The following is a 72,089-nucleotide window of genomic DNA, read 5'->3' on the forward strand; positions in this document are numbered from 1 at the left end:
CAAGGCGACCAGGACAGAAGAAGAGCTGACAGTGTATCTGTTGGAAACATTCCTCAGGATTGTGATTTATTACTTATGTTCAACTTCACTTAATAGAAGGTCCAAGTGGGCAGGAACTATTTTTGCTTCATTCACTGTTGTGTCTCCAGAGTTCCTGGCCCCAGTGCTGGCTCTTGGTAGATGATCTAAAACTACTTGTTAAATGAATGCATCAATATACATGTGCCCGATTGATGCTCCCAGCAAGATCAGGTATTATTGTTCCAATTTTCCTAGTCACAATATTAAATATTTTAAATAATGCTGATTCTCTCTCTCTCTTTTCTTTTGCTGACAATGGTAGATGAGGGTGGTTACATTTATCATTTCATAAGCTACAAGGTATTGAAACAGGATCACAAAAGAATAGAAGACTAAACAAGAGCCAGGAAGTATATGCATTTGTGGCTAATTGCATTCATTGATAAGATATGGATTATTTCCCTTCAGGGAGAAGGTGGCTGTCTCTGTTGGAACAGGAAAATGTGGTTATTTGGGAAGAACACATTGAAAAGTATAAATATGTATAATTAATATATATATATATATATATATATATATATATATATATATATATATATACATATATATGCTGGCAAAAGGGTGGGCTGCATTGGTTAAACATTGTGCTTGACTGCCTGTCATTTACAATGAAATTAAAGTGTGTGTCCTCCCAAAATTTATATGTTGGAATCATAACACCTGATGCAATGATATTAGGAGGCAATGGCTTTGGAATGTAATTAGGTCATGACAGTTATAAGACCCCAGATAGCTTTCTTGCCCTCTGAGATGAGAACATAGTGAGAAGGAGGTCATTTACATGCCAGGAGAGAACTCCCATCAGAACTTAACCATGCTGACAATTTGATTTTGGATTTCCCAGCTTCCGGAACCATGAGAAATAAGTTTATTGTTTAATCAACCCTAACCATGGTATTTTCTTACAGCATTTGTTGTTTCTTCCTAGCTACATTCTATCTTAGTTTTCTTATAAACAGAACCAGAGATGGGAAGTTATGTACTGAGGATATGTTCTCAAGCAGTGAGTGAAGAAAGCAAGATAGGAGATGTTATGGTTTCTGTATGAAGTATCCCCCAAAATCTCTTGTTCATGCAGAAATGTTCAGAGATAAAATATTTGGATTATGAGAGCTATAACCTAATTAGTACATCCAAGTTTGAATGGAGTGACTGGGTAGTAACTATATGCAGGTGGGCATGGCTGAAGGAGGTGGGTCCTCGGGGCATGTTCTGGAAGGGTTCTTCTTCCAGTGGGTCCCTTTCTCTCTCCATCTCTCTCTTCTCCTCTCTCTCACCATCTCTCCTCCACCCTCTGTTGACTTCCCATGAGCTGAGCACCTTTCCTCTGGTGGGCCATTCCGCCATGATGTGCTGCCTCACCTTGAGCCCAGATCAATGGAGTCAGGCATCTATGGACTGAGTCCTCAGATACCACCAGTCTAAATAAACTTTTCCTCCTCTACAATTGTACTTGTTGAGTATTTTTAACACAGTGACACCAAAGCTGACTAAAACAGAAAGAGAGAAACAGAAAAGGTGTGTTTTCAAGAGCAGTGTCACCTCACCTGTTCTTTGGGGAGCTCTGGAGTATGATCTGTACCACAGGGTCATTTCCTCTTTGAGATAAAGGAGAGAGATCTTTGGACTAAATACCTAAGATGTGGCTGCATGTCATGCCAGGGAGTGGGAGATAAAGAAGGACATGTCTCCCAAATACCTCCAGGGAAGACAATGTACATAACTATAAACAGTTCTCTGGGAAAGATGACAGGTGGGGACATGAACAATAGCTCCCCCAACAGACAGTTCAAAGGCTCTCCAGGGGTCTGGGTGGGACAATATATTTGTTACATTTTGCTGGGTAATAGCTCATTCCCAAACTCAGCTTCTTAAAGCAATAGTACATATTTATTTTGTCTCACAATGTTTGTGGGTAGATTTTCTGGGAGTGGGTCAGCAGAGGTTCTGACTCAGAGCCTTTCATGAGGCTGCAGCTTTGGTGCCACTGGGGCTGCAGTCTCATTTGGAAGCTTGGCTGGGGCTGGGGCATGTATTTCCACAGTGATGACTCTCACACGGCTGGTAGGTCCCTGCTGGAGGAGGCCCCAGTTTATTCTGCCATGGACTTCTCCACATCTGGCTGGAACATCTTGTAAGAGTACATCTACTTCTTCAAGAGAGGGTAACAAAAGAGATCAAAGAAGAAGAACAGTGCCTTCAGAAGCCACATACCCTTTACTGTGCCATCATCCATTGGTTGTGCAAATGAGCTCTGGCTCAGTGTTAGAGTGACCTATGTTAATAGCCTAAATACCTGGAGGTAAAAATCATGACTCATGGGTATCCTCAAGGAGTGTGGTTGCCACACCCAAATTTGATTTCAAGTCCTTACCTTATGCATGGGTGACCAGGTAACTTCAGTTGTCTTCCTTTCTCTACAGGAATTAAGAAATATAAATAAGCAGGAAATAATCATATGTCCTCAGTCCAGCCAGTCAGATACCCTCTCACAGATTCCACATCCTGGTGAGTTAATGAATCAAAAAAAGAAGAGTTCCAAGCTATGGGCCACAGAAGACAGAAGCTGAGCAGAAACTCCTCCCACTGTAGCTAAGACTCCAGCTCCATCACCTCCTATGGCTTCTACGATTAATTTTCACTTTCTAAACCTAGTTTGCAAAACCTCCTTCCAATTCTGGGACATATAGGCTATGCATTGAATAAATTAAATTTTGCTTAAACCAGTTGGATGTGGCTTATCCTTCATAACAGTCAAACCCCCTAACAGAGAAGCTGCTTTTTTCATGTTTTCTGGAATGAATATGTGTTTCTTTTATACTTGGGTGGGGGCAGGATGTAGAGAAAAGACCTTTGAAAATACTAAAAGACTCAGACCAAATTAAAACTCTTCCTAAACACATCTTTCTTCTTGCCTGAATAATACATTTCTCACCTCATTCAGATGTAGATACACACAAGCCCACCACCTTAGGAAGAAGACAGAGGGTGTGAGTCCTGTTCAGTTTGGGCAGTGTGTCAAATTCCATCCAGTCACTTTATGGTCACTGATACTGTGCTTCTTTGAACACCAATAGACATCGCCATACTAACGGCTAGAGATGGGACAAGATCCCTGAGACAGGAAAACAGTCTCTTGCCCAGTTGTCTACCTTTTAGGATTCATGTTGTTCATAAGTCCAAAGCCAGAAGATCAACTGAAGGAAGCTGTAAAGTCTGTGGCCCACTGAGATCTGGGTGTTAGAAAATTAAGTACAGTGGTTTCATATATAAAAAAAAATGTAATATAAGAAAATCCATCTCTATGCTCTGGGACAGAGGAGAAAGGAGAAAGAGCTGGAACAACCCAGCCTGCTTTTCTACAGGCAGCAATACAGGCTCCAGAGTCAGTGTGAGTTGGGAAGATGAATTTGGTCCTCACCCAGTCAGAACTAATTCCAGAAAGGCCTGATGTGTGACCATCCACCACATCAAACTTTATTCTGGTGTCTAATATATTTGTTTTGCATGCAATGTCATGTGAAACACATCCAGCTGATTTTTCTGGTTCTTAAATACAGAAAATGGGCAAATAAAACTGTCTCCCCTGGGATTACTGAGAGAAGAGTTGCTGCTCTTTAAGAAGTCTCCTGAGGGAGACTCAGGGATGCCTGTCCTCTACACAGATTCTGCTGTCTCTCTAAAGGCTCACCCATATGCAAGCAGAAAATTCACCTGTATTTTTATTTTTTGTTGATTTTCCATAAACTTCTGTTGTGACTTCAGTTCCTCAGAGACTACACATCAAATGAAGTGAGATTGAGTATTGGAGGTTCCCTGTTAACTGGAAGTAGTGATTTCTCTCTCTCTCTCTCTCTCTCTCTCTCTCTCTCTCTCTCTCTCTCCCTCTCCCTCTCCCTCTCCCTCTCCCTCTCTCCTCCCAATGCCCCCAAGGAGATGATTTTAATAAAGAAAGACATTTCTGCCTGCTGGGATGGTACACTGTGGAAGTTGAGCAGCTATAAGTAGGGGGGAGAGAGAGAGAGAGAGAGAGAGAGAGAGAGAGAGAGAGAGAGAGAGAGAAATTTTAATAGTGAGAGGAAGAAATAGAAAACTGAACACCATCAATTGAACACCATCATTCAAGCATACGAAAATCTTCTAGATAGTTCAGTGATAAGCAGGAAATTGCTAATAAAGAAAGAAAGAACAACGACCTTCATAGAGGAGAATATTGCAGTTAGAATGGTTTTTTATTCTTTTTGATAGTTGGGCAGGTAAGCTAATAGCAATAGAATTTACTTTAAAGATCAACACTACAGATACTGCTGTTTATTACTGATAGTAATGTGGCTCCAGTAAGGGGAATATTAATTCTCATAAAAGCCATTGCAGCAGTCCATTTAGGCCCTGTCTGACCTGCACACACATGGGTTTCCCACTGTTGGTTCACATCTCTGGCAGGAGTTTTGTTTGGATTATACCAGGACATCTGCTCCTTGAAAATCTGTGAGAACCATTTCAGCTGCCGGTTTCAGTTCTATGGCTGATGGAACTGGGGGTGACCTTTCTCAGAATTATTTTAGCATGGAGTGATTAATTAACTCATCTGGATCCTGAATATATTTGTGTGACATAGGTGGGAAGCCAAGTGTGATAGATGGGACATCCATCCCACTGGAAATTAGTGAGAGATAAAAGAAATGATACCTTAAGGCACTTGGCTCAGTGCCAGGTGAATCCTGAAAAAATGCCAGCTATAGAGGGAAATGGTTAATGTAGCAGATGGTGCTGGATTTTGCACTCAAAATGTCAGGGTTAAAAGTCCCAAGTCTTGTGTTCTCATAGTTCCAATATATACCCACAAGATACTTAATTACACAGAGAAGAAGTAATCATTTTGCAGTGGAGGAGCATGCAGGCACCACCTGAATGATAGGTTCAAAGCTCCCTGAGCAATCACTGTGCTGACCATGCCTCCTGATACAATGCACTGAATGGGACGCATGACTGTAATGCCAGCAGCATGGAAGGCAGAGGCAGAAAAATCACAAGTTCAGAGCCAGCCTCAGCAACTGAGGAAGTCCCTGAGCAACCCAATGAGACACTGTCACTAAGTAAAATATAGAAAGGGCTGGGGATATGGGTCAATAGTTAAGTGCCTCTGGGTTCAATGCTCAGTGCCAAAAATTTAAAACAACAATGTGCATAGCAGAAATCCTGTGTGAGGAATCTACATTGATAAACATTCTACCAAATAACCAGCCTGTGCTCTTCAAAGCTGTCACAGCACCCAACAAATGTGAGTCAGAGGACTCTTTCAGATGAGCAGACACTCAAAAGTCATGACAATCGAATACATGGTGCAATTCGCCATTCCTCTTCTTCTCATTCCTTTTACTTTTTTCTTTCTTCTTTCTTTTATTTTGTTTTTCTCTTCCTTTTAATTATTTTAGTGTAAAGTACAGTTTTGTAACTAGGTGTCAAATGGTGAAATATGAAAAAAGTCAAGAGATGAGATCATGCTAATGTCTCTACCAATATTGATCTTCTCATTAAACAGTGATATTCATGTTGTGCAAGAGACTATTCTTATTTTAGGAAATAAAATGTAATTCAGAGTTAAAGGTGCATAGGACTTAGCTGATTCTCAAAATGGCTTAGGAGACAAAAAATCAGAAAACATAAAGCAAATGGGCAAAAACACAAACATTTGGGGAAGATGTATAGAATATACATGGTTTTGTTGAACTTTTGTACAAAGTATAAAAATTATAGCAAAATGAAAAATAATGCTCAGCCCTATTGACTCAGACCTGAGGATGACTTGGCTTCTGTGAACCTCAGTTTACCTATTTCAAAATGGGGACTTGGTAACAGCATATAGGACATTCTGTCTCTGGAGATGAACAAACCAGCAAAGCATTAACTCCTTCTGGAGTTAGGAGATTATTTATTTAGCATGCTCAGTTGCCAATTCCCTTTGTCATTGATCTCGTACATAGAATATCTTGGAACCATATTTCCCTCAATGTAAATTGCCCTTAAAACATTTTCAGTTTTAATTTAGATTTACCAAAAACCACAGGATTAGAATCCTTCAGGGCCAAGTCAGTGATGGCTGCACCACAGTGAAATACAAAGGCCACCTTGCTGTTCAGCTGCTGTGGGCTTAAGATTGTTAAGGCACCTTCAAATGTCTCATCTTTTTTAGGTTGTCAGTAATTACTGTTTGTCATAACTTTGGGGGCACTAAACACACCTGAACTAAAAATTATTTCATCTTACCCTTTATACTCACTTTAAAAATCAGGCATCCCATCTAAAACAAATAAGTACCTAGATTGAAACTCCTGCACTTCCCCCAACAAGGTCAGAAATAAGGGGAGAGGAAAAAAAAAACATTGACTAATGTTGGGAGAATGAAAAAAGATCACTTTTTCTTATAGACAATATTAGCCTTTTGTAAATATTGTAACTGGTGAGTATAAAGTAGAAAATGTATAGTTAAAATATTTGCTCTCTATATAACTGCTAACCTTTAAAAATATAATTGCTGCTAAAAATAGCGCTCTTATATTTCAGGAAAATTGGTGCCCTTTTGAAAATGAGAACTTGTGCCATTAAAGGCAGCTGAACTAAATATAAGCATAGTTCACAAATTAATGCTGTCAACGGAAAGATTAAAGTAGAAAAACTTAACCAGTGACATTTTATCCTAAATTATGTAGTACAATCAAATGTGATCATCAGAATTTTTATATTTTTCTTTGTACAGAGGTTATGTATTCTGAGTGTTTTTAAAAAAGGAAACATTTTAAATCCCACAGATTTGTATCGATCACCAATGGACTTAAGATTTTTTTTCTCAGTAATCTCTGAAATTTGTTTAAATTATACACTTAACACAGCAGACAAACTGGATTGTTTTTGTATATAAGAATGCTTCCACCTGAAATGCTATCAAGAGTACTTGGGGGGTTTATCTTGTACATGATATTCTTAGAGGTAATAAAGCATGAACTTATTTTATAAACTCTTGAACTATATATTTGACATATAAAAAATGTACAGTATTAATGTCAACCATCTCTTAAAAGTTAGCCTATAAATATTGTTGTATAATTTTCTTTGGTCAGAAACATTTTGGTCTAAGTAGTGCCGTCAGGATTTTCTTCAGTGCCATTTAGCAAAACATCTGTCATTCACCTATGCAACTAGCAAAAATGTGTATAATACTACAGAGTACCTTACAGTTTCACTTTTAAAATTTCTTCACTGTTCTTGTGGAACCTGATCTAGCAAAATTAGAGGAAAGCCCCAAGGAAATTTACTTGAAAAGCCAACATTTCCAGGTTAAATAGTGGAATCCACTACTAAAGATAACCAGTAAAATGCCTACCATCTCAACCCTCCAAAGTTTGCAAGGTGTTGAGGCTGTTAATTGTGCTTATTTGTGGGGTAGTTGAATAAAATTGGGCACTTAATTTTTCGGTTCCTTGTCCCTCATGAAAAAGCAGTTACTGTAAATTTGACTTGTAGACAAAGTAGAATCTGCCCTGCATGTTGTTTTGTAAAGATGACATTTTTCCATCCAAGCACATACTATCCAATTTCCTGTCTATCACACTATTGTATAAAGAGCAGCAAAAACTGGAGGGAGAAGTAACTGCTGTACACATTGAATTGCTCTGCATGGTCTTATTTGAGATAATTGGTGTAAGAATCTTGACTTTTTTTATATTTGGAAACATCAAATAAAAATGGAAACAAAAAAAAGAGATAAGATCACAGACATTTCTAAATGTGTCAAAAAGATCCTACAAAGATACATATAGCTTTATATTGTTGTCACGAGAATTTAAACTATAATTCCCAAAGGGTCATTTATGCTACTTCTTCCTGGAAAGTTTCTTCACGTCCTGGCTCAGGGCACGGACAGGGCCCTGAATGGAAGGCTGCAGCAAGCATGGGCGGCCACCCTCTTGGCTCTTGGTGACACCTTTTGCCCCTGAGGCTCATTTTTCCTACCACTGAAGCAGGTCTGCTAACTTTCTTAGGTACATATTTTTATATGTTCTTTTTGAGTTTTCTGTGCCCTTATTTTTGTCCTATATGTGCCTCATAAATAGAATACGGCTAGATTTTATGTAATAAAGTTTCTTACATCGAGTTTGAGAATCTTTTAATTGAAGTGTTTAGTCCCATTTGCACTTACTGGTTATTGATACTTTTGAATTTTTAAAGATTGTATTCATTCTGTCTACTGTTTTAGCTGAATTTTTTTTTTTTGGACCCTTCATTGTACCAATCCTATTTTATTTTTTCTTCTTTTCCCCCTTTACATCTTTTTTTTCCTTCTACTATAATTCCGATGTGATTTACCCTTAAGTTTTTAATATATATTCTAGACCTAACAAAGTCAAGTGTTAATCAGCACCTCCCCAGCAATATAGGGAATGACTCAGAATAACTTAGCACCCTCTCCTACCTTACATGTCTGTTGATAGTCTCTAGCATTTTATTTCCTTCTCATTTCTTTATCTCTGAAAGTTGCAGTTGCTAATATAATAACTACTTTATATAATCATTTTTCTGTTTAGATTTACCCAGGCAGTTGGCAGTTCTCACCACTGCTATTGGTATTTTACCCTTCATCTGGATCCTGTTTGCTTCTTCTTGAATTTCAGTTTCCTTGTTTTGTATTCTTTTAGTAGTTCTCAGTTCCAGTATAGCATTAGAACAGGACCCTGAGGCCAAGGGCCAGTGGATGGCTTATGAATTCCATGAGGGTAAAGGCCATGAGTATGGGAACCAGACTTTCCATGGGAGGCAGAAAGAGTGGTTTTCTTTGAGCCCAAAGAAAACCCACCAGATGAGCCAGAAGCCCAAGTGCAAGAGTTTCTAGGGCCTGATCTTTGAGGAAAGGAGGCAAGAGGGAAAGTGTGGCAGAAACTGAAGTTGACGTAGTGTAGCTAAATACACATTGTCAGGGTTTAGTGCTTCCTTAGAATCATCATCTTATGCTAATGTTCTCAGGCTTGAGAACTTGGAATTATTTTAAAAAGTGAAACCACATACACATTTATTGTAAAATGGGTTATAGAAATCATCATTGTTTTCATCCTCAGTGATAATCTAAGTACATATTCTATTTCTTCTGCTTCAGTACTTCTCCTTGCTTAATGGAATTCTTGATCTTTCCTTTCATCTATTTTCTTAGACCAAGTTATCATTATCTGGTGTCTGAATTACTACAGAAAGATCCCATCTTTCTCCCTTCCTTGAGTACTTTTCCTTAATTCACCTTGCATCCTCTTCTTGCCCCCAGGATGATCTTTGGCCTGGGAGGCTTTCTTAATTTTGAAGCCAATGTGTTTTTCTTCCCTTTACATGGAGCCTAGACTTTATTCTCTTAGTTCCTGTAGGGAATTCTGGAAGGCTACACTGGGAAACACCTTTTCTGAGCCATATTTATTTTCAAATGAAATATCTCTGCTCTTTAGAAAAAAAGGTAAATCATATAAAGAAATATATATTTATTGGTTACCACATGTTTTCAAGTATATATATCCATTGTGGAATGGCTAAATCTGGCTAATTCACAAGCATTACCTCACATAGTTGTGTTTGTGGTGAGAACACTTTACATCCACTCTCGTGACATTTTTTTCCAAGAATATAATATGCACCATTAACTATAGTTGCCATGCTGCACACTAGATTTCCTGAACTTGTTCCTCATCACTAACTATAATTATGTGTTATTTGATACTCTTATAGGCTCTCTGTCACCAATAACCCCACTTGTGGTGCATACTGTCCTACATTCCACTTCTGAGATTGACGATTTTAGATTATACACAAGTGAGGTTTATATGGTGCTTTTCTTTCTATACCTGGCTTATTTCACTAAATGGACTGTCCTGTGGCTTCATCCATGGTGTCACAAATGACCATATTTCCTTCTTTTTATACTGAGTGCTATTCATCATATGTGTATAACCACCTTTTTTCTCCATTTATCTCTGGGCTGTGTTGGTTGATGCCTTATCTTGGCTATTGTGAATAGTGCTGAGTAAACATAGGAGCACAGATACTTCTTTCATGAACTGACTTGGTTTCCTTTACACATATACCCAGAGTGGGATCATAGGATCATAGGGTAGTCCTGCTTTGAGTTTTCAGGAACTTCCCCTCTGTCTCCTATGATAGGCTGTACTAGTTGACAGTCTCACCAGCAGTGTGCCACGGCTTCCTACTCCACACTTTTGATCACAGCCATTCTTACTGCAGTGAGGTGATACTTCATGTGGATTTTTGTTGTTGTTGTTGTTTGTTTTGATTTGTATTTTGCTACTGGGTATTGAACTCAGGGGCACTTGAATACTGAGACACATCCCTAGCCCTATTTTGTATTTCACTTAGGCAAATGGTCTCACTGAGTTGCTTAGTGCCTCACCATTGCTGAGGCTGGCTTTGAACTCGCAATCCACTTATCTCAGCCTCTGGAGCTTCTGGGAAACAAGCTTGTACCATCCAGCCTAGCTGTCATTTGGCTTCCATCTGCCTTTCTGTGATGATTCCCGTGATGATTACTAACACTGAGCATTTTTTTTTACAGATGTATGTTGGCCATTTGTATGTCTTCTTTTTGGATGTGTCTATTCAGGTCTTTGGTTCATTTTCCCATCAGGTTTCTTGTTTAGTTTATTGAGTTCCTTATACATAATTTACAAATATTTCCCCTGATCTCTGGGTTTTTTTTTAGTTCTTCTGAAGTTGGCTTGTTTTTTTTTCAGCTGATTTATCAAATGTTTATTTAAGTCATTTAAGTTTAAAAGGTAAATTAATCTTAACAGTTGTAATTTATGTTACTATTCACTTATCTGTACGCTAATTTGAAAAGAATTCCTTAAAAAGAAGGAAGACAACATACACCATGTACACCTGTATAAACACATACACGAAATCTTATAGCTTGCATTTTAGGAATTTAGTTGTAAGACAGAAGAACATTAAACTTAACAGTTTATAGAAATATATTTGGTTCCAAGTTAAATTTTTATTTTTTTTAAATTTTTATTCCCTTTAGTTATACATGACAGTTGAATCCATTTTAATATGTTTCTACAAACATGACACATATTTTACTCTAGTTAGGATCTAAGTCTTGAGGATGTTTACAGTGGTGAGATGCACTGTGGTGTACTCATATATGAGCATAGTAGAGTTATGTTAGATTCACTCCACTGTCTTTCCCATTCCAATTCCCTCTCCTTTCCTGTCCACCTCCTTTGTCTAATCCACTGAATTTCTATTCCTGAGGCTGTTTCCATGTGTGGATAGTTGTTCGGAATAATATTTCTACAAATGGAGGTTCATCCCTGGTGGTGTCTGTTTTGTTACTTGGCTCCACCTTCTTTTGCTTCTTTTCATTTGGAAATTATCTTCAGTCTGTCTTTGACTTTTATGGCTTTGATATTTTGGAATTACACTGTCATTACCAGTTATGTGTTTAACAATTTTATTAATGACAGACATATCTTTTAATTTTTCTATTGGAGATGGACCCCAAAAATACAGTTACTGTATTTTTATTCAGTTCTGAGGATCAAGCCCAGTGCCTCACACATGCCCTACCTCTGAGCTACAACCCCAGCTCCCTAGCTAGTTATTTTGTAGAGTCTCTCAATGTGAATTTCCTCCTAATTAGATTCAAGTCATGCATTCTTGCAGAATACCACACATGTGGTTGTGAGTTTTTCTCAATCTATTTTATATGCAAGCACATGCTGTTGATATAAATGGTATTTTAATTTTGACCCTTTGTTGAGAGGATATTTTTTTCTCTTATGATTTTTTTCTTATGATGTTTTTCAAGGGAAGATACTTTAAGGGTATGCAAATTTTTGTTTCTCATTTAAGTTTCGCCCATTTTTCAGCATGCATTGATTCTTGCCTGAAGTAATTGCTACTAATTATAACAATTCTTACCAACTGATGATCTTTTTTCTCCCAACTTTCCTCCTGTATTTATTGGAGTTTTTTTAGGATTCTTCATGCTTTATTTTCTCATTTGCTTACATAGACATGAATTCTTAATATATAATGGATTATACCATTATTCTTTCATTGTACTTGTTTAGTTTGTTTCTCTCAGTCACTATCCTGCAAATATAATATTACCCCCATTTCTGTCACCAAACCTTATTGATGCTTGTTTTTTTTTTTAATTTTCTCTATTCAGAATCATATTTGCATAGTCTTTTTTTGTCTTTTGCTCAATCTTTGAATTCAGTTTTGGGCATAGCCTTAGTGAATTCACTTTCCTGCTTTGCTTAGTATTTCATTGTAGTGAATTTAACATGTTCCATTGTAGGTGTACATTTGGGATGTTTCTAGTCTTGCTATTACTCATAGCTCCACTATAGATACTCTTTTGCACATGTCTACTATGCACGCAAGTATGTGTTTTGGGGGGGATACACCTGGGAGCAGAATGTTCAAGGTCATTAGATACTATTAATCAGTTTTCCAAAATAGTTGTACCTACCAGTGTTTACATCCACAATCAGCTTAAAAATTCCTGTTGCCAAATGTCATCTTCAGCACTCAGTGTAATTAATCTGGTTAGTTCTATGTGGTGAATGTTCAAACTGTAACTTGAACAGCCTTTCCTTGATAGGTCCTGGTCTTCAATTTCTCTACTTCTTCCTCTAGGAGGTGTGTCAGTTTCTTTAAATTCTCCCAGCCACATGTACTGGGATTGGGAGGTGCCTTGGGAAATCACAGCCTCACTTGCTGAGATCATCTCTCTGAGTCCCCATTCTCTCTTATCCTAGCCCTTGATTCTTTACTGGTTGTAAATGGGGTTGAACCTTAAACACCTAAAATCTTGTACTTTTATGCAGCTTGGTTCTGTCTTCTCAGGAGGCAACAGGGCCAGGCTATTCAAAAAACTGCAATCTTAGGTGGCTTCCAAGGAACAGCTATATTAGAGATTACTTTCAACTACCCAATAGAAAGACAGCTTCAAACTGAAAGAGCATGAAAGTGCTATGCATCACAACTCTGTAGGCCACCAGGACAATTCGGCAAGACCCTGTCTTAAAATACAAAAGGCTGAGGTCGAGGCTGTAGTTTAACCTACTGGGTTTGATCCTCAGTACGGAAAGCAGCAAATTGAAGGCTAGTTTTTGAAAATATTGCATTTGACATTGTCAAGATGGAAGAGAAAAAGAATATGAGTGTCAAGTAGAATTCATTATTATGAAACTTTAAAAAAACGTCACAAGCTACTGTGTGCCAGTAATTTAAAACCTGAAAAAGTTAACTTTTCTAAAAAAAAGAATGATGTTTAATGTGATGAGTAGCAGGAAAATTATTAATCTTGATCAATTTAGGCAATAGAGTTGAAATTTTACATCCTTTCTAGTGAAAGGAAGAAAAATTCACTTAACATATAATTAAGTTTATAATATGATAAGAAAATATGTTTCCCAAAACTTCCTGTAGTTACCCTTATGGTAAAAAAAAATGTGTTTTTTTTTCTTTCTCATTAAATCAGGAACAGACCAAGTGGGAGCCCAACTTCCTAACAGCTTAGTGTCCTGCTGGAGGTCATGTGTAATGTGGGGCACCTTGTAAGTCAGGTGGTTTCTGTGAACTCCCAAGATTGTTTGCCCAGAGTTCAAATGGGGACAATAGTACTTATTAGTGGGTCTCTAAAAGAATAAATTGGGTCAAGAAAAGTATTTAGCAAGTGCCCTAAATATAAAGGTCATCTTGCAAATGGTGACTGTCCTAATCCTGGTATCCTGTCAATACTTTCAAACTATCCAGGTTAACTTCACACTAACTTCCTAGAAATTGAGTCATTGGCACAAAGGATTTTGCACACTTAAACATTGGTTGCACATTGCCAAGTAGCCAATCTTATAGTCTTTTTCTTTCACCCTCTCATAGTTATGGGATGGAATGTGATTCTACACCTTCTGCTTTTTTAGAATCCAACAGTCACTTAATAGACACTAGTTTATCAGTGTTCCACCTTGAGATGGTTCTCAGTTCTCTTATCGTTACTCTGTCTTAAAGATATTGATGTCTGCTTACTTTCCAGGTGGTTTGTATACTGTCCAATGGTGGGAAAAACAGGTATGATGAAATTATATATATATATATATATATATATATATATATATATATATATATATATATACACATATATATTTATGTGTTCAATGCCTGACTCAAATCCAGTGTGTGGTAGTACACCCCATGGACAGAACCTGGTCATTACTGACTGTGGCCATAAAGGTTGCCTAGCAGATGATTTGCAAGATGGGAGAAGCTTTCTTGAAGGTGGAGATAGGTATGTAGGAATTTCATTAACTTCTCTTCTATTTGTGCATAATGAAGATTAAAAGTCTACTTTTTAATCTAATAATTAAGTTTTTTTCATATTTCTGTTCTGAATTTACTTTTTTCTGAAAAAAGTTGGAAAAACAACGTTCATTAGTATTGATTGTTTCTATGATATTGTTAATCAGTGGAAGTCAATAGCAGGATTTGTGGCAAGCATGGATGAGGGATTAACCAAGTAAGTAAGCCTTGGCAGACATTTAGTTGTCAGCTGCCTGGGTACCAAACAGAAGAGGTGGACCTGACTCATATTTGTTTGGGGTTTATTCAAGTAGTTCTTAGCCATGAACTGTCCCAAATTTCTGGCAAAGTTATACTCTCTACTTCAAAAATATTTTGCAGGAATGATTGGGTTCATGTTTGATTTTGTTATTGCTGTGCTTTTTTTCTTTTCTGACAGAGTGCAAAAGTAGCAGCTGACAACTCCTGCTTTTGTGTAGTTCTTTGTGTGAGACAGTTGTTACCACAGGGCTCTCAGGACATCATGAAATAGAAATGAAGATGTCAGGCAAGCCACAGTCTCTTCTAGAGGCTTGTGGTTCTCTTCCAGGCTCTTCTGGGTGTGGCAGAAGCTATTTCCTTATGGAAGTAGCACACAGGTCCCAATGCTTTGCTCTCTGTCAGCTGCAGACCCATCTCAGCTCTTAGATATTGTCCACGTTCCTTTCCACACACCTCTCCCATCTTCCAACCAGCCAGGGCACATCAAGTACTTGTTCTTCTAGAGGCCTGTAGGTATAGAATTTTGGCTTCTTTAGGCCTTTCTATGCAATCTACCCATAAATGAAGATGTGCCTCCATTTTCACACCTTTCCTTTTCTCCTGGAGCTACTTTTCCTCATCCTTAGAGTGAAAACCACACCACACCTAAAAATGAGTTTGTAGTCCTTAAGTATTTAATAAATGGCCCTCATAGATGCCCCTCCCCTTTGATGTTTGTGGCCCAATTGAGGATAACTCCAGAGTGTTCTTTAGGGAAAATCTATCTTCCATTTCCACAGAAGGCATAATATTCCCTATTCTCTACTTGAAAACAGTAAAATTATTTGGTACAGCTTTTTTCTTTGAAATTAGAAAACAATGTTGCAATAATGGGACAACAGCGTCACCACACACTGAATGGACACTCTGAAGTGTTTTCTAGGTTCAGCAATGAACACATAGAACCAAATGCTGAATAAGGTATCTCATGAAGTTTAAATTTTAATAAAGAGGCAGACAAATAAATACAGCACATAGTGTCAATGGTCAGGTGTGCTAACTCTGAAGTAAAGATTCAGGGGATAAAAACTTGAGACATTTTATGATTTTTTGGATGTGTTGTACTTGTCATAATAGCTGTCACTCTTGCAAAGCAAGATGCTCCCTCATATGATTATCATGGATGAGCCCTTGCCTAAGGTACTGACCCCAAAGGAAGAATCTCTGGTAACAGCGTTTTCAGTTGGTTCCATTCCCCAGGAGGTGAAACTACAGTAGTCATGCATGTTGACAACATCAATAATTTGTAGTAATTTTAACAGTTCTTATTTGTGTGTATTCAAAAACCCTTCTAAAATGCTTAAGATATCAGAAGAGACTGATACCTTGATCAAAGTACATATGTGAAAGAATTGATCCTTAGTTGGATTCTTTGGCTACTGCTGTGAATATGTATGTGCGTATAAATACACATGTACACTCATGTACATATTTTTTGTCATGGATTAATTCAGAATCCAAATGATTCTGAAATTTTAAGATTCCACCTAATTTATTTTTTTCTGCAAATAGGTGGTACTCAGAATGTACCTTCCAGGAACTGGGAAAGGAGATTGTGGATAGATTGAAGAGCTGTTTGCAAGGTCAGCCTTGGGGTTGGTGTACCAACTGTACATCCATAGTCCTCCACAAGTGGAGACAATGCCCACAGAGACAATTTGTTCGTGACTGAAAATACATTTTTGTTGACACACTGGGATGGTGGTATGCTGGCATGTAGTCCAGTGGGTAGAGAACAGAAATGATCCAAAATACCCCACACACAACACAATGATACAATCACACACACCACCAAGGGTTATCTGTCTCAAATTTCAATGGTATTGTCATTGAGAACCCCTAGACTAAAATAAATAAATAAATGAAAGAGACCTCTGGACTAGTCTGAATTTGGAGTCTGTGAGTGAAACTGTCCTGAAAGCTACAGTAAGGTGAACCCTGATATTGTAAAAAATAGCAGAGGGCACTTTGTCCCAAGTTGAGGTTTACTTACATGTTTCCAGGTTCCCTTCAAGTGCCTTGAGTTCCTGGTTTAGAAGCGTACCACATGCACCACAATCTATTGTGGTCTATTAGGATAGAGTGGGAGGTGGTCCGGTTCAAGCTGTGCTTGACCATGATTGCACACACAGGTGAATACATACATTTAGATGATGTAAGCTGTTCTGTTTAGATGATGTAGGCTGTACTGTGAAAAATCTGTTCTCGGGGAGAAGAAAAAACCCTAAGTGACATGTGAAGAGAAAGAAGGAGCTTGTAGACTTCTGTGGCTGGGTGGGTAGATAACAGCCTCAACCCTTTGACTTTGTGGTTTACACTGAGTCATGGTACAGATTGGAGTGTCATGACAATATCTTTTCCCTTTTCCTTTCATGGAGTGCTGTGTGGAGCTCTTTTAAGCCTTAGAGATTCACAGATGTCCATGAACACACTGTCAGTGTTTCGCAGATATCACTACTTTGATCCCAGAGTTTTTAAGTCTCTGGGCTGGGGTTCCCTCCCAGCTTTCTCCTCAGCCTCATCTGTTTGTAGGGCTTGCTGCCCAGGAGAGACAGCAGGACTCTTCCTGAGGTTGAGAGGAAAGGTCCCTTCTCATAGGATATGAGTGGCTCTGAAGAGACTCCTCCTCTTACTCCCCTACTTTGGTACATGCAATCAAGACTATAAACTGTGCTGTATGGATGGGTGTCAATGTCTTCAAGCTTTTAAACAGGTGCTAAATGTGTGATGTTCTAGCACTCTGAATCCTTCTGAGATGAGATTCAGTAAACATCTTATCCTAATTTTTAAAATATCAAGCTAACTTTCATTACAGGGAAGACATGAATAAATTTAAGTTATTTTTTTTTTTGTCGTCGTTCTTGTTGAAAATAATAATCGTCTTGGAAATCCATCTCCAGGAACTGTTATTGACATGGTGTTAACCAGGGAGCAGTGATGAGACAGTTTTATTTTGACATCTGAATCTACAACATTCTCAGTTCACCTTGGCCTAATCACTTAATCCCAATAACTTCACCTTAGAAACATTTTCTGAACCTTGACGACTAATTTGGTCTATATGTTTTTCAATCATGACCAGGGACTCTTCATTAGGATTTAGAAATTATGATTGGTCTTGTGGTTAACTTTCTTAATCAAATATTTGTGTCTGTAAAAATAAAGGTTAATTTTACTGTGGCCCTAAAATGCCTTTAAGTATAAATATGAAAGTAGCAAATTATGTGTTTGATAGCTTGGAGCATCACAAAATTAATATGAAATATGCCTTATCAAAATGCTTATTTATGTAATAGTCTGAAGAGGTTTTCTGTTTTTAAAAACATTTTTCTGCTTTTAAAGGGAACAATATTTAAAAAAACAGTTTCTATTATGACACTTATCCTATAAGAACCTGGACAAATGATGCATTATGACAACAGGATGAGACATCCAAAATTCTTAGAAAATGAAATGGTTGCAAAAACTCCATATTAAAATATGCATAGGGCTGGGGATGTGGCTCAAGTGGTAGTGCACTTGCCTAGCATGTGTGAGGTACTGGGTTTGATTCTCAGTACCATGTAAAAATAAAATATTGTGTCCATCTAAAAAATTAAAATTAATATTAAAAAATAAATAAATAAAATATGCTTACAGCGGAAGATTATTTTTTGTAGTTGAAGATTTGCGGCATGTCTCTATTTTATTTTCATATTTATATGTGGCACTAAGGATCAAACCCAGTGCCTCACACATGCTAGGCAAGGGATCTGCCACTGAGCTACAGCCCTAGACCTGGGGAAGACTATTAAAGGAATAAAAGTCATTAGAAAAGTAAATAAGAAATGCTGAATTAAAACATCAATTTAAATTTGGATAATTAATAATGATAAACTTTACAAAAATGAAGAAAAATTGGAGGAAGTACCAAAGAGCAGTTTACACAGAAAGAAAATGGTTAAATAGAAAATACATTAAAATATCTGTAATGCAATGGTAATCCATAAAGATATAGAACATAAGAAAAAAAAAGCATTCAGGAAATTGTAAGTCAAAATAAGACTTGTTGTATATCAAATAAAAGTTTCTGTATAAAAAATGTGGGAAGGAATAATAATCAAAGACAGTCTCTGAGCTTTGGAATGAATACTCATGTTTGAAATTGAAATGAAAATACTCATGTTTGAAAAGAGTCTCATTCCTGTGGTTGTGAGTGTGTTTAAAAAAAACAAACAAGGTAGGTCTCTGATAGTATAATAATATTTACACAGGAAAGGGCTATAAAGTTAAAACATTTTAAGGTCCCCAGTTATTGGGGAAAGAAAAGATTCTGGTTAAGTTTACACTTAGATGTTTTATTTGCATAATTGAGTTGTGTGAAATCACAATGGGAAATAAAATATGATATATATCAATAGAAGGGAAGAAATGAAGTAGCATTAAGGAAGGGCAGAAACCGGGATCAATATAGTCAAATGTAGGAAAGAACGATTTTAAAAAGCACAAGTAGAATAACCAATGCATTACACAAGACTCTACATGTAAAAATAAAATTCTGTATTTACAACAAATGAAAATAGATTAATGTTACTAGTGATGTCATTTACTGAGTTTGAGTGTATTCCACCATTTCTTAAGGAGAAACAGCAAGCCTCATCTTTGAATTTTTGCATCTAATTTCTAATTGCCATGCAAATATGCCAATTCTATTTCTTTCCCTAAGCATCAGTACTTACATTTCAAGTCTCAATCTCAGGAGACTTATTTTCTGCCTGCACTTAATTGTCCTTTATAGATTCGCTTTATCAAATCATTGTTAATTAGACAGGCTTATAAATCTGTCTATAAATCAGATTTCTGTAAATGAGCAAATGAAAAATTTTCATCTGATACTAGGATTACCATATTTCTTCTCTGAAATAAGCTGACACCCCCATGTTCTGTAATTCAAGTTATGACTTTTCATTGTGAATCAGTCTTCAAAATATGGTACTTTTACTTCTGCTCATTATTGATGTTTTCTATGACACCATCTGCTTGGACCTGGATACAGGACAGAGTTTAACTTACAAACTGTACCACATGAACTACAATTTGCCAGTGAGTATTTTGTTACTGATTTGCCTTCAGATCTCTAAAATGTGTTGTTCAAAATTGAACAACTTTCAACCTTTGAATTGATATCTATGACAGTGTAAACTTAGAGAATGTAAATTTAAGTTTGAGATGTAAAGTATATATTTTTTTCTCTACTAAAGGGCATCATCTGAGTTCCTGCTCCTTGCCACAATACCCATAAACTGGCTTACCTTGTGGGCCAGAATAGTCACCAAGAACCAAATAAATCACAGTCCAACTCTATTACCTTTGAGCTGCAAAGGAAGAAAGACCTGATGTGATGTTGAAAACCACAGTTTGTACTTTGTTTGTTTGATTTAATTTTTTTATATTTGGATATCTGAAATAGATTCTTAGCAAAGTTTTAATCATTTGTTATTGCACATGGGAGAATGTTGACTAGCAACAGAGATACAAAATCAAAGAAAAAAAACAATATATACTCAAAAGAAATTCAGAAATATGACTCTGATATTTGGGATTGCTTATTATACCACATATTCCACAGGAGGCAATTGAGTGGGAAGTTGGATGTATGTTGACAGATATATAGGTCTGTGTTGAGAAGATGGGGTCTAAATCAACTGTGCTTTCTACACAAAATATTACCACTGATTTGACCCAAGACATTTGCAGCCTGCAAAGAACTGCAAAGAACAAAGTATTGTCTTGCAATTTCCTTTTCAGAGTTGAAAAGCTTATGTAACTAAATGTGCCCAATGGGTTCATTCCAAGTAGTGCCACTGATAATTGAAAAGAATCAGACATTTATCATCTACGGATTGTATCTTGAACAAATGTATATTTGGAGAGGTAATAAACAAAACCTGGCAGATTGGAAACATGGAAATCTTTTGCCACTTTTTCTGCAAAGGATGAAATTATTTCATCTCTCTTAGCCATTTTATTGGGTTGATGTTCCAAGTGTGATACCATGTTAACTGCACCATCATCAGCAGAAGTTTTGAGTTCATGGTTTATGTGAAACACACAGGTTGCTCTTTCCACTTCAGAGGATTCTTTGAATAGACTCAGGAAACAACATATAAGAACTTTGTTTTCTTTTACTCCTCTAAAGATAGTGATATTTGGGCAGGGAGCAGACATTAGTTGCAAATATAACTATACTAGGAAATAATTTGCTTGGATTATATGGTAATTGATTTAGGTTTGCAATTTGTGCCTATCTCATGAAAAATGTCAAAGCATTTAAGAAAATTTTTGTAACACAGTTAAAATCCTACTGAGAAACAAGGCCAACTGTGATGAATATAATAGAGGAGAAAGGCCCATAATTATACAAGAGCTAAGGCAATTAGAATTAGAAATTGGTTTATGCTAAGTGTCTAGAAATCTAAACGATTAATTTGGAAGGAAACAGTGGAACATTTTTGTAAAAAAACTTTCTGAATGTTCCCCATAAATGAAATAGATAACAAATATCATTCTTAATGCTATCAAACTTAAAAAGTCATTGAATTGAGTGTCTCAAAATAGGTTCTACTGATTAAATTGATGTTTTTCTAAGATAAAAAATGGAAATATTACTGAAACTAGAGCACTGTCTTATTCCAATATCCTATTAGTCTTCTGAAAAGGAAGTTGGGTATGGCTTTTATACAATGATAGGACTGGAGTGGGGAGGTAACTCTCCCTAGACCCTTTTGCTGAGCTGCTCATGGAACTCCCTGTAATGATGAATATCCCTCCTCAGATAGTTACATACTATAAACTCCCAGCAGTGAACTCAGAGCATCATTCCTCAGCTAGCGACTCCCACTGTGAACAGAAATCTTTCCAATGCTGAATTTCAGTATTTTCAACACTGAAGACAAGCAGTGATGGATCTTGGATTGAAGGAAAATAGTTATGACTAGCAAATATCTAATTGTCATTGCTTTGTTTTTTATTGATTTGATCATACTGGAAATATATTAATTTTCACAAAGCAGAATGCAAAAAGATAACTTAAAAGCTGGTGTTTCAGGCTTAATGGGGACTTTTTGTCTATCTCAAGAAGAACTTTGAAAGAAGTAAAAATCTTCCAATGTGATGAATTGGTAAGACAGATTTTCACGTCACTCAGGGCTAACCTAGGACCACAAGTTTGGTTCCCCTAATCCCCCAAGCTGTTAAGAAGATCTTCCATCCTGGGGAGAGCTGGGTGGCAGTTGGGGCTTCAAGACTCAGACTGGGATCACTTCATCACTTCTCCCTGTGCCTCCCCAGGGCTCCATGTCATATTTATGCTGCCCATGCTCCCTACTTGTAACTGGGGGCCACCGAAATTGAGAGCAGCCTTCACTGTAAGCCATTAAGAAATGATGAGGCACAGTTAATAGGCCCATAATTTGATATTTCTGTATTCTGTTCCCAAGGGTTCCCTTCTAAGTTATTACCTAGGAAGAAACATGAAATTGCACATAAGACTGTGTATTTCATAGAAACAAAAGAATGAGCTCTTTTTTCCCTGTACCTTCCTGTAATTTAAGGCAGTGTGTCTTCCTAGCTAGAAATGAGGTTGCTACTCACAGATCAGAGATGTTGCCTTCACTGGCTTGTACCGTTGGGATGTGGACATGTGTAAAGGGCTGGCTGCAGAATTTGTGTGTGCCGGTGCAAAATCAACATGTGGGACCTCTTGTGAAAAACCTAAGGAATATCAAATCTTCAGCCAATGATCATTAACCAAAGGTGGGGAATTTCTGAGTAGATTGCTGGGTTGCTGCAGAGATGGCATGTCTGCAGAGCCAGGTCTGCACAGGCAGGATGCTCTGAGGATCAGAAGGTCAAGGCCTCCAAGCAGACTCTTGTCTTTTCCTAGCCTCTGCAGACAATAGAGGTTGTAAGAAGATGAGGAGAAAGTTTAGGGTGGCTTCTTTGGGAGAAGGAGGGGTGGCCAAGGACAGATTCCTCCCTAGTGGTTCTCCTGGTCCTGATGTGCCTGGAGTTGGGTACTAGAGGGCCCAAAGATCAGAAAATAGATAAAGACAGGAGGATATTGGAAGGGAGAAAGGATTTAATATGCAAGAGCACGCTGGGATTGAAGAAGAGGTAGACAAAAGGCACGGTTTCTGGGCAGGGAATTATCCCCATTGTGTTTTCATTGAATCAACTATATATGTATTTGTGTGTGTGTGTGTGTGTGTGTGTGTGTGTGTGTGTTTGTGTGTTTCTGATTTTACCATTTTCATTATTAGGTAATGAATTAGGTAATGAGAATTCTAATCATCTTGATTTAGCAATTTTGAAAAAAATTATATGTATGGTATTTCAAAAGTTAGAAAATAAACAAGTCTATCAATAATACAAAATGCTATCTATGCCACACATGGAACTCTGATTGGCCATGGTGTATATTAGGGGCTGGTGTAGAGAATGGACACTGGCAGTAAATACCTAAAGGACTCCACTCAATTTTCTATGACTCTGCAAACCCTGCAGGCCTAGGCACTGCTTTCAGCCCTCAGTTTGGCAGCTGTATTTGAAATCCTACCAGCAACATGTTTACCAGGCCTCCCCTTCCTGTACAGATAGTGGACTCTCTAGAAAAAAGACCAACTAATCCTTCTGGCCCATAGGTGCAGCATGTAGGGTCATAGTCACTAAAAGGACCAGTGAAAATATCGTAAGTTTTTTTTTTTTTTTTTATCGTGTTCAAATATATTGCCTTTTTGTTTGTTCTAATTAGTTACATATGAGAGTAGAATGGATTTTGACATTTCATATATAATGGAGTATAACTTCTCATTCTTCTGACTATATATGACATAAAATTACAGTGGTTGTGTTTTCATATTTACACATGAGGTAATAATGTGTGATTTATTCTCCTAACCCACCTACTTCTGTACCCCATCCTCCTTTATTCCCCTGTATCTAACTTAAAGTGTCTTCATTCTTCCCTAGACACCTTCCCTTACTGTGAATTTGAATCTACATATCAGAGAAAATGTTTGGCCTTTGGTTCTTTGGGATTGGCTTATATCACTTAGCGTACTGTTGTCCAGCTGTATCCATTTACCAGCAAATTTCATCATTTCGTTCTTTATGGCTCAGTAATATTCCATCACGTATATATACCACATTTTCTTTATCTATTCATCTGTTGAAAGGCACCTAGTTTGGTTCCATAGTTTAGATATTGCGAATTGAACGGCTGTAAACTTTGATGTTGCTGTGTTACTTTGGATATAAACCAAGAAGTGAGATAACTGGGTCAAAAGGTGGTTCCATTCCATTTTTTTTCTGAAGAATATTCATACTGCTTTCCATATGGTTGCACCAATTTCCAGCCCCACATGCACTGTATGAGTGTACCTTTTCCCCCACATCCTCAACAAAATTTATTGTTGCTGATATCCTTGATAGTTGCCAGTCTGACTGGAGTGAGATAAAATCTTAGAGGAATTTTGATTTGCATTTCTCTAATCTCTAGAGATGTTGAACATTTTTTCATATATTTGTTGATTAGATTTATTCTTCTCTGACATGTCTGTTCATTTCCTTTGCCCATATATTGACTGGATTATTTGGTTTTTAGGTGTAAATTTTTTTGAGTTCTTTATATATCCTGGAGATTATGCATATGATAACTATTTTCTCACATTCTGTAGACTCTCTCTTCATCTTAATGATTGTATCCTTTGCTATTAAGAAACTTTTCAGTTTAATTCCAACCCATTTATTTATTATTGATTTTACTTCTCATGCTTTAGGAATCTTGTTAAGGAAGTCAGCTCCTAAGCCAAAGTGGTGAAGAATTGAGCCTACTTTTTCTTCTATTAGGCACAGGTTCTCTCTTCTAGTGTCTAAATTCTTGGTTCACTTTGAGTTGAGTTTCTCACAGGGTAAGAAACGTGTTTAATTTCATTTTGCTACATATGGATTTCCATTTTCCCAGCACCATTTGTTGAAAACACTATTATTTCTCCAATATATGTTTTTGGCAACTTAGTCTAGTATGAGATAACTGAATTTATGTGGGTTTGTCTTTGTGCCATCTATTCTGTACCATTAATCTATATGTCTGTATTGGTGCCAATACCATGTTGTTTTTGTTACTATCACTTGTAGTATAATTTAAGGTTTATTGATTTCCTATAAACATCACTTTTTTTTCACCAGGGATTAAACTCAGGGGCACTCAACCACTGAGCCACATCTTCTGCCCTATTTTGTATTTTATTTAGAGACAGGATCTCACTGAGTTGTTTAGTGTCTTATCATTTCTGAGGCTGGCTTTAAACTCACCATCCTCCTGCCTCAGCTTCTATAGCCACTGGGATTATAGATGTTTGCCATTGTGCCCAGCTAAATATCACCTCTTTAGGGATCCCTTTTCTGCTGTGCTCAGTGATGGCTCTCACAGGTCCCCAGACTGCTCTGAAGCATTCATCACATGAATCTTTCTTCTCATACCTGTCCTCTCCAAAAGAACAAGTATTCTGACCTTGTATACCTAATGAGGGGCCTGACATGGAGATGGAGTTTCCATCATTATATAACTGATATATTCATACATAGTCAGCTTTAAGTAAGTGAGTAAATTCACACTAAAATACCAATCCAGAGATTCCAGTAATCATGGATGGTGGGGTGTTTGCTTCACCAGAGCCAATCCTTTATAAGAAACATAACTTGGTCAGAAAATGCCACTCCAGGCAGGCCTGACAGAGTCAGGAAGCCAGGTTCCCAGGTCAACACAACAGAACACAGCGGGTATGGAGCAAATGTATGGCAGTGCAGAGGGCAGGAGGAAACCCCAGGGGAAGGAAGGAAAGTGGTATTAGAAGGTTCCTTGGCTCAGGGCCACCTGAGTTGTTTGTCCTCTGGCCCTGGCAGCTCCCCACCCTGTCTTCCCCACTAAGACCATCTGAGCAAGACATGACAGGGTCAGTGCCCTGAGAAGACCAACACAGGCCTAAAGGTGGGGTGGCTTATTTTTGTGTGATCTTTGTGAAATAAAATACATATGCAAAGTACATGAAATGTATCTGTGGAGATTGATGAATTATAGCATGAGTGGGCTGACACCCATCTCCCCAGTCAGGACGTACAGCATCCCCAGCACCTTAGAATCACACACATATTATTCCTGACCTCCTTGCTACATCCCTAAGGTGGCCTTGGCCCTGGATTTTGTCATTACCATGTCCTCACACCCCAAAGAGTAATTGTATGTCTCCTGGTTTTGAAGGTCTTAAGGATGGGAACATAGAGCACATTTTGTTCTTTCCACTCAGTATTTTGTGAGTCATCTTCTGGTTGTATGTAGCCTGTTTACTCACTGTTCCTGCATTAAACTTTGTGCCTGAGAGTCTCATAAGCTATGCATCCTGATTCTGTTGATGGAGAGTTGTGCTATGTCTGGCTTGTGTGCATTCTGTATCTTAATGTGAGGCTATCCTGGATGACTTGTAACATTGGAGGGAGGTTAGAGGGGAAGGGAAGGGAGGAGACACAGGAAGCATCTATATTCATGGGGAAAGGGTAGGTGTGAGAGGCCTGGATACAGAATTGAGAGTGGGCCTATGGGCACCATGAAGAAAAGGCACTGCAAATCTCCTTTGATGTTCACTCCTGTCTGAGACTGGACTGGGATCCTTCTCCTAAAAAGATTTGGTTGTTATGGGCACCCCGAAATCCTGTGGACTGGGCTACCTGACCCCTGCAAACCTCTGGGGTATAAACTAGTCCTATATGCATAGAGAACCCAGGCAAGACAATCTATTGCAAAACACTGCCCATGAGGGACAGAGGAAACACCACCAACTGGCCAACAACTGTTTCTCTTTTCCCAAGATGGGCATATCTCAAGAGGTTTCTGTTTGGGAGATTCAGGGATTCACTGTCACACATCCAGGTGCTGGCCTGCTTAGAGATAAGGTAGCCAGAACCCTGGAGTGAAAATGCTTACACAGCTGGCCCCTCCCCACACCTCAGCTGTGCTGGGAACCAGGCTGCTCAGTGGAACCCAACTCGTGGAGACTTCTGATAGCTCAGGGCGGAGCTCCCCACCTTTTCAAGAAAAGCTATCTCAGCATCACCACAAATCTCCTATTTCCTACTGGGGACTCTCCTGGCCAAAGATGGCCAGGAGTCTCTCCTGTCGTATGAGACTGGGGTGGGGGGGGGCGGTCTGAAGTTCCAAACTCCAGTTCTTCTGTTCTGAAGAAATAAGACTTTGAGTCAGTCACTGAAAACCAGAAAAGAGAATTTTATTAGTAGTAAAACTAAATTAAGACTCAAACAAAGAGCACTCCCAGCAAAGAACAACAGGAAACAGTGCTATCTCTGAATTTTTGGGTGTTTTGTGGTTGCCTTGAGAACTGGGTCTACCTTCAGCACTCTTTGCCAATACGGTGTTCTCCTCCTTCGTGTTGGGTGGTGGAGTTTTGACCTTAGTTGGTCCTCTCCAGAACTGTCATGGTGGCCTTCTTGTTCAGAGGACTTCATCTACAAGTCAGTTTTCTGTTAATATGAATATTCAGGTTAATGACAAGGCAGAATTCACCTTACAGCCCCTGCACTACTGAGAAAATTTTTCTTCTGAAATATATTGGGACATTTATGGCCATAATTTCTAGCTTTACAATGACCCCAATTGACCCTGTCAAGAGTTAGAATCGCCCCTGTTAATCTTTCTTTCTGGATGTATTTCTTGTTTGGCCTTCTTTTCTCTGTTTATTCTTTAAGGTTTCCACACCTGTTGTTTTTCTGTAAGTTATCTGTTTACCCATTTGCCTTAAAAGTAACGTAACGAAAACCATAAAAGTAACTTTAAAGGAAACCCATGACCTTGCCATGTTATTGGTTTGCATTTCACTGGTCACTACTAACTGCTACCTAATACCCCCTGCCAAGGTTCAAGACCCTAAATCATATCTGGGACAAGGGTGACTAATACCTACTTTCAGCTGAAAAGGGTAGGTATCTCCCATACTTGCTGTCAGTGAAATGCTCTTGATTATGAGTTAAGCTCTATCCAGGGGGCCTCAATATCTGAAATAGAGGAAATCATTTAGAGGCAAATGCCCTATGAGAAAAACAACAAGATACAACTATCACCATAAAATTGATATACCAAGAGACAGAGAAATATTAGATACATTGAGCTGTTCCAAAAACCAGAAATTTCCTCCACCAGAAAGTGCTAGAAAACCCCCAACTAAAAACTTGTCTCCATGGCAAGGGTGGTGAGGACAGAGCGTCTTTGGGGGAATGCAAATCTGGTTTCTATGGTAGGGGTTACCAGAGACTGAAGTCAGGGGAAACTCACCACTAAGCAACTTCCCAAGTCATTTTTATATTTTATTCAAAGACAGGGTCTTCCTGAATTGCTTGGGGCCTTGCTACTTTGCTGAGGCTGGCTTTGTACTTACAATCTTCCTGCCTGAGCCTCCCCAGCCACAGGGGTTCAGGCATGTGCTTCACCTTCCAGTGGCTTCTCCTGCCACATACAGGGCAAGAAGTCGGAAGCCTGCCCTTAACTGGGCAGATTTTCTTCTAGTGCCCTCACTTTCTGTAATGATGACAGACACCCACAGAGGCTCAAGGGTTCTGTGGGGAAGAAAAGAGGGTGTCCATGAAGAGCTGCAGTCAATAATTGTATTGGTCTCTTGGCCCTCTTTTCTCCTTTCTTAGGTCCCAACCCCTGATCAATTGAGCCAATGTCATAGAATCGGTTTCATCCTATTATTTTTAAGTGCTGCCTTGAGACAAATGATCAGGTGATCTCTGTATCACTTTCAAAGTGATTCATCATAACTCCAATGAGGATGCTCAGTTTGAACAGCAGAAGGGCCCACAAGGTATAAAGTGTTAGGAAAATATAAATCATCCTCCAAACCTTAGCAAACTGAGGTCTCTGTTAGAGTTTGACTCAAAATTATTGTTATATCTCTCCAGATTACCTCAAGGCCTGAGTTTGAATCCCTCTATATATTTATCAGGGTCATCAGCAAATCTTCCTAAATCCTGTTGGGCCTGTTTTAGATCTTGCATAGAAAAAGGTACCTTCATTCTTACCAGTCAGTATTCTCCATTTTCCTCTTGTAATGTGTATAAACTGGTAGTAGGCTAAATAGGGACAGACTCATGATGAGGGAAATAGGGTTGCAGGAATGGGAGCAGGTAATGGTGGGTACAGAGGAGAGTGGGAGAATTTGATATTGACAGATGAGTGTTAGGTACATTGTTGAGAGGAAGGAAGGTGTGGTTTGGGGGTCCCTAGGCCAGTAATGTTTTGACTCATTTGACTAGAAAGACCTCATCAGAGTAGGATGGGCATGATATTGAAAAGTGGGGGAGGGGAGCAAGAGTTTTTGTGTCACTCTATTGGAAACATATTCCAAAAATAACAACAGGATTACTGACATAGAAAAGAGCAAGTATCATTGTATTCCTTGGCTTTCCTTTGGAATAATAAATGGGAGGGGACATGGGGTCCATGCAAAGGCACTATAGAATAAGGACCATGACTACCACTTTGGTGAAGAAAAGATACCAACTGAGAATATATTTCTTAGCTATGAGGGATCTTCAACTAGTTCCCCATGAGAAGATTTGTAAGTAGATAAAGGTGGTTAACTCATTGCCCTCCAGATTCTGGAAGTAACCTATAAAAATGGTGGTGTGATGCCCATTACTGAAGAGAGACAGGGGGACACCATACGGCAACAGCCATAACAGTGGAGCCTCATTGCCTCTCTGATGGCCTTGCTCAAAAGAATGCCACAAAAAGCAAGAGAAAGTGTACATCTATATGTCAGCAGGAAAAAAAATGTCACTGTTATTAAGAGGGGAAAAAAAGATTAACAGTGACAACATAAATGACATTAGACAAAGCATGGGTGTGATATATGGAAGAGGTTTCAGGAGAGGAAAGTGTAGACAGAGAAACTAAAGCAAACTGTAAGATATCAGAGGCTAAGTTAGACATAATCTCAACCAAAGCTGGGAGAGAAATAAGGTTAAGTTTAAATTCCTTCCTGTAGATGGCTGTCAATCTGATTCAAGGCACTTGATTAGATGTCGCTGGAGAGTGGGGAGTTGAAACTCCAAACCTCAGGTATTGTGTTCCAAAGAAAGAAAATTTGAAGTCAGAAACCAAAGATAATGCAAGATAACTGTTTCTTAAAGTAAAAATAAAGTAAGACTCAAACAAAGAGCATTCTCCAAACAGTGGTTCACTCCCAGCAGAGAACAATGAAGGAAAGAGTGCTGTCTCCAAATTCATTGGTATTTTATGGTTGCCCTGATAACTGGGTCCACATTCATCACTTTTTGACAATCAGGTATTCAACTCCTTCATATCAAGGGGTAGAGGTTTTACTTAGTTGTTCTTCTCCAGAACTGGCATATTGGCCATCATATTAAGTGGGGGGGGCTTCATTTACAAGTAAATACTATGTTACTGTGGATATTGGGGTCAATGACCAGAAAGGACTTAAGTTTTTTCTCCTGTAATGCTAAGAAAATGTCTGTTCTGAAATTCATTGAGACCCTTATGACCATAAATTCTAGCTTCGCAATGACCCCATGACCCTGACAAGAGTTAGTAATAGCCCCATTAATCTTTCTTGGTGTATTTCTTAATTGACTCTCTTTGTTCTGATTATTTGTGGACCTGTTGTTTTTCTGCATTATCTGTCTACCCACTTGCCTTAAAAGTAATTTAAAGAAAGCCTTAAGAGCAACATAAAGAAAACCCATGACATTGGCTGTTATTGGTTTGCATTTCAGTGCTCACTACTAACTGCGATCTAACATCTCTCACCCACCGAGAGAACTGACAATGGCCTTCTTTGGTTTGGCAGGTAGAGGTCAGAGGAGAGTCCCTTTGCCTTGGAGCTGGCAGGTCGCATGGCAGATGAACAAAATCCCCCTGCCTTCCACAAAGACCATGAAGGAAAGCAGGTAGAGGGTAGGGGTCAGTCACAGAGCTACCTTTGGCAGGATGTCCCTCCTCACTCTGTACAGCAACCGGGCTTCCTAAAACTTGGTGAAGTTCTTCACTGATCTTCAACAGCCCCATGTGCAGATTGGACACAAGTCCTCACAGAGAAGAAATTAAAGCAGAGCACAGCTGTCCAAGTGGCCCAAACATAAGCACTAAGGGGGTTGGACTTCAGGTCCCACCACCCTCGTTCAGGGCTCATATCTATTGGGTGGCAAAGAGCCAGGCACACATGGTCACTGGCCTGGGCAGGCACCAAGATGTGGTTTCACCAGACTAAGGTTCTGATGAACTTGTTGTCTGGTGCAAAACTTTAATTCAACTGTTAGCTCTAAAAACAGGAAAGCGTATGTTCTAATCAATAAAATTTTCCCTTTTTGACAATATTATGGTACAAAATTCTGATGTCTTTTTCAGATTTAAAAATGTAATAATAAAATCTAATATTATTACAGCATAGTATTTAAAACAACACAAAATGCAAGCATGGCTTTAGATTTCTCACAAAACATATTTGCCCCCAGATTTAATTTTTTTCAAATATATCATTTATATATCTTTAGGGAGTATATTATGGCAACTCAATAGACGTATACAAGTTTTATCATGCAACTTTGATATTACATCCAGGAAGTCCCTATAATGAAACCTGAATTTAGTTTCATTGTGATGAATTACTTTTCCTAGAATTCATACTGTGACAGAGTCTGAGAGACTGTCTCTTCAGGCCCTTCAACAATTAGGACATTCTAGCATTTCAAGCAGGCACTGATGCAGGAAAGATGAATCTGGACACCTGAGGAATTTGGAAGAAGCAGATTTATTTAAGCTGCAGCGATCCAGAGGGGCTAACACCAAACAAGCTCTGGACCCCAGGTCTGGAAATTCTCTAAGATTTTAGAGGGTGGTTACACAGCACAATGTTTAATATAACTTAATTTTGTACCACATTCATAGGTTGGACAGAGGTTTCACAATTTTTTACACAGAAAACAGAAATTTCACACATCAACAAACTTGATTGGAGACTTTTTTTTAGGTTGTAGAGGAGCACAATACCTTTATTTTTATGTGGTGCTGAGAATTGAACACCAGGCCTCACATGTGCTAGGCAAGTGCTCTCTCACTGAGACACAACCCCAGCCCTGCAGGCCTAACTCTTCCAAGAAAGAGAAACCTGGCCTTTACAACAAAAAGGAGCTCAAAGCACAATGAGTGCTCTGGAAATTTTGCTGACTTCTTAAAATAATCTCTCCTTGATTAGGAGTGAGACTTGTGTGTTACAATTAAGGAGGGAGTCTTTTGGGAACTGCAGCATTACCCCCTTTGATGCTCAGTATTTAATCCTGTAAGTCAAAGGACATTATTATCTTCTTGGCTTAAAGCTTTATATAATGTAATATCATAGTTGTTGTTTCTCTCTTTTTAAAAAAAAAAAAAAAACCTGCTTCTATTGTAGAACCACTAGTTTTAATGTAAAGAGGAAACAAACATGAAAACAACAAACAAGTTCATAGCATAATCCATGCTATGTCAATTAAGCTTTTGAATCCACCAAGAAAAGGAAAGCATCCTCCAAATAGTGAGCTTGGATTTCAACTGCAATGCCCTTTCAGGATTGAACTGGTACATGTGTTTGTCTTCTGATATTATTAACTATGTGTTTGATTGCTATCAGTCCTAGAGTCAAGACAAAACAAAGGACTCTGTGTATGACAGAAGTAAGGGGTGGCAATGACAGTATAAGAGCTGTCTTAAGGAGTGAAACAGTCCATTTTCCTTTTGCTTAGTATATCTTTCACCTTGTACATCCAACCCAGAGTGGCTGAAGCAGGGCTGATGTTTCCTCAAGCTTTGGGCACATTCAGGCTAGTTTCTCGGGTGTTTCCTTCTTCCTGATGCTCAGCTAAAGGGGTACAAATTAAGGAGGGAAAGCTGCAAAAGAATGTACGTAAGAATAAGAGATTTTATTTTCAGGAGGTTCCAAAGCAGGCTAAAAGGAACAAAGTATTACCTAATGTATATCTCTGCATGTGTACATACATGTATCGACATATTTGGTGACACTCTAAAAAGAGTAAGGGATTGTAGATAGTGCTCTATGTGGGGGTGTGACAAGAGGGGGGATATCCCAGGAGGCTTGAACTATGTAAAGTTAACTGAATGTAACTTTAAACAAATTTGAAAACAGCCTATAATTTCACAAGCCTGACCCAACAATGGCTTATGATCTTCCATATATTATTATTTCATCTAAAAAATGTAAATTCAACCGCCTGCTCACAGGTCAGTTGCCTTCCAAAGGTGCACCTCTAAGTGGGTTGACTTTAATCTCAGAATATATTTCTGCATGGAAATCATGTCAAATGCCTTCCTGGCTCTCAAAGTTTAGGTACTCCTCAACAGCTTAATTTTACCCCTGGCTTATCCTCCTCACCAACTTTACTTTACCAGATGCAAACCCAAGGTTGTACCTAGTTCTGCACCCTGGTCAAAGTCACCTAGTTAAGAGGGATTTAAATCCAGCTCTACCCAACCTGAAGTCTTTACTTCTCCTCACACTACCCCTTAGCCAGACAAATTTGCTTACTTATCTTTTTCCTTTCTTGGTAATCTCTTGGAAGAAGCCAGTGTTAGGCTAAATTTGGTAGATCTAGGAGGGTATTTTCCCAATAGGCTATTTTCCCTACAAGTCCAGGTATGGCCAGTCTGGCTGTCCCCAGCCTGCTGCAATGTACTGGGGCCTCACACCACTGCCCAGAGACCCTGTGCCCAGATGACCCTATGTCCAGGACACTAGAGTCTCCTCAGGGAAGAGTGGAGGAGTAAGGGAGGGAGACACCATAGAAAGTTCAAGAGAAAGGACCAGAAGGTTCTTCCAGGGCTAGACTCCCAGAGCAGCCAGAGATCCCTCTCTATCTTGCCCTACAGGATCAGGTCTAGACCTGGCCAGCAGCTCCCAGGCTCTAACCCCACCCTCTCACCAGTGAGCTGGACCCACCTAGCCCCACCCACTGCCTGCTGTGAGGACTGCAGCATTTATTTAAAGTGCTCACTTGTTTATTTGGATGAGTTCCCTGAGTTAGAGCCACAACTCCTCAAGGGTCCTGAAAACTGGTGGCTGGTCCTGGGGTGACAAAAGGCAGGCAGCATGCAGTCGAATTTGGTGAGGTGACTGTAATGGAGAATGATCAGTTTCCCAGCTCCTATACATCTTGAGCAGAGAAGCATCCTTGGGGTCAATTCACTGCAATGGCACCATCATGAAATGGTGGCATATGGTGGCAAGAGCAGCATCCAGCTCTTTTGGGCATAAGGCATCAGGCATCAAAAGTCAGGAGTTGAGTATTGGCGTGGGGTGGAGGTGACTGTGGTGGTGTCAGCATGCAGCTGTGATTTGGGAGTTCCTTGCTTCCTACTCATGGTGGCGGTGACAGCGGAAGAATCCAGAAACAGTGGTTGTAACAACAGATGCATCCAGCCATGAGTGTTTTCATCTGCCATAGTGACAAGGGTCTGGCTGCAGTTGCAATGAAGTTGGCCCCAGTACTGAGTGTCACTGTCTATTATCCATATTAAACTCTGGTGGCAGCTGGGTGGAGCTCCAGAGTCTGGCAGGGGCAGGAGCAACATGCAGCTGCATCAGGGGTCCAGCCTCAGTATAGGGGTCGGGCACAAGGTGTGGGGTGGGCAGTGTTGGAGTCCATCTGGAGTTTGGAAGTTTGAGTGCTGCACAATGGTTGTGGCATCATAAGAGTTGAGAAGCAGAAGCAGCAACAACAGACAGTGTCCAGCAGTAAGCATCTTCATCCTGCAGAAGTAACTGGGGTCCAGCTGCAGGGCACTGAAGGTGGCATCCAGTGGCCATGTGGGGAGTCTGGTTGGCTGCAGCAAACAGCTCCAGGCTGGCATGGCAGCAAGGGCATGGGATAGTGGGTGTCAGAGTGAGAAGGTAACCAGTAGCTGGGATGTCCTCTGTGGTGGAGACTCCAGGCCCTGATCTTGCTCCTGGTGGCCTGGCCTGCTCAGGAAGAAGCACGCGGGAGGCGGTGGTACCCAGGCAGCTGCCCAGGACCTTATGCTGCCCACAGCTGCCATGTCTCGCTCTGGCCATGTGCCCACTGGATGTCTGCTCACCCCATCACCTGATATAGCCTCTCTACTGAAGAACTAGGCTGTCTGCCAGGTTGGGGCGGTCTTAGGAGAGAACCTCACCATTGAGTGCTGCACAATGGTGGTGGCATCATAAGAGTTGAGAAGCAGGGGCAGCAACAACAGGCAGTGTCCAGCAGTAAGCATCTTCATCCTGCAGAAGTAACTGGGGTCCAGCTGCAGGGCACTGAAGGTGGCATCCAGTGGCCATGTGGGGAGTCTGGTTGGCTGCAACAAACAGCTCCAGGCTGGCATGGCAGCAAGGGTATGGGATAGCGGGTGTCAGAGTGAGAAGGTAACCAGTAGCTGGGATGTCCTCTGTGGTGGAGACTCCAGGCCCTGGTCTTGCTCCTGGTGGCCTGGCATGCTCAGGAAGAAACACGCGGGAGGCGGTGGTACCCAGGAAGCTGCCCAGGACCTTATGCTGCCCACAGCTGCCATGTCTCGCTCTGGCCATGTGCCCACTGGATGTTTGCTCACCCCATCACCTGATATAGCCTCTCAACTGAAGAACTAGGCTGTCTGCCAGGTTGGGGCAGTCTTAGGAGAAAACCTCACCATCCCCAGACACATCCTGCATGGACTGTGGGTGCAGAAAGCAGAGGTCCTAGGACAGCACCACCCCAAAGTGCATTTCTGTGGCTGGGGGTGCAGAAGACCAAGACAGAGAACTCGTTGCCTTTAGACTCGCACTGCTACCTGGGCCCTCCACCCTTGTCCTGCCCCAGGGATGCACTTGGAGGGTGAGGATTTTCTAGGCCCCCCCACCTCCCACCTCTGCACTCTGCTACCACAGCCCAGGGGAGATGTAGCTGGGGAGGGTGGGTGTCTTCTCCCAAGGTTGCCCCAGCTGGCAGCAGGGCTACTCATCCCTCAGAGGCTGCAACTCAGGGAGGGGCAGGGTGAACTCAAGGATTAAGTGAGTAGCCTGGTGGACTCAAGGCCAATGCTAGGCATTGCTGGAATGGGCAGCATAAGGTCCTCAGCAGGTGTGGCAAGATGGATGCTGCTCTTGCCACCATATGCCAGCAGCTCCTGTGCCCTGCTTCATGAGAAGGCAGGCCCCACAAGGAGCAATACCAGTTGCCTGGAAGAGCCACTACAGAGGCCATCAAAGCCTCTAGTCATCCTCTGACTCTGAGGCCTGCTGTCCCAAAATTTCACCATCACCGCTAACAGAGCTCAACACTGCGGCCACTGGAGTCCCTACAGGGCCACTAGTGATGCCACAGCCACCATCACTGCACTGGGACCAGACTCCTGCCACTGCCACAGGATGAGAATGCTCCTCTCTGGATGCCTGGCTTGACGTTGCCACCTACAGACTCCTTGGTTGCCTTTGCCACCGCTGCCATAACTGAACTTCAGACACCAATACCTCCACAGATTCCAAACGCCAAGGCTTCACTGCCCAGGCTCCTGCCCATGGCTGTCCTCCAAGCCTGAGTCCAATTCTCCATGCTGCTACTGATACATCTGGGCTCCTCAAACTGCCTTAAGACACCTAGGCTCGCTGTTTGACATTCTCCCCACAGATGGATGCTGACACTGCTCCTGGTCACTGGGAACCTCCAATGTGAAACCCTGCTGTGGAACGCTGAGGTTGGCTTCTATATGCTTCAGTCCCAGAAACCAGACTTCTTTCACAGCCACTAGATGCGTTTACAGGTGCCACCTATACCTCCAGGCTTGGGAAGGGTCCAGCATATGCCCTTTTATGCATGGTGCCTGTTCATATCCATCGGTGGAATAAACCATTGATTCGGTTAAAGCTCTCAGAACTGAATCATTTCACTGATAATCCTTGTATTGGCTCACCCATGAGCTTCTGGGGACACCTACTACCTAAAGCACCACACATCTTCATCGAATAGCTTAGCAAGACCTTCTAGAAGACTTGCAAGGGCTAATGCATCAGCACTTGTTTCTTTGCCTTGCACTTTTATTTTATGGAGAGGGGCCTCTTGCCAAAAACATAATGGGCCAAATTCTGGCACCTTCAAACTTCTTCTGCAGCTTTCTCACTTCTCTTGTCAGTATAACAATCTAAAGTGATGGCCTTATCTGGATTTGGCTTCATCTTCATAGAACATGGGTTGTTTCTTCTTTTCTTCAGAATATAAAAAGTTTTTCCAGATCCGCAATAAGGCTGTTTTTGCTTTCTAGTCATTTACATATGCCCTGGAGCAGCACTTTAATTTCCTTCTTGAACCTTTCCTTTGCATTCTCAGTGTGACATAGTAGTGTAAGATGCACAGCTTTTTATTTGAAGTGCAAAACGTAAGACTCTTCTTTTTATTTAAACAAAACAGACCATTACTGAGTCATTAACGGTTCTAACTTCGATATTGTGTCTTGAAGAATAAGAGGATGATGAGCCATGATCTGTGGAGAAATAAGAATGTACATATTAAGATTTTTATCTTATATGAGTGGGATTTATAGTGCCACATGACAGTTAAAATAGATCATAGTATGCGTTATAATGGCCTAAAATCTTCAACACTCATTAGGCAGTCCCTTCTGCTCCATAACAGGGGCATCTATCTCACCTCCTCCTGGATGGCCTGTTTGCATCCTCCCTCACAGCACCTATGAGTTCTTCATGGGCTCCATCAGCAGCTACTCAGTACTGGTGGTGGCACAGTCTGGTGATAGATTAAGCACTTTTAGGTCAACATAAAAGAATGCCACTAAAAAGACTTACAATGCCATAAGAATTAGCCTCAAAAAAATAAAATAGATAATCTCAGAGGGGAGGGGAAGGATAGCTGTGCTGGGGGTTCTGGTACTAGGTAATGCTCAGGAGCTCACATGTGGGAGATGCCATTGAAAAGTTTAGAACTAGGGAAGTGAGGATACATTCTAGTAGATGTGGAGGGCTGTGGCCTAATAGTTTCCTGACCTCCTGCCTCTATTGTTTTAGACCCTGAATTTATAATTTATATTGCTGCCAGGAAAGGTAGCTCTCTTTCAAAGGATGAGATGGCAGCTTGGAGCATCATATGTACTATATATATATATCTATATATATATATATATAGATATATATATATACACACACACACACACACACACACACACACACACACCAAGTGGAAGATAATGTTCAATATCCACTGAGTTGCTTATTGGCAGCTAAGCTTCCTCCTCTTCTTGAAGGTTCAGTGGTTGGTGTCTTTCAGATCTTTGAGTTTCTCTGGTGTTACCTTCTTCCTGATGCTCAGCTTAAGGGGTACATATTAAGGAGGGAAAGCTGCAAAACAATGTACATAAGAATAAGAGATTTTATTTTCAGGAGGTTCCAAAGCAGGCTAAAAGGAACAAAGTATTACCTAATGTATATCTCTGCATGTGTATATACATGTATTGACATATTTGGTGACACTCTAAAAAGAGTAAGGGATTGTAGATAGTGTTCTATGTGGGGTTGTAACAAGAGGTGGGGGATATCCCAGGAGGCTTGAACAAAGTAGACTTAACTCAATGTAACTTTAAACAAATTTGAAAACAGCCTATAATTTCATAAGCCTGAAAAACATTGGCTTATGATCTTCCGTATATTATTATTTCATCTAAAAAATGAAGTAAATTCAACCACCTGCTCACAGGTCAGTTGCCTTCCAAAGGTGCACCTCTAAGTGGGTTGACTTTAATCTCAGAATATATTTCTGCATGGAAATCATGTCAAATGCCTTCCTGGCTCTCAAAGTTTAGGTACTGCTCAACAGCTTAATTTTACCCCTGGCTTATCCTCCTCACCAACTTTACTTTACCAGATGCAAACCCAAGGTTATAACTAGTTCTGCACCCTGGTCAAAGTCACCTAGTTAAGAGGAATTTAAATCCAGCTCTACCCATTCTGAAGTCTTTACTTCACCTCACACTACCCCTTAGCCAGACAAATTTGCTTACTTATCTTTTTCCTTTCTTGGTAATCTCTTGGAAGAAGCCAGTGTTAGGCTAAATTTGGTAGATCTAGGAGGGTATTTTCCCAATAGGCTATTTTCCCTACAAGTCCAGGTATGTCCAGTCTGGCTGTCCCAACCTGCTGCAATGTACTGGGGCCTCACACCACTGCCCAGAGACCCTGTGCCTAGATGACCCTATGTCCAGGACACAGAGCCTCCTCAGGAAGAGTGGAGGAGTAAGGGAAGGAGACACCATAGAAAGTTCAAGAGAAAGGACCAGAAGGTTCTTCCAGGGCTAGACTCCCAGAGCAGCCAGAGATCCCTCTCTATCTTGCCCTACAGGATCAGGTCTAGACCTGGCCAGCAGCTCCCAGGCTCTAACCCCACCCTCTCACCAGTGAGCTGGACCCACCTAGCCCCACCCACTGCCTGCTGTGAGGACTCCAGCACTTATTTATAGGAAAGGTAGCAGAATACAACAGTTACTAATAGGGCATTATGTAAAAATGTGGATGGGTAACCAATGTGATTCTGCAATCTGTATTTGGAGTAGAAATGGGAGTTCATAACCCACTTGAATCTAATGTATGAAATATGATATGTCAAGAGCTTTGTAATGTTTTGAACAACCAATCAAAAATAAATAAATAAATAAATAAATAAATAAGTAAATAAATAAATAAATAAAGTGCTCACTTGTTTATTTGGATGAGTTCCCTGAGTTAGGGCCACATCTCCTCAAGGGTACTGAGGAGTGGTGGCTGGTCCTGGGGTGACCAAAGGGAGGCAGCATGCAGTGAAACTTGGTGAGGTGACTATAATGCAGAATGATCAGATTCCAAGGTCTTATACATCTTGAGCAGAGAAGCATCCTTGGGGTCAATTCACTGCAATGGCACCATAAGAAATGGTGGGATATGGTGGCAAGAGCAGCACCCAGCTGTTTTGGGCATAGGGCATCAGGCATCAAAAGTCAGGAGTTGAGTATTGGCTGTGATTTGGGAGTTCCTTGCTTCCTACTCATGGTGACGGTGACAGTGGGAGAATCCAGAAACAGTGGTTGTAACAACAGATGCATCCAGTCATGAGTGTTTTCATCTGCCATAATGACAAGGGTCTGCCTGCAGTTGCAATGAAGTTGCCCCAGTACGAGTGTCACTGTCGAATATTCATGTTAAAGTCTGGTGGCAGCTGGGTGGAGCTCCAGAGTCTGGCAGGGGCGGGACAACATGCAGCTGCATCAGGGGTCTAGCCTCAGTATAGGGGTCGGGCACCAGGTGCGAAGTAAAGTGCAAAGACATTGGGGCCTTGGTGGGCATTGTTGGAGTTCATCTGGAGTTTGGAAGTTTGAGTGCTGCACAATGGTGGTGGCACCATCAGAGTTCAGAAGCAGAGGCAACAACAACAGGCAGTGTCCAGCAGTGAGCATCTTCATCCTGAAGAAGTAACTGGGGTTCTGGCTGCAGGGCAGTGAAGGTGGCATCCAGTGGCCATGTGGGGAGTCTGGTTGGCTGCAGTGAAGAGCTCCAGGCTGGCATGGCAGCAAGGGCATGGGAAAGTGGGTGTCAGAGTGAGAAGGTAACCAGTAGCTGGGAAGGCCTCTGTGGTGGAGGCTCCAGGCCCTGATCTTGCTCCTGGTTGACTGGCCTGTTCAGGAAGAAGCACACGGGAGGCGGTGGTACCCAGGCAGCTGCCCAGGACCTTATGCTGCCCACAGCTGCCATGTCTAGCTCTGACCATGTGCCCACTGCATGTCTGCTCACCCCATCCCCTGATATAGCATCTCTACTGAGGAACTAGGCTGTCTGCCAGGTTGGGGCGGTCTTAGGAGAGAACCTCACCATCCCCAGACACATCCTGCATGAACTCTGCGTGCAGAAAGCAGAGGTCCTAGGACATCTTCACCCGCAAAGTGCATTTCTGTGGCTGTGGGTGGCAGAAGGCCAAGACAGAGAACTCGTTGCCCTTAGACTCCCACTACCACCTGTGCCCTCCACCCTTGTCCTGCCCCAGGGATGCACTTGGAGGGTGAGGATTTTCTAGGCCCCCCCACCTCCCACCTCTGCACTCTGCTACCACAGCCCAGGGGAGATGTAGCTGGGGAGGGTAGGTGTCTTCTCCCAAGGTTGCCCCAGCTGGCAGCAAGCCTACTCATCCCTCAGAGGCTGCAACTCAGGGAGGGGCAGGGTGAACTCAAGGATTAGGTGAACAGCCTGGTGGACTCAAGGCCAATGCCAGGCATTGCTGGAATGGGCAGCATAAGGTCCTCAGCAGGTGTCTGGGTACCACCAGCTTCTGCCCCTTGCTTCCTGATCAGGCAGGCCCTACCAGGAGCAATACCAGTTACCTGGAGGAGCCACTGCCAGGCCATCACAGCCTCCATTCGCCCTCTGACTCTGAGGCCTGCTGTGCCAAGCTTTCACCATCACCACTAACAGAGCTCCACACTGTGGCCACTGGAGTCCCCACAGGGCCACCAGTGATGCCACAGCCACCATCACTGCACTGGGACCAGACTCCTGCCACTGCCAGAGGATGAGAATGCTCCTTTCTGGATGCCTGGCTTGACGTTGCCACCTACAGACTCCTTGGTTGCCTTTGCCACCGCTGCCATAACTGAACTTCAGACACCAATACGTCCACAGATTCCAAACACCAAGGCTTCACTGCCCAGGCTCCTGCCCATGGCTGTCCTCCAAGCCTGAGTCCAATTCTCCATGCTGCTACTGATACATCTGGGCTCCTCAAACTGCCTTAAGACATCTAGGCTCACTGTTTGACATTCTCCCCACAGATGGATGCTGACACTGCTCCTGGTCACTGGGAACCTCCAATGTGAACCCTGCTGTGGAACGCTGAGGTTGGCTTCTATATGCTTCAGTCCCAGAAACCAGACTTCTTTCACAGCCACTAGATGCGTTTACAGGTGCCACCTATACCTCCAGGCTTGGGAAGGGTCCAGCATATGCCCTTCCATGCCTGCTGCCTGTTCATATCCATCGGTGGAATAAACCATTGATTCCGTTAAAGCTCTCAGAACTAAATCATTTCACTGATAATCCTTGTATTGGCTCACCCATGAGCTTCTGGGGACACCTACTACCTAAAGCACCACACATCTTCATCGAATAGCTTAGCAAGACCTTCTAGAAGACTTGCAAGGGCTAATGCATCAGCACTTGTTTCTTTGCCTTGCACTTTTATTTTATGGAGAGGGGCCTCTTGCCAAAAACATAATGGGCCAAATTCTGGCACCTTCAAACTTCTTCTGCAGCTTTCTCACTTCTCTTGTCAGTATAACAATCTAAAGTGATGGCCTTATCTGGATTTGGCTTCATCTTCATAGAACATGGGTTGTTTCTTCTTTTCTTCAGAATATAAAAAGTTTTTCCAGATCCGCAATAAGGCTGTTTTTGCTCTCTAGTCATTTACATATGCCCTGGAGCAGCACTTTAATTTCCTTCTTGAACCTTTCCTTTGCATTCTCAGTGTGACATAGTAGTGTAAGATGCACAGCTTTTTATTTGAAGTGCAAAACGTAAGACTCTTCTTTTTATTTAAACAAAACAGACCATTACTGAGTCATTAACGGTTCTAACTTCGATATTGTGTCTTGAAGAATAAGAGGATGATGAGCCATGATCTGTGGAGAAATAAGAATGTACATATTAAGATTTTTATCTTATATGAGTGGGATTTATAGTGCCACATGACAGTTAAAATAGATCATAGTATGCGTTATAATGGCCTAAAATCTTCAACACTCATTAGGCAGTCCCTTCTGCTCCATAACAGGGGCATCTATCTCACCTCCTCCTGGATGGCCTGTTTGCATCCTCCCTCACAGCACCTATGAGTTCTTCATGGGCTCCATCAGCAGCTACTCAGTACTGGTGGTGGCACAGTCTGGTGATAGATTAAGCACTTTTAGGTCAACATAAAAGAATGCCACTAAAAAGACTTACAATGCCATAAGAATTAGCCTCAAAAAAATAAAATAGATAATCTCAGAGGGGAGGGGAAGGATAGCTGTGCTGGGGGTTCTGGTACTAGGTAATGCTCAGGAGCTCATATGTGGGAGATGCCATTGAAAAGTTTAGAACTAGGAAAGTGAGGATACATTCTAGTAGATGTGGAGGGCTGTGGCCTAATAGTTTCCTGACCTCCTGCCTCTATTGTTTTAGACCCTGAATTTATAATTTATATTGCTGCCAGGAAAGGTAGCTCTCTTTCAAAGGATGAGATGGCAGCTTGGAGCATCATATGTACTATATATATCTATATATATATATATATACACACACACACACACACACACACACACACACACACACACACACCAAGTGGAAGATAATGTTCAATATCCACTGAGTTGCTTATTGGCAGCTAAGCTTCCTCCTCTTCTTGAAGGTTCAGTGGTTGGTGTCTTTCAGATCTTTGAGTTTCTCTGGTGTTACCTTCTTCCTGATGCTCAGCTTAAGGGGTACATATTAAGGAGGGAAAGCTGCAAAACAATGTACATAAGAATAAGAGATTTTATTTTCAGGAGGTTCCAAAGCAGGCTAAAAGGAACAAAGTATTACCTAATGTATATCTCTGCATGTGTATATACATGTATTGACATATTTGGTGACACTCTAAAAAGAGTAAGGGATTGTAGATAGTGTTCTATGTGGGGTTGTAACAAGAGGTGGGGGATATCCCAGGAGGCTTGAACAAAGTAGACTTAACTCAATGTAACTTTAAACAAATTTGAAAAGAGCCTATAATTTCATAAGCCTGAACAACATTGGCTTATGATCTTCCATATATTATTATTTCATCTAAAAAATGAAGTAAATTCAACCGCCTGCTCACAGGTCAGTTGCCTTCCAAAGGTGCACCTCTAAGTGGGTTGACTTTAATCTCAGAATATATTTCTGCATGGAAATCATGTCAAATGCCTTCCTGGCTCTCAAAGTTTAGGTACTCCTCAACAGCTTAATTTTACCCCTGGCTTATCCTCCTCACCAACTTTACTTTACCAGATGCAAACCCAAGGTTATACCTAGTTCTGCACCCTGGTCAAAGTCACCTAGTTAAGAGGAATTGAAATCCAGCTCTACCCATTCTGAAGTCTTTACTTCACCTCACACTACCCCTTAGCCAGACAAATTTGCTTACTTATCTTTTTCCTTTCTTGGTAATCTCTTGGAAGAAGCCAGTGTTAGGCTAAATTTGGTAGATCTAGGAGGGTATTTTCCCAATAGGCTATTTTCCCTACAAGTCCAGGTATGTCCAGTCTGGCTGTCCCCAGCCTGCTGCAATGTACTGGGGCCTCACACCACTGCCCAGAGACCCTGTGCCTAGATGACCCTATGTCCAGGACACAGAGCCTCCTCAGGAAGAGTGGAGGAGTAAGGGAAGGAGACACCATAGAAAGTTCAAGAGAAAGGACCAGAAGGTTCTTCCAGGGCTAGACTCCCAGAGCAGCCAGAGATCCCTCTCTATCTTGCCCTACAGGATCAGGTCTAGACCTGGCCAGCAGCTCCCAGGCTCTAACCCCACCCTCTCACCAGTGAGCTGGACCCACCTAGCCCCACCCACTGCCTGCTGTGAGGACTCCAGCACTTATTTATAGGAAAGGTAGCAGAATACAACAGTTACTAATAGGGCATTATGTAAAAATGTGGATGGGTAACCAATGTGATTCTGCAATCTGTATTTGGAGTAGAAATGGGAGTTCATAACCCACTTGAATCTAATGTATGAAATATGATATGTCAAGAGCTTTGTAATGTTTTGAACAACCAATCAAAAATAAATAAATAAATAAATAAATAAATAGATAAATAAATAAATAAAGTGCTCACTTGTTTATTTGGATGAGTTCCCTGAGTTAGGGCCACATCTCCTCAAGGGTACTGAGGAGTGGTGGCTGGTCCTGGGGTGACCAAAGGGAGGCAGCATGCAGTGAAACTTGGTGAGGTGACTATAATGCAGAATGATCAGATTCCAAGGTCTTATACATCTTGAGCAGAGAAGCATCCTTGGGGTCAATTCACTGCAATGGCACCATAAGAAATGGTGGGATATGGTGGCAAGAGCAGCACCCAGCTGTTTTGGGCATAGGGCATCAGGCATCAAAAGTCAGGAGTTGAGTATTGGCTGTGATTTGGGAGTTCCTTGCTTCCTACTCATGGTGACGGTGACAGTGGGAGAATCCAGAAACAGTGGTTGTAACAACAGATGCATCCAGTCATGAGTGTTTTCATCTGCCATAGTGACAAGGGTCTGGCTGCAGTTGCAATGAAGTTGGCCCCAGTACTGAGTGTCACTGTCGAATATTCATGTTAAAGTCTGGTGGCAGCTGGGTGGAGCTCCAGAGTCTGGCAGGGGCGGGACAACATGCAGCTGCATCAGGGGTCTAACCTCAGTATAGGGGTTGGGCACCAGGTGTGGGATAAAGTGCAAAGACATTGGGGCCTTGGTGGGCATTGTAGTCCATCTGGAGTTTGGAAGTTTGAGTGCTGCACAATGGTGGTGGCACCATCAGAGTTCAGAAGCAGAGGCAACAACAACAGGCAGTGTCCAGCAGTGAGCATCTTCATCCTGCAGAAGTAACTGGGGTTCTGGCTGCAGGGCAGTGAAGGTGGCATCCAGTGGCCATGTGGGGAGTCTGGTTGGCTGCAGTGAAGAGCTCCAGGCTGGCATGGCAGCAAGGGCATGGGAAAGTGGATGTCAGCGTGAGAAGGTAACCAGTAGCTGGGAAGGCCTCTGTGGTGGAGGCTCCAGGCCCTGATCTTGCTCCTGGTTGACTGGCCTGTTCAGGAAGAAGCACGCGGGAGGCGGTGGTACCCAGGCAGCTGCCCAGGACCTTATGCTGCCCACAGCTGCCATGTCTAGCTCTGACCATGTGCCCACTGTGTGTCTGCTCACCCCATCCCCTGATATAGCCTCTCCACTGAGGAACTAGGCTGTCTGCTAGGTTGGGGCGGTCTTGGGAGAGAACCTCACCATCCCCAGACACATCTTGCATGAACTGTGGGTGCAGAAAGCAGAGGTCCTAGGACATCTTCACCCCCAAAGTGCATTTCTGTGGCTGTGGGTGGCAGAAGACCAAGACAGAGAACTCGTTGCCCTTAGACTCCCACTGCCACCTGTGCCCTCCACCCTTGTCCCGCCCCAAGGATGCACTTGGAGGGTGAGGATTTTCTAGGCCCCCCCACCTCCCACCTCTGCACTCTGCTACCACAGCCCAGGGGAGATGTAGCTGGGGAGGGTGGGTGTCTTCTCCCAAGGTTGCCCCAGCTGGCAGCAAGCCTACTCATCCCTCAGAGGCTGTAACTCAGGGAGGGGCAGGGTGAACTCAAGGATTAGGTGAGCAGCCTGGTGGACTCAAGGCCAATGCCAGGCATTGCTGGAATGGGCAGCATAAAGTCCTCAGCAGGTGTCTGGGTACCACCAGCTCCTGTCCCTTGCTTCCTGATCAGGCAGGCCCTACCAAGAGCAATACCAGTTGCCTGGAGGAGCCACTGCAGAGGCCATCACAGCCTCCATTCACCCTCTGACTCTGAGGCCTGCTGTCCCAAGCTTTCACCATCACCGCTAACAGAACTCCTCACTGCGGCCACTGGAGTCCCCAAAGGGCAACCAGTGATACCACAGCAATCATCATTGCACTGGGAACAGACTCCTGCCACTGCCACAGGATGAGAATGCTCTTGTCTGGATGCCTGGATTGACGCTGCCACCTACAGACTCCTTGGTTGCCTTTGCCACCACTGCCATAACTGAACTTCAGACACCAATACCTCCACAGATTGCAAACGCCAAGGCTTCACTGCCCAGGCTCCTGCCCATGGCTGTCCTCCAAGCCTGAGGCCAATTCTCCATCCTGCCACTGATACATCTGGGCTCCTCAAACTTTCTTTAGACACTTAGGCTCGCTGTTTGACATTCTCCCCACTGATGGATGCCCCTGCTACAGGATTCTGACACTGCTCCGGGTCACTGGGAACCTCCAATGTGAAACCCTGCAGGGGAACGCTGAGGTTGGCTTCTATATGCTTCAGTCCTAGAAACCAGACTTCTTTCACAGCCACTACATGCCTTTGCAGGTGCCGCCTATACCTCCAGGCTTGGGAAGGGTCCAGCACATGCCCTTCCATGCCTGCTGCCTGTTCATATCTGTCGGGGGAATAAACCATTGATTGGGTTAAAGCTCTCAGAACTGAGTCATTTCACTGATAATCCTTGTATTGGCTCACCCATGTGCTTCTGGAGACACCTACTACCTAAAGCACAACACATCTTCATCGAATAGCTTAGCAAGACCTTCTAGATGACTTGCAAGAGCTTTTACATCAACACTTGTTTCTTTGCCTTGCACTTTTATTTTATGGAGAGGGACCTCTTGCCAAAAACATAATGGACCAAACTCTGGCACCTTCAAAATTCTTCTGCAGCTTACTCATTTCTCTTGTTAGTATAACAATCTAAAGTTATGACCTTATCTGCATTTGGCTTCATCTTCATAGAACATGGGTTGTTTCTTCTTTTCTTCAGAATATAAAAAGTTTTTCCAGATCAGCAATAAAGCTGTTTTTGCTTTCTAGTCATTTACATATGCCCTGGAGCAGCGCTTTAATTTCCTTCTGGAACATTTCCTTTGCATTCTCATTGTGACAAAGTAGTGTAAGATGCACAGCCTTTTATTTAAAGTGCAAAACTTAGTACTCTTGTTTTTATTTAAACAGTACAGACCATTACTGAGTCATTAACGGTTCTAACTTCCATATTGTGTCTTGAAGAATAAGAGGATGGTGAGCCATGATCTGTGGAGCAATAAGAATGTACATATTAAGGTTTTTATCTTATATGAGTGGGATTTGTAATGCCACATGACAGTTAAAATAGATCATAGTATGAGTTATAATGGCCTAAAATCTTCAACACTCATTAGGCAGTCCCTTCTGTTTCATAACAGGGGCATCTATCTCACCTCCTCCTGGATGGCCTGTTTGCATCCTCTCTCACAGCACCTGTGAGTTCTACATGGGCTCCATCAGCAGCTACACAATACTGGTGGTGGCACAGCCTGGTGAATAGATTAAGCACTTTTAGGTCAACATAAAAGAATGCCACTAAAAAGACTTACAATGCCATAAGAATTAGCCTCACAAAAAATAAAATAGATAATCTCAGAGGGGAGGGTAAGGATAGCTGTGATGGGGGTTCTGGCACTGGGTAATGCTTAGGAGCTCACATGTGGGAGATGCCATTGAAAAGTTTAGAACTAGGGAAGTGAGGATACATTCTAGAAGATGTGAAGGGCTGTGGCCTAATAGTTTCTTGACCTCCTGCTTCTATTGTTTTGGACCCTGAATTTATATTAGTGCCAGGAAAGGTGGCTCTCTTTCAAAGGATGGGATGGCACCTTGGAGCACCATATGTACCATATATATATATATATATATATATATACACACACATATACCAACTGGAAGATAATGTTCAATATCCACTGACTTGCTTATTGGCAGCTAAGCTTCCTCCTCTTCTTGAAGGTTCAGTGGCCACTGGTTGCTCTATATCGTCCTGTGTGGTCAATGCTGGTGTAGGACCAACCTCTGATTTTGAGGGCCATTTCTCCTCCTTCACAGGGAATGTGATAATATGTTCACACAAATGTAAGCAAGTAAAATGGGCCACAGCTGCTGGAGGCAATTATATCACTTGATATGGTGCTAGAGCTGCAGGAGAAAACACCCAACATGTCTGAATTTCCTTGGGCCTTTCCCAATTCACACCAGAACCCTTCCTCTGAGAATAGTCCTGGCCCTCCTCCACAATTGGCCATCTTCCCAGACCAGGTTCCACCAGCTGAAGGATGTTAGCGTTGTGTGTCTTGGAAACATGGCAGATCCCAGGGGCACCAGCTGATATTCCTCTGCACACACCTTCAGTCATCCGCCCCAGACCCCATCATCAGAGAGCTCAGACTTACAGGATCTGTGTTCTTCAGCTGGGGAAGGACATGGAAGTTCCCCTCTGATTCAGGCATAATGACAAACAGGAAGGTCCTGAAAAGCTTCAGGTTGTCCAAGTCTTGGGACCTCAAAAATCTTCTGGATAGAGGTTCAGCTGCATTTTGATGATGGAGCAGAGGGTGCTGTGGAATGTGGAGTGAAACAGGGAGTCATGATGGACAGGGCCTCTCTTTTCACTGGAACCTCCCATGGTCCCTGCATCATGGGTTCCCAAAGAGTAGCCAGGCAGGTCCATGCACCAGATCAAAAGGGCAACCTGTGAGGCACATGTGTGGGTAAGGGGCTCCCCACACTTGTTCTCCGGTCTCTGTACAGAAAAGCATGGGCAACCAGGGTTTGGATTGGCTGTGTTGGAAAGAGATCCACACAGGGCTTGGCTCTGAGGCCCCAACAACTACTCTGTTCCTTTGGTGCCCAGAATCAAATGCACCACAATATGTTCTTTTTACAGGGTAAACCCCAGAGTTGAGTCCTCTGCTGGAAATCACACAGGGTGGAAATTGGGGTTTGCCCAGCCATCATTTATAACAGCTCCCCATGAAACAGGAGCCCTCCTGACTGACCCAAAGACCACTCCCTTCTTTCCTTGAAGCTACTCCTCACAAACATCTGGCTGCAGGTTTCTATCCCTAGACATGGTGAGGAGGCTGACACCTCTAACATCCTGTGCCCCTCATTTGCTAAGATGGCTGGTGGGCTTGACTAACTTCCTGACAATATTGGAACTCCAGGAGGACTAGAAGGTTTGTCTGCATTGATTCCTAAATAATAGGCCAAATGATGGCCCATGGTGGTGCTACACATACATTTGAGTGATGACTGAGCCAAACCACCTACTGCCTAGCTATTCAGGGCCAGGACCCTATTCGTTTCTCCCCAAGTGTCCCTATTCTGGCTACATGCATCATGGAATGCTCCCAGATGCAATCCACAGACTCCTTTTAAATGTGGAAATTGCTTTTCCTGAATCCTCAGTGTAGTGAGGTCTGAGGCAGAGAACTTTCTCACAGGGAGGGGATATACCCACAGGGTAAGGCCAGAGCTATAGGCTGCCTATAGTTACACAGAACCAGACCTGAGGCAGATACTCTTTGGGCTCATCCTACTTGGTTTTCTAAACATCCAGGCAGGCTGCTTCTCTGAAAACACTACTTTCCCCAGAGCTGACTGAGTTCCCAGAATTCCCAGCACCAAGCAGGAGATGGCCATGTGCCAGGGCTTGGAAGCAATACACATCTTTTACACAGCAGCTCCAGCACCTTCTGAGGAATGTCCAAATTTTGGGAGGAATACAGTACCTTTCAAAAATAGAAGACAGTAGCTGCTGCATATTAAGTGTGCATACATTTGTTTTAGTAACACAACCTACCACTGTGTTTCTGGCCCATGTTCATGGATATGGTTTCTTCAACTCTTCATGGTAACTCAATGAGATGGGTATATCGCCCCTCTATAGATGAGGAAACTAGGTCATGGTCAGATGAAATGACTTGCCACAGAATACTCAGCTACAAGTGCCAGGGTGGGAATTCAAATCCAGGCTGTCCCACATCAAGTCTGGAAGAGAGTACCATTATTCACTCACTCAACAAACCCCTATGGGTGCCTCCTGGAAGTGAGTGCTTTCTGTGTAAGCCCAAAGATTTATAGCACCCATGCAATGTAGGTGTCACTTTTACCATTCCTAAGTTTCCAATGAGGCTGCTGACCTAGGAAGGCAAGGCCCATCAGGCCTGTGAGGAGACTGCACTTTGCATCAGTGAAGCTCCACATGGATTCAGGTTGCACTGTCCCGATGGCCAATGCACCTGCTTCAACAGATCACAGCCAATAAACATCATGGCCATGGCCAAAGATGGGTTCATGTCATTCTACAACTGTCCATTCCCACAGAATGTGCATCAGCAAGAGTAAAGATTAAGGTAAGCTCCAGACTCTAGGTGACAAGGATGTGAGTTTCTGAACTGGAAAAAATGTGCCTCTCTGGTGGGTAGTGATGGTGACAGAGGCAGAGGTTGGGCAGGGATGGGAGCATTTGGGAAATCTCTGTTCTTCCCCTTAATTTTGAGCTTAAAAAATGCTCTAAAAAGTTATCAAGTGAAAAACAAGAGGAGAAAGAAGTGTGCTTTGTCACTCTGCACTGGGAGAGGCTGAGGGCAGGCAACCAGAGCTTGGGGCAAACAGACCCAGCACCTCCTTCCCAACCTGCCTCTCTCCAAGCTCAGCACAGCATGGTCTTCAAGGGGCTTTGGGGTCTTTATAGAGAAGCTGTCTGATGGTGACAGCTCAGAAGCCCTGCCTGACACCTTCTCTTAAGGCCTTGTGGGGGGACTCAGATTTAGGGTGGCCCACCTCTTCCTCTCTGTCCCTGGGCTGTCCCTACTTATCTCCATTCCACCCCTGCTCCCTCAGAGGCTGCCAGCTGCTTGCTGCCTGATCACCTTTAAGCTGCCCTTCCCACTTCTTGCCCCAGCAGCCCCTGTCCATCAATAAGCTCTCAGCTCTCATGACACTTCCTCTGAGAAGCCCATTCTGACTGCCACCTAGGAACACCCTGACCCTCTCTCTGCTCTGTTTCCTCAACCATTTCTGAATTCATCCTATCTCTTCATCAGTTTACTTGTCCTTGCTCGGTCTCTCCTTCTAGACTGTGGGCTCCAAGAGGGTAGGGGCCTTCCTTGTGCTCAATGTTGTCTCCCGAGTCCCCCAGGATTGGAAAGGAGGGCTTGGAAGCTGTGGAAAAGTCATAGGGTGAAGATATAATGAGAAGTGTGTTAGCTGCAACCTGAGGGAGGGCCCTCACCATATCCTGCCATCCTGATCCCCTGATCTTGGCCTGCCAGCCTTCAGATCTGTGAGAAATCAGTTTCTGATGTTTCAAATCCACACAGTTGATGGTCGTAGTTACAACTGCCTCCACTTTTTCATACCTAGGCAATCTGGGCCAGGCTTGGGTACTGCACTCTGGACACTTGGAGGTACCCAGGAAAGCTGAGCATGCTCTCTCCATGCAGCAAGTTGGTGTCTGTTTGTACAATATCAGGGTCTGCTCACCTGATGCAGTGGACACCTGGCAAATAGTGAGCCTGCAGGCAGCACTTAGGACCAAAGACAGGCACAGGGGCAAAATCAGCCACCTCTACTGCAAGGGGCTGTGTTCTAAATGCAGCTGCTCTCACCCCTTCAGTGGGGACTTCTGTGGCTTGCCTGCTTGGCTTTCATCTCCCTGTCTCGTCATTTACCCTTGAATATTTTGGGTGACTCTTTCTTTCTCTCACACAGTGATTCAGACTCTCCAGGCTTGTCCACTGAGATCAATCCATCCCTCCATTATGGGCAGAAAGAAGCAGTGACCCAAGCTGGCCCACGACTTTCACTATCATCGTTAGGACACTGTCTTTTCTTCCAATGCCAAACTAGAAGATTGTGTCTCTAAAGCTGCTTGGCAACATGCCACCATCCCAAGAGACAGTGTGGACAAAGAAGGCATTGCAGGGAGATGGAGAGAGGCAGTGTCCTGATGATGACACTGCAACCTCTGGATAAAGCTGTACCTGAATCTGTTGTGTTCAGCCCACAATTCCCAAACCTGTGAACCGAAGCAATCCACTTGTCAGCCTTTCTTTCTCCTGTAAAGTTATGCTTGTTTACTTATTGATCTAGCTAACATTGTTAGGGTTTATCCAATTTGAAAGGTGGACCACTTTGCTGCTTCACAGCTGTGTGGCCTTGGCTCAAGTCCTTAAACCCTCAGAGCTTCAACTTCCTTGCTAATAAAGAGGAGTTGCTACTTTCACCTACACAAGAGGAAGTTAGCCTTGTAGATTATATGAGACAAAGCAAAGCACTTAGGATTGATATTTGATCGACTGAAGATTCTATAATTCTAGTCTACTAATTAAGCATAATTGACTGAAGAATAGCTGCAGGGAATGCTTTCAAAGACGCAAGTATCACTGAGTGTCTGACTCCTAGGGCCTCAACTATCTGATTTTTCAATGTGGCCTCGGTATGGCAGCAACTGTCACATTCCTAAGAACACCCTCAATCTGAGCTCCTAAAACATCAGGCACAGAAAAAGCATCAAAATATGGATCTTCCATCTTCTCATATCACTAAAAGAAAATCACAGTGACCCATCTGAATTTAGAACTCTGAAACCCCTCACCCAAGGACTCAGGACAACTCCATGGCAGGATCAGGAGGCTCCCCAAAAAGAGCTTGTCCCTTTGGACATCAAGAAATACCCCTTGCATTCAACATATAGCACAGCTCTGGGGCCTGCAGCACCCCTACCAAGGGTTTACCCAGGTGATCAAGCTCATGCTCTGAGAGCATCTGCAAAGTCATCTGTGAGCACAGGGCAAAAACTGACCCCCTGCAGCTGAGTCCATCTTGCTCCCACTGGAGTGAGCGAAGCAGTCCTTCCTGCATACAGATGGCACCACTAGAACAGGTCAGCAACACTGCTGCACAAGGGAAAAGAGACTGTCATTCCAGAGGTTTAGGTGCTACTAAATAGGCAGGACCACAATTTGAACCCAGGACTGTCTGATTCCAAAGTCTGGCCCTTTGCCAACTCCAACTCACACTCCCAGCATAGGTCACAACTACCTATGGGCTGTTGGTTGCAGGTGCAGAGCAACGTAAAGCACAGTTTGCAGCCAGATCCCTGGGTGAACCATTCACTATTTCTGTGACCTTAAGCAAGATACCTGCCATGTCCTTGTCCCAGTTTTCTAATGCACCAGTGAAGGTGTGTTGTTCACTCCACAGAGCATGGGGGTGGTTAAATGAGATTGTCTATTGAACAGCTAGGTATCATATGGTAATTTTTTGTTTTGTTTGTTTGTTTTTATGCCTTTATTTACTCAGGATGTCTTTAACTGAATCCTGGGCTTCCTTGAGGGGAGCAAGCCTTATCAACTGCTGTTTTATTATATCTTAGGTATAGCCTTGGCAAATTCCAGAAGGGGCCCGGTCACAGAGCGTGGTGCCAGCTGGTGGCTAGAACCTAGGGCTCACCAGAGGTGGTGGTCAGCTCTAGAACCTCCTGTGCTTAGAAAGCAGGAACAGGGGGATGTGAGCAGGGACTTTTTAGGAATCACATGGTTGTTAGGGACAGAGGCCTGGGAACAAGGACTCAGGCCATGTTCTGTTGCATCAGGTGCCTGAAACCTTAGCAACTTTGCAGGCCCATGGGGGTGACAAAAGTGCCCTTTCCTACTTGTTAACCCATGACAAAATGCTCCCGCAAGCTACTACAGCACCTCATGAGGCTTCTGCAGGGAGACCCAACAGCATGGCACAGGAGACACAAGCAAACAAGAAAGCCAGGCCCCTCTTGCCACTCTCACTACTGATAAACTAGGGAGATCAAGGCTACCACACACCCAACAATATCCAAAGCTCCCAGGAGCTGTGCTGCCAGAGTCCTGAAACAGCCTCAAAACACATCATGTGGGTGGGACTGCATTATTCATGAGAAGTTCTGCCCCCATGAGCCCACACACAGGCTTAACAGAGTCAATCCTACAAAACTCAAGGGACCCAGAAATGTCCTTCTTGGAAGTTCTGTGCCCATTTAATGAACAAGGATTCTGCAACCCCTACTCTGAATGCTGAAAAGTGGAGGCTGAGCCTGGGGTTCCCAGCCCAGAGGCAAAATTCTGAAAAGAATAGGCCGAAGTTTCTTCTTTGGCCTGATACCCTAGTGACTGTGCTTCCTTGCTACTGGTCCCTGATACTTCCATGTTCCTCCTCTGATCCAAACCCCCCCAGGGCTCCCATCTTACCCAGAGTAAGGGCCAAAGACCTCAGCAGCCACAAGACTCTGCAAGGTGGACCCTGTTCTTTCTCTGACCTCATCATCACTCTCCTTCACTCTGCTCTGGTTTCATTGGCCACCTTGCTACTCGGTCTTCCCAGCTCAAGATCTTGCAGGTGTTGATAATTCTGCCAGGAACACCCTTCCAGAAGAAGTGTATGTCCTCCCTTCCTTCAATGCTCTGCTCAAACATTATCCCCTCAGTGAGGCCAAGCTGACCACCCCCTCTGGTGAGCCATTTCCCTGTCTTTCTGACCTTTATTTCTGCCATGGAACTTATTATTTATCTACCTGTCCTCAGACTGGATTGTACTCTCAATGAAAGCATGTGAGTAAGTGCTCAATTTGCATCTGCACGGGGAGGGTAGCCTCAGTGGTGCTCAGTTCGACCACCACATGATGCCACCCCTAACACACACACACACACACACACACACACACACACACACACACACACACACAGTCCAGGCTGGCCCAAAATGTCTACACCATACAAGATCTCGAGCTGACAGCTCACAAGATGCAAACATGGCTGCAAAGGGGTGCCAGGCTGAGCAATGGTGGGGGATGAGAAGACAAGGGCAAATCTCACACACACACATACACACACACACACACACACACACACACAAATCATAGCCTTATTTATTCATATATACTCATGCAATACACAAAACAGACTCACAAAAACAGTTCACACCGATTCACATGCAATGTCTGGAAATGCACTTGGACGCCTGCAGACAGATGCACATACATTCTCATACTCACACACTGCAGCCCAAACTCCACACATATGCACACCACACACACACACACACACACACACACACACACACACAAGTACACACACACACACACACACACACACACACAGCCATGTGTGCACCCATGCACACTCAGTCCAGACCTGCAGATGACATCCTTAGCCCCGCCACTATAAATGTTCCGCATCTCTATAGGGACCTCAGAGGTGACTAGCTATAAATCCAGAGGCTGGACTAATCTCCTCCATGGCCCAAGGGACAGTAAATGGGCAGCAGGTCAGCAGAAGTCTGTTTGTCATTCTCCTGTTTAAGGTGGTTTAGATGATGGGACCCTGCCTGCCAAAGGAGCAGTCCACAGAACTGAGACCCCAAGAAGTGGCCTCTGTCTCCTGGTGGTGGTGGCTCTGGGGACTGCAAATGTGTGGGTGCAGGAGGGAGTCTTTTTGTCCCCAAACTGAACCTCTCCTTTGCTGAACGCTGGGCCCTCTTTGGCAGGCCCACTCAATATGGACCTCCCCAAACAGGCCTACCTGTCCCCAGAAGCTTGTCTCTCCTTTAAGGCCCCCACACTGAGACCCACACAACTGTTCCTGCACAACAGGGGATCCCAACCAGACACCTCAAGCTATGCCCCCAACCTGGAGGATCTTCACACCGCATCCACCCCTGCACACAGCTTAAAGACACCACAGGTACCCCATACCTCCAGTCCCAGAACCCTAAATATATGGGTCACCCCTCCAGCCCTCCAGAGGTAGATGCTCATCCTGGGTGAGCCTGCCTACAATGTGGCAGCTCCTGTCACAAGGGAGCACCCCTCCAGGAACCATTGCCCCCCACCCAAGTTGGCTGTGCCTTCCCAGATGTGTGTCCTGCACCTACCTTCTTCTTCAAGGTCAGCAGCAGCTTCAATACTCTGCAACAGCTTCTGCCTTATGCCAGGTCTTCATCTCTAGGGGTCAAGCCGGTGGGCATGGGTGACCACATGGTAGGTGCATCCAGGGCTGTCCACTCCCCAGCCCACCTGGACCTTCCTTACCTGAGGGAGCAGCAGCCATGGCTCTCACAGCATCCTCTGAACAGAAAGGGATGGGGGACCCTTGGGAATATGTGCCTGGTAAGGGCAGTGTGTTTGGTGTGCTACAACTCAGGTGGGCATGGTTAGAGGCAGGGACTGCCAAGTTCTGAATTCAGAGTCAGGTGCCTCCCACTACAGTTGGACCATTCACTAGGAGGGCACCATCACCTAAGTTCAGCTTGGAAAGTGTTGGGAAATTTTCCTGGAGACCAAAGCCTTCCTCAGGATCTGAGGATCTCCTCACCTGATCCACGCTGCCCTCACATGGACTCATACCAGCATCACAGAGCAATGTGATGGTGCAGTAGCTTAACCACAAGAGGCCTCTGCTTCCTGCAGTGTCACTTCAGCGCTCTCTACTGAGGAAGCTGACATCATGCACTGTGTAAATGGGAAATGGTGTAAAACCAGGCTATGGTGGAGGAGCAAACACTGAAGGAAGGAAGGAAATAAAATCGGAGCCAATATTAATGAACTTGACAACAAACATAACAACACTAAGGACCAATGAAACAGTTGTTTCTTTAAAAGGGTAAACAAGATTGATAAGCCCCCATGCTGAAATAACCAAGAGAAAAGGAGAGAGAAGCCAAGTGTACAAAATCGAGATAAAAAGGCGAAATCATCATAGATATCACAGAAATCCAGCGGATCATTAGAGACTATTTTGAAAACTTGTACTCCAATACATTGGAAAACCTAGAAGAAATTAATACATTTCTAGATAAATAGGATCTACCAAAACTGAATCCAGAGCAAAAGAAAACCCAAACATACCAATGACTTGTAATGAGATGGAAGGCTTTTCGTTACTGTCTCTAACAAAGAAAAACTCAGGGCTGGATGGACTCCCAGCTGAGGTCTACCAAAAATCTTTGAAGAAGAAGTGATGCCAAAAGTTTTCAAATTACTCCATGAAATACAAAGGGATGGAACACATTCCAAATTTATAAAGCCAGCATCACACACATACCCAAACCAGATAAGGATTCACATCAAGGAAAAAAAAACTTACACATCAACATCCCCAAAGAACTTAGATGCACAAATATTGGATATACGTTTTCTCTGATATGCAAAATATAAAGAACAAAAAGGAAAAGAAATGTGGGAAAGATGAGTACAGAAAAGGGACCAAGGGGTAGGGGTAGGGGAGCTGAGCCATACTGCATCAGTAAAAATATGGGGAAAATGATAAAGATTTCTAGGAAATCTTGATACTAACCCCAACAACTGAGACAACCAGTCATTAAGGGAATGGAACAGCTCTCAAAAACTGAGAGGTATCACATTTCACATAAAACCACTGTTTATTTGCTCTGGGGGGTGAAGAGAGAGGGGACTTGTCTATTAGCCTACCCTTTAATATAGAAAAAATGCCACAAGATATTTGTTTGATGACATCGGAGGAAGCCCTAAAAGGAACACCAACACAAGTCTTCACAGGATTAAGCCTTCTGAGGCAGGCAACATGGCTCTCAGTAAATTAAGTGTCCTGGTAGAAATGTGAAGTGATCCAAATCAAGCTAAATGAGAGCTGGAATCCTAGAGGTGATGACCCAACCAAGAGCTGCTCCTGGACACTACATTCCCCCACCCCCACTTTTGGTAGTAGTTATGACCGTTTCATTTTCCCTCATGAAATTTATAAAATAGGTGCAGAATAACCATCTTAGTGTATTCTACTGTGATGAAGTTTTTTGTTCACACAGAAAACACTCTATTACCATCCCAATTCCAGAAAGTGGGAAGATGTACTCAGGGGGCACTCTTCCTCTGTCAAAGTAGAATGACACCAATGCCTCAAGAATATGTTATACCCTTGAAGTAATTTTTCCCTAGGTTCAAAAAAAAAGTGAGTTTTCTTTTCTTGTTCTTCCTGGCCCAGGTGTTCTGATGCCAGGCCTGCACTCTCTTTTAAGATGTTCGTGATGGTGATTGGCCCAAGACTCACAGACTGCACAAAGGATCAAAAAGAAGAGGCCACCTCAGAAAGGGCAAAGTGTGGACAGTGGGGCCCCTAGTGGATGTGACAGATGACAGATGATGCAGACCCTTCAAGACCAAGGAAGTGGGTCACAGGTGGCAGCTCATACAGCAAGTGTGAGTCTTCCCTTTACACTTATAGTTGGAGCACTAGATCAGGGGCCAGCATCCCTTCAACTCAAGAAATATTTTGAATAGGCCAGAAAAGGGGATGCTTTATTTTGCAAGAATGCATCTATAGGCCAAGGCACATGGTCTCCTTTGGAGTGATGGTTGCATTCCACATCTTTGGGGAGCCCAATCTACTCGGTGGAGAGTCCCACAAAAGTCATGTAGTGTACCAATACATGAGGTGGATCTCTCACCCATTCAGCTTCTCCTGCCAGTAGCCATCTGGCTCCATTACCTACCCCATTGCCTTTGTCTGGAGTGGTGTCGAATCCTTCTCTTTCTAGAAGAGACATATTTTCTCTTCTCAGCCTTGATTTTTAACATCTCAGGATTCTCCTGGTTAGAAGGGGGAAGGAGGCATTTTCGGTTGAGCATGGCAGCATCCCCCTCAGTTTCTAACTGAGCCAGTTAGAAAACTGCTGCCAGGTACTTTGAATGGCTGCCTGAATTTTCCAAGTTAGTCAGTGTCCAGCAGAGGGAGCTCTCTGAAGTCCCAACCATCTACCTGATGATGGAGATCAGAAACTGAGAGCCCAATCTGTAACCAGGTGGAAAGGAATCTGACCTGGATTGAGGGAGGGATAGAGAAGGTCAAGAGGAACAGTAATTGAACACATGAAAGCTTGGTATGTTCCGTCTGGGGCTTGTCTCCTGAACAGACATGTGAGATTTGTAGAGGGGTTGTCAGCTAACCAGGGACTATGGATTCCCAGAATGAGCAGGACAATCATCTTCTGGTGGTCCTTTCTCTTCAGATGTGGTGAGTGAGGGTTAGAAAGGTGTGAGTGCGTGGTTAGGAGAAATTCATGAGGGCCTGTCCACTTATCCATGAGTTGCACTTCTGATCTCTGGCTTTTCTATGTCTGAAGTAGGATTGAGTCTCCTGCCTAGAATGTATGAGAAGGGTCCTGAGGAGAGGGTGTGGTCCTAGAAGAAGGAAATTCCTGCATGGAGGTCAGAATTAGTTTCAGCAGCTATAAAGAACATTGAGTGCTGTCTTCATATTTTCAAAATGGAGAATACATTCTTCTTAGTGAGGACTGAATGATCTCATAAGGGTTCAACTGCAGCCCCATTCTGGGGACAGACAGGATGTGGAGCTGGGCAGTAGGTAATATCATTTCCCATATCAATCTAGTTTTCTGACATAGTCTTCAGTTATTTTGTGACACACACCATGGAATTGACTGCGTTCTTTGCCTTGTTCATCCATTGAAGGAATTTCACAGACACAAATAGTGAAAGTGTGAGGGCAAAGTGTCAGATTATACAAAAACAATATAAAGAAAGCAGAACTCCTGCATGGGTGGGGTCCCAAGAGAGGGTTGCCAATGAGTGGCAATTGTCTCAGGTTTTATAAGGATCTAAGGGTTATGAAAATAAGCCTCCAGCCCACTCTTGGTAAGGCATTCAGGGACAATGTGCACTTCATGTGTCATTTCTTTCCCTCATGTTAAGGTCACTGTGTTGAAGTTTATCCCTTTTTAACACATGTCTCACCCTTTGTTTGAAGCTCAGCCTTGCATCTGTGGTCTTTGTATTCTGTTCCACTGTCGTCTTTCGGTTAGGAGAAACTTGACCTTGGTGAGTGCAAGTCTCCTATCTGCCTACCCAGCTCTTTCCCTACCTATATTTTCGGGTGTGAGTCATATTTTGTGTGTTCCATGTTGATTGAGACTTCAGGCATCACACAGTCTCCAAAGAACTCCTCTTGATTTACTCAACTGGTGAATTACTTTGGAGACAAAGGTGAGAACATAATTACATTGAAGGAGTCACCTATACTCTCCCTGTGGAAGCTGCCTCCCAATAGTCACCCTCAGGGTGCTTCTGAGCCCCTTTCCATTCAATTTTCTACCAGTCTTGGACATTTAGGTGAAGTTCATTGCCAATATTCAAAACAATATGGCCCTCAAATTGGGCCCACTATTTTTGGCAGCTCTTTCATTTTCAGTCTCTTTTGGACACAGAATTGGCATCTGAAACACATCTTTTTTCTGTCATAAGCATTCCAATTCCTCAGAGGAGCTGTCTGTATAATTGCATACACATATCTGTTCCAAAATGAGATTTTAAGGGACAAAACCAATGTCCATCAGCGCTCAAGAAAACCTCTTCTAGTGGTAGGCACTTCCCTACCAACTACAGGAGGAAGTAGAGCGGCATGACCCACAGACACTTCTGTCTACATCACACCACAGGAACACCAGAGGCTCCCCACTCTCTTGACAAACAGAGAACTCCACTCCTTCACACTGTGGAACTCAATGCCCAGGGTCAGTCCTCACTAGTCACAGCTAGAGATGCAACAAGGAATAGAAGCAATGGAGTGCATCTGGAGTGAAACTCAACACCACACACCAAACCATCCTCAGCCGACTGCACCAGGAGAAGGCAGATGATAAGAATGGATCCAAAACAAATGTGAGACACAACTGGACATGGCAGTGCCTGCCTTTAATCCCAGAAGATGGGAGGCTGAGGTAGGAGGATTGAAATTTCAAATCCAGCCTCTGTAAAATAGTGATGCCCTATCCAAATTAGTGATAGCTTCTCTCAAAATGAAAATGAAAAAAAAAAAAAAAGGCTGAAGATATGGCTGGCTCAGTGCTTAAGCTCCTCTGTGTTCCATCCTAGATTAAAAATATATAAATAACTAAATAAATAAGTAGCAGAGACACATCCATCTCATTGGCAGGGCAAATTTAGCACAAATACAAGAAATTTCACAATACAAGAAAACCTGACACCTCCTACATTCTATAGTTTTCTTGGCACTGATGCCTAATATTTGAACTTGCCAGACAAACTATGCTAAACATTAATCTTTTAAAAATATTAATGGAATCTGAGAGAATTCTGCTGAAAGACTGAAGGGGTTTATGGCAGAACATGAACCCAAGAGAGAGAATGTTTGAAAAAGAACCAGACTTTAACAATGAGTCACAATGGCCGCCAGAAGGAACTTTGATTTGAAACCCTCACTGAATTGGACAATTTTTGTTGCTGGACAGGAAAGTGGGCAAAAACATTCAGGCTTTTTGAGATATGATCCTGTCCTTCCCTCTACTCTCTGCTCTGTCCTCCTCTCTGTTCTATCTGTTCTCCTGCTCCAGTCTTCCTTGCTAGGAAAATCCCAAACTCCTTCCCATTGTTCTTCAATCTCTCTTTCCACATCCTCAGAAACACCCGAGCTGCTCTCAGCCCTACCTTACCTGTCTTCCCCCTCCCAATACACACCAATCTGCTCCTGCCACCCCTCTTACCCCTCCAGTCCTCCTCCTGCCACCACAGTTCCTCCTCCCTCGCTCCATACAACTCCCTCTTCTCCTGCAGCCAAGGCTCCTCTGCCCACCTCTTCTACTGACACAACCTTTCCCCTCCCCCTCCATCCCTCTCACCCCCCCTTCCTCCTCTCCTGAAGCCATGATTATCTCCACCCACTCACCCCTCTTTTCTCCTGTCAGTGCCCACACCCAGTCCCACCAGACCCTCTTAACAGATAACCCAAAGTTCCTTTGTCCCTTCAGGGAAGTGGCTCATGCTGAAGGGATTGTCCCAGTACATGTCCCATTCTCACTTCAAGATCTTTCCCAGATAGAAGAGCACCTTGGGTCCTTCTCTGCTGACATTTCTATTTATATTTCAAAATTCCAATACCTCTCCCAGACTTATGATCTTATTTGGCATGACATCTCTGTTGTTCTGTCCTCCATCCTTACCCCCATGAGTGAGCCCGCATCTAGCAGGCTCAATCAACCTATGATATCAGAAAAAAGCTCAAACAAGCTGAGGAGGGCCCTCAGAACCCTATCCAATATCTGGTGAAAATGGCCTTTAAAGTTTATAATGTCCAGGAGGAGTCAGCTGAACTAGCTAGGTAGGCTCAATTACAGAAAAAGGTAACACTTCAAACCCAGGCCTTACCAGAGCCCTGAGGCCTACAGCTCAAGCAAGAGCTCCATGGAGGTTCCATCATGCCTCTACACCAGGTACTTGCTTCAAATGTGGATGCAAAGGTCACTGAAATCACCAATGCCCAAAGCCACACCCTCCTTCCAGGCCATGCCCTATCTCTAAGCAGACAGAACATTTGAAGTGTGACTACCCCATGGTCGGCCCTTCCTTGGTGCCTCTACATCAGAGTATGACCAGCTAGGTGGTATCTTCACTTAAACTATTGGGGTTCATAAAAGACTGAAGAAGCCCAGACTTGAGGACCCGCATTACACTCACGGAGCCCAGGATAACAGTTCAGGTAGTGGTTAAGTCCACAACCATCCTTGTGGACACAGGGGCTACCTATTTGGTCTTGCCTGCCCACTCTGGGCCTCTGTTTCCTTCCAAGGTCTCAGTTATGGAGATTGAAGGCAAACCCTCCTCCCCAAACTGAACTGCTCAGCTGACCTGTGCCCTGAAGGGACACCCATTCACAAACTCTTTTCTAGTCATTCCATCCTGTCCGATTCCTCTCCTAGGCAGAGATGTTCTCCAATTACTAGGAGCCATGGTCCAAAATACATCCAGAGAATACTACCACCCATGTCCTTCTGCCTCTAATCTTTACCCTCTCTAATAACCAGACAGTATCTACTGTGCCATCGTCCCCTGATCTAGTTGATCTCCAGGACTGGGACATCTTCAAGCCGGTCATAGCCTCCCACCACAAGCCAGTACATATTTAGCTGAAACTGCAAACTAAACTTCCTTTATGTCCCCATTTTCCCATCTCCAAAACCTATAGGGAGCAATTTAAACCCATTATAGACTGCTTACTTGCCCAGGGACCCCGCTTTCCTACTGACTCCACCTGCAACACTCCCATATTGCCAAGATGCAAAGCCTCAGGAGCCCATCACTTAGTCCAGAATCTCCGCCTAACGAATGAGACAGTTATTCCCATCCACCTGGTGGTTCCCAACCCTGACACTCTTCTTTCTCATGTCCCCCCTTTGAGCACTCACTTTATTGTCCTGGATCTTAAAGATGCCTTCTTTATTGTGTCCCTCCATCCTGACTCTTATTAGCTCTTTGCCTTCACATGGAAGACCCTATATCCTTTAGGTATCATCAGCTGACATGGACAGTCCTACCCCAAGGCTTCAGAGACAGTCCCTATCTCTTTGGGAAAGGCTTGGCATGGGATCTAACTGCTGGTGACTTAGGGGGCAGCACACTCTTACAATATGTGAATGACCTTCTATGCGGTTCATCATTCAAGGCTTGTGAACTCACACTGCTCAGCTCCTCAATTTCCTGGGGTCCCTGGACTATTGGGCCTCTCCAGCCAAAGCCCAGCTTACTACCTCTTCAGTTAACTATTTAGGTACACTTCTCACTTCAACCTCTAAAAGCCTGACATCAGACAGAATTCAAGCTCTCCATGACCTACAACCACCCAAAACAGTGGCCTGCATCCTCTCCTTCCTGGGTCTGGCAGACTTTTTCAGGCATTGAGTTCCTTACTTTGCTCTTCTTACCAACCCCTTGTACAAGGCCACTAAGGAGACCCCTCATTGGACCCTCACCTCCCCTAAGCTACTAGCCAATTCCTTTTACAAACTCAGGAATGCTCTTACATATTCTTGCACTCTCTCTCTTCCTAAGCCTAAACACCCTTTCCACCTCGTTATGGATGAAAGACAGGGTATCACCACTGGCCTCCTCGCTCAGCCAACTGCACCCTCCTATAAGCCGATGGGATACCTCTTCAAGTAGCTTCACTCTATGGTTCACGATGACTACTGAGAAATGTTATAAAATTTTATGTTCTCCTGAGAAGTCAACTTAAATATATTTCTAAAAGACAACAAAGAGAGCCTAACTTATTTAAAGTTTAAAAATGTTTTGCCTCTTTCCCTTAAGAGGGAATTAAAAGCTCTCTTACCTTGTCTGTTTCATGTTTCATATATAATGATAAATTATGTTCACTAATTAATATTAATTTTAAAATTATGTATAATTTTTTTATAAAATAATATTCAAGTAAAAATTAACATTAGTTTCAAAATCAAAACATCTTGCCTAAGATTGAACAAGTGGCCACCATACCTAAGTTATAATTCTTTCATCTCATTCCAAGTTAAGACAATTATTCAAGTTTTTTTAAAATAAAATTCAGAAGATAGGCTTTTGTTATAAAGATTACTATATTCCTAAATAAACAAAAACACTATATATAAATAAGTAAATGCTTCAAATTATAAAAATTATATTCCTTAATTTATAACTATTATAAAATTAAATCTTTTACTCTTATTAGTTTTATATTGTATTATCCTTACAAGTTTTAAAACTATTATCTCGTAAAGCCTTATGCAAGTACAAATTTTCATGTAACAACTGAAGGTAATTTATAATAATAAGATGATTACTTATAAGACAAACAAGTTGTAATACTGTATTTTAGTAGCTGGCCTTGGAATTGCTCCCATGGGCTGTTGTCTCCATGACCCTGCTTCACTGGGGTGGATGCCCTGGCCAAATTGAGTGCGCTCACAGATGCCCAGTGGCCCCATGGAGTGGAGGCAGGGCCAGCTGAGGCCCCGCTGAGGGCAGTGGAGGACTGTTGGGATCTAGGCAGTGTCAGTCCTTAAAGAAATTAGCATCATCCTATCTGGGTAGGAGGGCTGAAGGTGTTAAAGCCCAAGTGTGTTCTTAGCGCTTTCTTGCGCTTCTTGTTTCTCCACGTGGGCTGATGACCATGGCTCCAAAGGCAGAGATCAGATCTGGGAGCCAGTCTGGGCTCCCAGGCCTCATAGATGGACTATGGGTGGACGTCGAAGTAGAGGTTGATTTTGAGGATGTGCTGCTGGTTCCCCCAGGAGAGCTTAAGCCTTTCTGTGTGGGCAGGTTTTGGGGGATGGCAGTAACTGTGGCCACACCAGAGGTTGCTTGCCCTGGGGTGTGCCTTGCTTTCTGTCCCTTAGTCCCCATGGTGGTGCTCTGGCTAGGGGCACTGGAGGTGTTCTGTTCTAACTGTGCCCCATGTTGCTGCCTGTTGCTTGGGGTACCTCCTCTTTTGGAGGAGATACACAAGGCCTCAAAAGCTATAATGAGTTCAGGGAGCATGTCATGGCTCCCAGATCCTCTCGATGTCATTGGGACCAAAGGGTAACCAGAGGTATCCTTACTGGCTGTACTGCTTGTCCCGCAAGGTGAGCTTGGGTGTTTCTGGCTGGGCAGGCTTTGAGGGATGGCAGTCAGGGTAGGAACACGAGTGTTTCCTTGCACCTTTGTTCCCTTTTCTGTGTGTTTCCCCAGTGCCATGGTGGTACTCTGGCTAGGGGCAGTGGAGGTGTTCTGTGCCCCATGTTGCTGCCTGTTGCTTGGGGTACTTCCTCTTTGGGAGGAGATACACAAGGCCCCAAAAGCTGTAATGAGTTCAGGGAGCAAGTCTTGGCTCCCTGATCCTCTTGATGTCATTGGGACCAAAGAGAAACTAGAGATACCCTTTGTTGTGCTTGTCTCCTGAGGTGAGTTTTGGTGTTTCTGGGTGAGCAGGCTTTGAGGGATGGCACTCAGGGTAGAAATTCTACTGTTTTCTTGCCCCTTTTTACCCTCTTTTGTGTTTTTCCTGGGTGCCATGGTGGTACTCTGGCTAGGGGCACTGGAAGTTTTCCGTTCCAAACTTGCCCCATGTTGCTGCCTGTTGCTTGGGGATTCTCCTCTTTGGGAGGAGCTACACCAGGCCCCAAAGGCTGACATCATTTCAGGGAGCAAGTCTGGGCTCTCTGATCTCCTTGAAGTCACAGGGGCCATAGGGAGACTAGAGATACCCTTTTCAGTGGTAGTACTTGTCCCCTGAGGTGAGCTTAGGTGTTTCTGTCGAGGCAGGCCTTGAGGGATGGCACTCGGGGTAGGAACTCCACTCTTTCCTTGCTCTTTTTTACCCTCTTTTGTGTGCTTTCTGGGTGCCATGGTGATGCTCTGGCTAGGGGCACTGGAAAGGTTCTGTTCCAACATTGCTCCTTCTGGCTGCCTGTTGCTTGGGATTTCTCCTCTTTGGGAGGAGCTACACCAGGCCCCAAAGGCTGACATGAGCTCAGGAAGCAAGTCTGGGCTCTCTGATCTCCTTGATGTCCCAGGGACTGAAGGCAAACTATAGATACCCTTTTCAGTGGGAGTGCTTGTCCCCTGAGGTAAGCTTTGATGTTTCTGGGTGGGCAGGCTTTGAGGAATGGCACTCGGGGTAGGAACTCCACTCTTTCCTTGCGCTTTTTTACCCTTTCCTGTGTGTTTTCTGGGTGTCATGGTAGTGCTCTGGCTAGGGGCACTGGAGGTGTTCTGTTCCAACATTGCTCCTTCTGGCTGCCTGTTGCTTGGGGTTTCTCCTCTTTGGGAGGAGCTACACCAGGCCCCAAAGGCTGACATGAGCTCAGGAAGCAAGTCTGGGCTCTCTGATCTCCTTGATGTCCCAGAGACTGAAGGGCAACTAGAGACACCCTTTGTAGTACTTGTCCTTGGAGGTGAGCTTTGGTCTTTCTGGATGGGCAGGCTTTGAGGAATGGCACTCGGGGTAGGAACTCCACTCTTTCCTTGCCCTTTCTTACCCTCTTTTGTGTTTTTTCTGGGTGCCATGGTGGTGCTCTGGCTAGGGGCACTGGAGGTGTCATTTCCCAAACTTGCCCCACGGTGCTCTCTAGTTTTGGGGGTTTCTCTACTTTCTGAGCTGGATATTTCCTTGCGTGATGTCCGACCCAAGGACAAGTCTCTCCTCCCAGCTGCCTTTGAGGTCACTGAATGTGTCTGGGTGCTGCCAGGAGGACCCACAGTGGAGTTTCTATTTTTGTCAGACCCAGGGGTTGAGTAGTTTAGGCTGCCCAAGGTTGTTGGGCCCACAGTCAAGGGTGGCATCGGAGCTGCCCCTGGACCTGGAGCTCCCACGTGTCCACGCTGATGACAGCTGACAAAGCTAGGGGCTCCAGGCTTCATCCCACCAGGAACCCCAGAACTTGGTGGGATGGTGGCTCCAGGGGTGAGAGGCTGCTTACCCTGCGGACTGTGTCCTCGCACCCTTCGAGCTGGAGAGCTGGAGCTTGCTACAGGTGAGGTCCTGTGAGTACAGTAGGGCTTTGGGCCCTGGTGAGAGCCCGGGAAGCTCCTACCCAAGGTGGAGGGAGGCCCCAGATGTGGGGGCTGTGAAGGCATAGTGGTGTTCAAGGGTGTGACCCCAAAGGGGGCCACTGGCTGTGCAGCCAAGCCTGCCAATGTGCTGAGAGAGGGCCTGGGAGGAAGGGCCAAAGCAGCAATTGGCAGGCTGGGGGAGAGCGGTCCTGTAAGATTGGTGATGGGAGGATGGCTCTGGGAAGAGACAGCAGAGCTGACCCACACTGGGGTGTGGGCCACCATGGTTGTGCTGCTGGGGGGATGGGGAAAGCTCTGGCTGAGGCCCACTGATGCCAGAGGCCTGGCCCCTCCCAGTGGAGCGGGGACCCCCCCATGGGCTTGTGGGGCCATGGCACAGCTGTTCCCAATGGCCTGGGTCTCACCCATCAGAAGACGGTTGATGCGCTGCAGAGCTTTCTTCTTCTCCCTGTCTAGGTTCTCAGCAGTCACTGCACAGGCCAGTAACAGAGGCGGTGGCAGCTTCAGAGGTTCCCGTCGGCGGCATCGCAGGAGAGGAAACTTGCGTTTCCGTGGCCTGCTGGTGTCTCCCGTGGGTGAGATCTTCCTCTTGGGCAATGGGTGTCCCGCCCTGCCTTCTGCCACCTTCTCACCCTGGGCCTTCTTTGGGGGAATCCCTGGGGATGAAGAACATCCCAGGGGCGGCTCCCCGTTGGATGGGTCTGGAGCCCTCCTCTTCAGGGCTCTGAGACCTCGCGTGGAGCTGTAGGAGCTGCTGATGGGGTTTCTTTTGGGGCAGGAGCTCATGCAGATGGCCCGGGAGCTCTCAGCTCTGTCTTGGGAGCTCTGGGTGCAGAGGTTTCTCCACAGAGGCCCAGGCCTGGGCACAAAGGCAGGCACACAGCTATGGGCCCCCAGGGGCCTAAAAGCAGATGCTCTTCCAGTGACCTGAGGGCGCCCCCTCTGATGTTCTCTATCTACAGGGTGCTCTGCTTGGTCAGCCACCACTTGGCCACTGTCTCCAGGGGCTGTGATCACAGTCCTCCCTGGGCAGGGTTCTTGGGGTGCTGGAAGCTGGCAAGGAGCCACTTCCTGCCCCTGCACCCTACAAGGCGGCTGTCTGAGTCTGCGGCCTGGGATGCAGGAATTCATGAAAGCTGCAGTTGACAGCAGCGTCCTCTTCAGGAGACCTGGCATGCGGAGGGAGGAGGCAACATCCAAGTCTCCGAGAAAAGATCGAAGGGTCCGCAGGACCCTGGAAAAGCACCGGGCAGGCACTTTTCCCAACCGCTGAGGAGCAGTTGCAGGATGGCGGCAAGATGACCTGCGAGTGGTGCCACCAGCCCAGGAAGCCCTTAGTGTCCACCCAGTATAGGGAAGCCGGCGCGGCCCATGACCGGGCTTCTTGTGGGACCCTTCTGGCAGGTCTCTGCCCCTCAGCGCCGGAGGCAGGGGTGAGGGACAACACTTGCTCTGCGAAGTCTCCATGGCAGTCTTAGCCAAGGCGCTAGTGGGCGCTAGATGGTCTAGCGTCCATCGCAGAAGGCCTTCTTCGGCTGCTCACGCAGCTTCAGGCGAAATGGCTGTCAGACCTGTTGCCAGGGCGCAGCTGAGGAAGGAATGAGTGGAGAACACGCGAGCACGTGAGGAAAACCGTCAATACTGGGCAAGAGGCAGGCTTGCGCCAGGAACGAACGCGCGCGTGCAAATTCCGCGTGCGTGTGCAAAGTCTGCATGCACGTGCAAAGTCCACGCGCTTGCACCAGATGCGGAAGAAATAGGCAAGGGAACCGCGTGCCTGGTGCGTGCGTGGGTCCTGGGGGGACTGTTGAGTGCTGACACTGGGATGTGATTCCGATCCCGCTGGTCCACCCACCTCCTGACCCAGTGAGGTTTCCGGATCATCTCGGAAGGGTTGTAGATGCTGGGTTTGAGGGGTGGGAGCTATGGCAAGGCCAGGGATCTCTCCCCTCAGACTGGTGCAACGACCCCGCCCCTCCCCAGAGGCAGCCAGGATGGCAGCACAGATGGGCTGAACTCCAATGGACGTGGGGGCAGCCAGAGGGCTGAGAAGGCTCTTGCTGCGGGTTGAGGGTAGCTCTTGGGGCGTGGAGCAAGTGCGGACTAGGGTGATGACCGGGTGTTTGGCTGGCAGTACCTGCACCTCCGGTACAGGGACAGGTCGGTGCCTCTGCAGGAGTGCTCTTCTCTGAAAAGGCGGGAAGTGGCATGGCCCCAATATAAGCGCCCCCCATACCTCCAAGCTTGGAGCAGGGGGTAGCCTCCCTGGGCCTCTGAAGGGGAAAGCAATGTCATTAGATAGGCGGTGCACCAGCAGGTGACCAAGTGGTGGTGGCATCTCCAGGATCTCGCTTGCTGGGGCCGGGCAAGGACACCTTGTCCTCCCCTGAAGGTGTGAGCTAGTGTTTGTATCTAGCCTTGCTCTGCTGAGGGTGGGCGGGACTTAGTTTGACAGCCAGGAGCTCTTGCAATGGCAAGAATCCCTCAGCTCATGCCCCGCCCCTGAGCTGTCAGAGTTCTGTCTGCTGTCCTGCCTGGGCCTGGCCAGTCAGAAGGGGAACTGCTGGGGGGCAAGTTTCTTGGCTGAGCAGCATTTTCAGGTGGTGGCAGCTTTGGGATCATGGCCTGTGTGTCTTCCTGCACTTCCTCTGGGAACAGTGGAGGGAACAGCTGCTGAGAATGCATTTAAGGCATCCCCCAGAGTCTGGCTGAGGGGTTCAGCAGGGCAGTCTGGGAGGGAATGCTACCTGCTGTGCACAGTCCTTTCTCTTTGTGTGGAAACCAGAAAAACCCAGCTGTGTGCTCACAAAATCGAGTTTTATTCCTATTTGGGTTGCTTTCTTTGAATTTTGGTTATCAAGATTCTCCAATTTTTAAATTTATTTTTTTTAGTTGTCCACAGGCCTTTATTCATTTCTGTGCAGTGCTGAGAATTGAACCCAGTGCCTCCCACGTGGTAGGCAAGCACTCTGCAAGTGAGCCACAACCCCCGCTGTTCAATTTTTTGATTGTCTTCATTGCTTAGCTCTTCTGGGGACAATACTAGGCCTCCTACTGTTCCTACAGTGTAAGATATGTTACGTTTCACCAGTCCAATCCAACACAGACACCTACAGACCCAGAGATCCACTCAGCATTCTCTCTTGGGAGGTTCCAGTTGTCATGGGTCTTGGCTTTTCCTGGATGGAAGGGCACCCTGCCAGAGTTAGCTGTGAGGTTTTAAGCTCAAGCTTCCCATAACCCACTAAGCAGCCCTGCATGCTCCTCCATGCTCAGCTATTAAGAACTGTCCCTCCTCCTCACTGGTGGAGTTCTGGGCTGGTTTCTGAAGTGGGCAAAATATCAGTGAGTGGGGACCTGGAGGAATGAGGTTCGAGGGAGCCTCACCTGGGACTGTTGTCCCAAGTGGGTGCTCCTTGGGCCCCTTCCATTGCCCATGGCCTTTTCTGGGTCCACTGGACCTGCAATAATCAGTGAAGGCTGCTGGGTGAGGTTGTGGCAGTGCTTATCTCTCCTGGTGGGATAATTCCTGGCATTGCATCCTTCTGATCCCAGTTCGAGGTGCTGCCCAGTAGGCTGCATTGGGAATCAGGGTCCTGGAAGTAATGGAATCATCTGATGGGCCAGTGCAGCACAGACTTGCATACACACACACGCGCACGCACACACACACACACACACACACACACACGCACATTGATCAGGAGTTATTACCATCCTTTTTCTTAATGAGGCAGCAGAAGCACAGAGAAGATACAGAATATGCGCAAAACTCCACAATGCATTCCCTACTGAATGTTTGTGTCTCCTGCAAAATTTATGTTGAAGCCCTAATGCCAATGTGATGGCATGAGAAGTGGGGCCATTGGGAGGTAATCAGATTTCGATAGGCCAGGGGGGTGGGGGGCATGTCTCCCAAGATGAGATTAGTGTTCTCAGAATTTGAAAAAGAGACCAGGGCTTACTTGCTCTCCACAAAGTGAGAATACAGTGAGAAGCAGCCAGCTATGAGCAAAAAGAGGGCTCTTTCCAAGAATTCAATCTATCAGTACCTTGACCATGAACTTCCCACCCTCCCAAATGGGGAGAAATGAATGTTTCTTAAGCTTAGAGTATTTTGTTGTAGCAGCTAGATCTGACTAGGAAAGTCAGTGAAAGGACTTTGTGAATATTCAGTGAAAAGGAGAGTGCTTACCTACCTCGTGGGAGGCACTGGGTTCAATTCTCAGCACTGCACAGAAATGAATAAAGGCCTGTGGACAACTAAAAAAAAT

This window comes from Callospermophilus lateralis, chromosome 1 (assembly GCF_048772815.1).
Source record: "Callospermophilus lateralis isolate mCalLat2 chromosome 1, mCalLat2.hap1, whole genome shotgun sequence".
Lineage (NCBI taxonomy): Eukaryota > Metazoa > Chordata > Mammalia > Rodentia > Sciuridae > Callospermophilus > Callospermophilus lateralis.